Source organism: Nicotiana attenuata, chromosome 2 (assembly GCF_001879085.1).
Source record: "Nicotiana attenuata strain UT chromosome 2, NIATTr2, whole genome shotgun sequence".
NCBI lineage: Eukaryota > Viridiplantae > Streptophyta > Magnoliopsida > Solanales > Solanaceae > Nicotiana > Nicotiana attenuata.
Window position 1 is genome coordinate 80,359,136 of NC_031990.1, and position 62,967 is coordinate 80,422,102.

The 62,967-nt window shown below is 36.9% G+C and overlaps 2 protein-coding genes and 1 pseudogene across 14 annotated transcripts; all 3 read right to left on the minus strand.

The window, feature by feature from the left end:
* LOC109213620 (probable serine/threonine-protein kinase At5g41260) lies at positions 31,448 to 38,291 on the minus strand. Of its 13 annotated transcripts, XR_002066049.1 has the most exons (15): positions 38,074 to 38,193; positions 37,507 to 37,608; positions 37,162 to 37,255; positions 36,673 to 36,853; positions 36,357 to 36,574; positions 35,967 to 36,102; positions 34,512 to 34,675; positions 34,304 to 34,403; positions 33,868 to 33,953; positions 33,330 to 33,515; positions 32,922 to 33,074; positions 32,298 to 32,411; positions 31,931 to 32,194; positions 31,699 to 31,849; positions 31,448 to 31,610 (listed from the first exon to the last, which is right to left on the minus strand). XR_002066049.1 is itself a non-coding variant. In XM_019377440.1 (14 exons), the coding sequence occupies exons 4-13, from the start codon at positions 36,749 to 36,751 to the stop codon at positions 31,949 to 31,951; spliced, it is 1,482 nt and encodes a 493-aa protein (XP_019232985.1). In that variant the 5' UTR covers positions 36,752 to 36,853; positions 37,162 to 37,255; positions 37,507 to 37,608; positions 38,240 to 38,291; the 3' UTR covers positions 31,619 to 31,849; positions 31,931 to 31,948. The 13 variants fall into 13 exon arrangements, 12 of the variants coding, with proteins under 12 accessions (XP_019232985.1, XP_019233047.1, XP_019233016.1 ...); XM_019377440.1 differs by lacking the exons at positions 31,448 to 31,610; positions 38,074 to 38,193 and adding an exon at positions 38,240 to 38,291 and having other exon boundaries at positions 31,619 to 31,849; XM_019377502.1 differs by lacking the exon at positions 31,448 to 31,610 and having other exon boundaries at positions 31,619 to 31,849; positions 32,084 to 32,194; positions 38,074 to 38,194.
* Positions 40,713 to 50,871, minus strand: LOC109213691 (annotated as a pseudogene).
* LOC109213685 (pentatricopeptide repeat-containing protein At5g12100, mitochondrial) lies at positions 51,513 to 54,157 on the minus strand. Its single transcript, XM_019377522.1, has one exon. It carries the CDS (start codon positions 54,096 to 54,098, stop codon positions 51,663 to 51,665), a length of 2,436 nt encoding a protein of 811 aa, XP_019233067.1. The 5' UTR covers positions 54,099 to 54,157; the 3' UTR covers positions 51,513 to 51,662.

The window sequence follows — 62,967 nt, forward strand, 5'->3', positions numbered from 1 at the left end:
GTGAATTGAGGAAAAGTTCCCCAACCAAGTTTTTGGGTTTTAGTGGTCGGAATTGAGTGATTTTTGGACGAGTGTTCTCGTGAGTGAATGGGTGTTCTAAATTGGTAACTTTTACCCGATTCCGAGACGTAGGCCGGGGAGGATTTTTGGGCGTTTTTCTATTTTCTTACCTTAGCTTCGATTCCTTTAGCTAAATTCGTTCTTTGTAGTTATATTTACATTATGCAATTGATTTGAATAGATTTGGGCCACTCGGAGTTGGATACTCGTGGCAAGAGCGTGGTTTCTGATTGATTTTGAGCTGGTTCGAGGTAAGTGGCTTGCCTAACCTTGTGTGGGGGAACTCCCCTTAGGATTTGGTACTGTTGTTATATGAGTGCCGTGTAAGTGAGGTGACGAGTGCGTACACGTGCTAATTGTTGAAAAAACCCCGTTTTCAATAAGTAAATGTCTATGTTTTCTTGTAATTGAGCAGTACTTCTACTTGAAGCCTCTTGTTTAGTTTAGGAAAAGCATGCTTATGTGATTTAATTGTCTTACCTGCTTCAACTGCTTACTTGTATTCTGCTGTGCAGCATGTTTAGAGTAGAATTCCTATTTATTCTCGAATAGAACTGTAAATTCTTTCTTGAGACTGTGGTGTGTTTACTTTGGGATTACGGGACGGTTTCCTGGGAGATCCCCCTCCCCCCNGTTGTGTGTTTATTTTGGGACTACGGATCGGTATTCTGGGAGATCCCCCTGCACTTTATATTTAGGACTACGAGACGACAACCGGGAGATTGCCCTGTACTGGATATTTACATTTGGGACTACGGATTGGTATTCCGGGAGTTTCTCCTGCATATTTATGATTCGGACTATGGGACAATATCCCGGGAGATCCCCTATTGCTATCACTGTGTACTGAGCATATTCTGTCTGTGATCTTACTCTTTATCAACTGTTAGTGTCCTTAATTATACTGTCGTACTTCATACTGTTGTACTTCGTATGTGTGTGTGTATATATATATATATATATATATATATACACACCGTTGTGGTGTACTCATGCTCTTTCCTGCACATATTTTTCGTGTGCAGATCCAGGTTCTTCGGCTCAGCCATACTATCAGTGAGGCGAGGCGATCTTCAGAGACTTCGAGGTATATCTGCCACGTCTGCAGACCGAGGAGTCCCTCTCTATTCTCTTTTTTAGCTATATGCCTTCTGTACTTCCTTTGATTAGACATTCTGGAGTTAGACCACTATGTAGTATCTACAGCTTGTGATTTCATGAGATTCCGGATTTTGGGAGTTGATTCAGTTTTGAGAGTGTGTATTTGTATATGCCGAGCGGCAGCTTAAACGTTTTTATTATGTTTTTATCCGTATGTTTTGCTAGTTTCACATTCCGTTTCCCTTTTCCACAATTTGTTAGGCTTACCTAGTCGTAGAGACTAGGTGCCGTCACGACAGTTCACGGAGGGCGAACTTGGGTCGTGACAAGTTGGTATTAGAGCTCTAGGTTCATAGGAGTCATGAATCACAAGTCGATTTATTGGAGTCTCGCTGATCGGTACGGAGCGTCTGTACTTATCTACGAGAGGCTATGTAATTGTTAGGAACAATTCCACTTTATTTGATTTCCTTGTCGTGCGAGATTTTTGATATCAAAATTCTAAACCTCTATCTTCTATTCTCTCACAGATCGTGAGGACACGAGCTACTGGAGGTGACCAGACACTCAAGCCCCCTGCTAGAGCCGTTAGAGGTCGGGGCCGGGGTAGAGGCCGAGGATGCGCGCGTAGTGCACCCAGAGCACCCGCGCGAGCTGCTACGGAGGAGCCACCAGCAGCTCCTGCCGAAGTCCAGGCGCCTGATACGCCTACTACTACTACTACTCCAGCTCTCCAGGAGACTCTTGCACAGTTCATGAGTATGTATGTTGATACCAATTTTTCCCCATATATTTTTAATAAATTTTTATACTTTCAAAATAGTGCATATGCAGTTATAAGCATGCGCAAGCATTTTTTATAAAAAAATTTCTATAATTTTAAGAGCTCCAAAATCAATTTATTTCTTCTTTTTTATTTATCAAATATCCAATAATTATTCTTCAAATTACTTTTGTGATGATTTAGTCATCTAAATTCTTTACTTATGCCAAAATAGTGTTTAAACATTTTCAGTGCATTTTTTGTGATTATATTTACATTTTTAGGCTAAATTGCACATCTTTGCAATAATAGCCCTACTAACGCATAATTACATTATTGATGTATAAAATGCTCTTTTATATTTTTTAAAATGTTAAATAAGTATTTTAAATCATTTTAGTACACGAAAATATTTTTTTTGAAATCATTTGTTATTTTTATAAATTATACAACCATTTAAAGTGGCTATTTAAAATCTAGCCTATTTTATTTTCAATTTCAGCCCCAACCTAACCCAATTACTAGCCCAATCCCCAATAAAATTACCCAGCCCAAACCCTGAAGACCCGATCCGGCCCCAATACCCTTTAATCCCGGCCGTTGATCATAAAGATCAACAGCCACAAACTACCCTTCCTAAAATAAACTAACCAATATCCCGCAAACCCTAATCATTTCCCTCTTCTCACCGCCGTCGTTTGTTCCTCTCATATCTCAAAAATCTCTCAACCTAACCCTAATCAAATCTCACTGACCCTCGTCCATGGCCATCTCCGATGACTTCTCGCCACCTCTCAGGCCTCCAATGGCCTCCTTCACGTTAGTCTTGCATTCTCCAGGGCCCTCAAGGGACCAGGGCTAGTTGGCTTGCATCTATGGTTCCTCTCTCGCCTATTTCAGGCCATTCCATTGTGATTCCGAGTAAGATCGTCCTATATTGACTACGATTTATGGTTTTCTGAGCATGGTTCTTCACCTTGATGTTGTTCTCTTCGGAACCCCAATTTCTTTTCTAAGACCTATTAGATCTGTACAAATCTGAGGTGATTTGGGCTTGTTTTATGTGAGTTTTACAATAACCTTAAGATTCTTTACAGAATCGTATGATTTTCAAGTGATTTTCATCTTTTCCTAAACTAGGGTTTCCGGAATTTCTTTTTACAAATTGTTTGATGACTTTTTATGTTTAATCTTCTGCTTCTCATATATTTTTGACTGATTTTGTAAGTCTGTAACAACCTTAACTCGCTTGTATTGAAAACCCTAATTTTTTGGGGTTCTTCGTTTAGTTTCTGAGTATTGGTACATCTGATTATGTTCTTGCTTTGGGTTCTTGTGATTTCTCGTGATCTTCTTGTCCTAATATGCTTGTACTGAATTTCTTAGTTCAATCCTTTCACTGGTTCTATATGCTTGTGTTCATCTTGACTATTCGTATTAAGACCTGTAATATTCTCCTTTAATCAGTACCGTTTTAACTATTTGTTTTGGTAAAGTTATATGGAATCCTGACTATTCCTGTTCTACCTTATTTTATATGCTAAACATGCTGACTCTTTCATGACTTTCTCTCTGATTATTCTGAATCCCTTGTTCCTTGGTTTGATTTGAACACTTTCCCTTAAACTTTCGATTCTTACCTCTCTACTCGATTTGATTGAATTGCCTGCCTTAATTATCTTTTTCCTTGCCTTGTTTGTATTTTGCCGATTCTTACTGATTTGTTTCCTTAATTAAAACTTCTGTTCATTTACCCCTAGTTACATACTCTATACCAAACCTTACTTGATTCTTTGCCTTAAATACTTAGCATGCTTTTACCGTTGATTTAATCGTCCCTTGATTAAGGGAAAGACTTGCTGATTTACGTGTGACTTACCTGATTTGCTACTTAATTGATCCCTTACCTTATTTGTTAAGCTTTTGATTACTATATAAGTCCCCCTCTTACTTTAAGTTCTGAAAAACGAACATTAGTTCAAAAATCACTACTTCTTACACTCTAAAGTTCTCTTTCTCTTCTGCTACTTGGTGATACTCACTGATCTAGCCGGTTGAAAGCCAAAGATAGTTCCATTGAACTTTATTTGCTTTATATTCTACAACATTTTCTTCAACTGGTATGTCTCTTTGTTAAGTTTTGAAATCCAAAACCTATATGTTTCATTCCTGCACTAGTTCATCAGTTATGAATTCAACTTGCATTTTTGCTTACTTCTTTGCTCAGCATGTCTAGACTCTGTCCTATTCAATGTGTGCTTTATATTCTGCACTCTTCTGTGCTTACTTTTTTTATTTTTCCTAGCATGTTTGATCCTGTTCAAGACATGTCATGCTTCCTGTATCACAACTATGATATGTGTCTTAGCTACTTACTGTCCATATTCAGCCTTTTAAGTCTCTAAGACCCTAAGTATTTTATGTAGTTTTGTGACTATGTGATTCCCACATACCTTATCCATGCACCCCCAATGTGACTCTTATGTGCCCTAATCCCTTTATTCCCATGAGAGATTTGTTTGTTAAGTGTTTTCTGAACCTGGATGTTTTTATGACCAACTGATTGTCTGCTGTTTTGGTACTCTCCTCAAACTGTTTTAGTACTAATGGTTTTCAAAAGGTTCTTTTCAGTCTTAAGACCTCTCTATTAAACTCTTTCAACTATGTCAAGCACTCTCACTCCACTCTTAAGTCCCTAGGTTTTGCCCCTCCAGTGTGTGACTGCCTTGGGATCCCTGTGAGATCCCTCTGAACTCTGATGCACTAGGGCTGGCCCTTCCACACTGCATTTACTCAGTTTTGGTTATGAAGTCTCGGTGTGAGCACTGCCCGGGATCCTTGAGGTCCTTTGGGAACTCTGACATACCTGGACATGAAATTGGCTATGGCATCTTGGCATTTGAAGCTGTGGAGAATCTGGTATCTTCAAGATACACTTGGGCCTGCTTCAGGCTCCCTATAGTTAACTTCTTCTTTTTCTTCATTTGTTTATGTAATTTATTCAGCTGGTCTGTAATAATTATTTGTAAACAGATGTTGGGGATGGCTAGTGAAACGGGAGGGGTAGCAATATAATCCTATTAATATCGCTAGGGTAGAAAGCATGTCATAGGCTTTACATTCTTTATATCTGCATTAGAATCCATGTTTTAGGCTCTGTACACTTATCCAAATCATGCGAAATATGCACTAGATATCATGTTCCTAGGATTTCATGTCTACTGTTTCAGCATCTCATCCGTCACTAATCCATGTTTTATGTCTATCACTTAGAAATCCTGCTCCTAGGACAATAACAACATTAGCATAAAAGTTGTTACTCTTGTGCATTCAGAAGTCATATTTCAATAATTCTGCAACTCTTGTGTGCATCTAGAAATCATGCCTTAGGGATTCTTTTTTTAACCATCCTGCCATTTGCGTATGCATGTTAGATACCATGTTCTAGGATCCCGTTTTCATTTTGTTTAAGACGCCTAATTAGTCACTAATTCATGAAAAGGTAATAAAATACTCTCACATTGTGATGTTTTCTGAATAAAACTGGCAATAATCTCTGCATTCTCATATTCGTATCAACTAGAACAGCATGCTCTCATTGTAAAATGGCTTATGAACTGTAATGATCCTGGTAATTATCATGCATGATCCCATGCCTAGGCAAGCCTTAGGTGATGAATCTTTATAAAACGGGAAAAACGGTTTTGCTTGTGTTTACTGCCTAAAGATTCTCAGGTTTAAAATCAGTAGGCAAGCTAATAGGTCTTCGACACTTGGTCCTAATTCGATATTGTATGTTGTGAGCCCCTCTAGATATCATGTTCTAAGTTTTATTAAATGCCTGATACAATTGTTTATGACGTGCATTTATTTGCTCTGCTTGTGGAGGTAAAACGTGAGCCATTATATGTTCCTTCTTTATGTGCAGTGCTAATTGTTTTGATTAGCGCTTAGACTTTTCTCCTTTAAATACCTTAGGATGGTCTAGAACTACCTAAGACTAGAGGTCCTAAAATACCTCCAGGGCCACGAGGAAGGGACGGGTAGTGCACGCGTAGGACCTTTTCAAGGTTTATAGAACGCTTTAGGCCATGACCAAGGGGAGGGAATTGGGTAATAAGGATATGATGACTACGCGCTAATGTCACGTGTAGCCCCTCACTGAGGAGTGATTACCGGGCATTGTGTGGGGTGATCCTGTAGGCTAACCAACCTAGGACCCCCTTCCTAACTCCCGTTATTTAAATGAATTTACTTTTCTTTATATATGTGCAACTTGTTCAAATCCTTTTCCTTGTTTCATTACTTGAATGTCAAAACATGCCTTTACTTGCAAGTACGTGCTTAAACTGTTTATTTGTTAAAAGGACTAATTTACATGAATATAAGTTCGGCCAGGACCCACCTTTGTGGATTGCGAGGGGTGCCTAACACCTTCCCCTCAAGGTTATTTCGAGCCCTTACCCTAAATCTCTAGTAACGCAAACTAGTCCATGAGTTAACTGCTCAAGGTGTCCTAATGCACCATAATTCGTTAGGTGGCGACACTTCAAAAAACCCAATTCCTAAAAGGAAACGAGTCGATTCCCCCATGGAATGTCGAAACCCGGACCTTTCTCCGCGAGGAGAAAAAAAGGGGGCGCGACAGTCACCACAGAGATAGGGTGACATTGAAAATAAGGCCTCAACTTTCTAGTTGCCATTATTTGCCAAAGCAAGTTTTTCTAAATGAGGATATTGAGTTTCAGCATCCAATAAGGATTTGCTAACATAATAAATTGGAGATTGTTTACCTTTGTCTTCCCGAACTAATACTGCGCTTACCGCCACTTCTGCAACAGCGAGATAGATGAGTAGCCTTTTTCCGTCCTTTGGTTTAGCCAGCAAAACGGTGGGTTTGACAAGTATGCTTTTAGATTTTTGAGTGCTTGTTGGTATTCCTCAGTCCACTCAAATTGGCTTTGCTTTTTTAATACTGGAAAGAACTTAAAACTTTTCTCCGAAGATTTAGAAATAAACCTCCCTAATGCCGCTATCCTACCTGTCAACCTCTACACCTCTTTTTTGCTCGTGAGTATATCCTGTATCACTTCGATGGCTTTAATCTGTGCTGGATTTACTTCAATTCCTCGGTTAGAAACAAGAAAACCTAAAAACTTACTTGAAGATACGCCAAATGCACATTTTTCGGGATTCAACTTCATATTGAAGTTTCGGAGAACCTGAAATGTATCCGATAAATGTTGGATGTGATCCTCCGCCTGTGTTGACTTGACTAACATATCATCAATGTAGATTTCCATGGCAGATACTCCTGAAACATCTTTGTGACTAACCTCTGGTATGTGGCTCCAGTATTCTTTAGACCGAAAGGCATGACTTTATAACAGTAAGTCCCCCTGTCTGTAATAAAGGAAGTTTTTTCCTCATCTAAAGGGTCCATTTTCATTTGATTATATCCTGAGTAGGCATCTAAAAAACTCAACAATTCATGTCCTGCAGTAGTATCAATTAGTTGATCGATGTGTGGTAAAGGAAAAGAATCTTTAGTGCAAGCTTTATTCAAGTCAGTATAGTCTACACAAACCCACCACTTACCATTCTTTTTGGGTACCACTACAGTATTAGCTAGCCAATTAGGATATTTTACCTCTCGGATAGACCCGATTTTTAAAATCTTTTGTACCTCATCCTGAATCACCTGTATTTTGAAGGATCCTTGCTTCCTTTTCTTCTGTTTGACAGGCGGGTGTGTTGGGTCTTCATTCAGCTTATGGGTCATCATCCCGGGGGTATACCTGTAGTATCTGAATGCGACCAAGCAAAGCAATCTGCGTTAGCTTTTAAGAATTCAATTAACTTACCTTTCATCTCTGGGCTCAGGTTTGTTCCGATGTAAACTTTTCTGTCCGGTCGATGTATAAACAGCACCACAACTTCGAGTTCCTCAATTGTTTTTTTGGTGTTTTCGTTCTCTTCTAGCTCTTGAATAGTGTCAGGCCTTGAGTCTACATCCGTTTGTCCATCTCCAGTTGAGATTTGAGTTGTTAAACCCTCAACTGAATTTTGTAATAGCTATTTTTCATTTGTAACATCATTTTGTATGCTTGAATCTGCCACTAAGTTGATACTTCTAGAAGCCTGTTGATTACCACGAATCTGTCTAATTCCCCACTGCGAAGGGAACTTAATAACCTGATGCAAAGTAGATGATACAACATCAATCTCGTGAATCCAAGGTCTGCCGAGAATCATATTGTATGCCATATCCGTATCTATCACTTGAAATTTTGTATCCTTGACTAGTCCTTCTGCGAATATGGTGAGCATTGTCTCCCCTTTTGTAACAACGCTGGAATTGTCAAATCCAGATATGGTTAGTGCTTTGGCTACCAATTTGTCATCAACTTGCATTTTGTTAACCACTCTTAAAAGAATGATATTTACAGAGCTACCTGGATCAATCAAAACTCATTTCACATTAGTATCATGTACAAGTAAAGATATTACCAGTGCATCATTGTGTGGAATCAGCACACCATCTGCATCTGCATCATCAAATGTTATACTGTCTTCTTCCAAACCTTGGCGAACTAGCTTTCCGTGGGTGACTGTGATTTTTGAAACCTTTTTTGCAACCGTATATGTCACGCCATTAACCTCTTCCCCTCCGCTTATGACATTAACCGTTCTTTTTGGTGACGGAGGTTTTGGTGGCTCCTGTCTATTCTTCATATATGTTTGCTTACCCTTCTCACTAAGCAAATCGGTTAAGTAACCTTGTTTTAATAAGTGCTCTACTTCACCTTGTAGCAATCTGCAATCTACTATTTTATGACCGTGATCATTATGAAACTCGCACCAGAAATCTGGGTTTCTTCTCTTGGGGTTCGATCTCATTTATTTTGTCCACCGCACCTTATCTCTCATGCTTCTTAAACAGCTACCAACTCAGATGTACTGACATTGAAACTGTAACCACCAATCTTCGCTTTTGTATTTCTGTCGCTGCCCCGTATGTCTCGTTTATTTTCGAATTTAGACGATGATCCCGCATCTCTGTCCCTTGATCTGGAACCGTACCTCGAGTTCTCCTATTTAGAACGTGAATCTATTCCTGCTGGTCCTATGTAAGGCTCGTACCTGTTCTAATCGGACCTTTTTTCGATTCCTGGTCGCCTTGAACTTACTATTTCATCTCCCCGTGACTGGTGATGGTATCTTCTTCTAACCGCAGCTTCGTACTATACCTGTTGTAAAGATCATTCCAAGTTGTTGTAGGGAATTCTCGTAAGCTTTCTTTGAGTCTCCTCGTGGCTTCTGAGCTTTTTTCATTTAGGTTACTTGCAAATGCCATAGCCGCCCAATTGTTAGGTACCCGTGGTAACATCATTCTTTCACGCTAGAATCTATCCACGAATTCCCTGAGCAGCTCGGTATCTCCTTGTTTTATCTTAAAGATGTCTTCCATCCTCTTTTCAACTTTTTGAGCTCCCGAGTGTGCTTTTATAAATGAATCTGCAAGCTCAACAAAAGAATCAATATAATTTTTGGGTAAAAGAGAATACCATGTTAGTGCTCCTTTTGTGAGTGTTTCACCAAATTTTTTGACCAGCACTGACTCAATCTCTTGCTTGGTCAAGTCGTTGCCTTTCACTGCAGTTGTGAATGCAGTTACATGATCTCGTGGATCGGTTATCCCATCATACTTTGAGATATCGGGCATCTTAAACTTTGTTGGTATTGGCAAAGGAGCGGCACTTGGCTTCCAGGGTTGTTGAGAATATTTAACAATATCTACCCCTTTGATTACAGGTGGAACACTAGGTATATGTTATGCGATCGTTCTGCTCCTTGAGCTGTTTCTGCAAAGTTAGTACTAAACTTTGTAAATCAGAATTAACTGGAATACCTGACCTTCCATCGCGAGATTCGCTGGGAGTTCCTCCGTTACCCGAATTGGCGAGTCCCGAGCACGGATTTTCTATGGTTGCGGTGTTATTCGGAGGTGGAGTTAATGGTACAGTTGGCAACCCACTACCAAAAGCTTGAAGAGCATTGTTGACCTGTTCTGCAATTAGTTGCTTCAATGCTTCATCAATAGCTTGATCATCCCCTTGTTGGTCATTCGCATGTGATGCTGATCTGTCAGGTAATCCTTCTCGGGACTGTTGAGAAGAGTTTCGGAGTGAAGGGACTGGAGTTCCATCCCCTTGTTAATTCTGCTGGTTCAACTGGTTTTGCTGATTTTGTTGGTTGTTGTCGTTAGCAGTCGACATGATTTTCTTTGACAGAAAAAAAAATTTGAAAAGTGAAAAGATTATCAGATTTCCGGTAACGGAACCAATTTGTTTAACCAAAAATTGAGTAATTCGGTCAAAGCTTATTTTAAGAAGTACTCGGGCTACTGATAATCAAAATTTTTTAAATTCACTTGATAAGAAAGGAAACTAAAATATAAAGTAGCAAAAATAGCCAATAGTGAGCAAAAGAAAGCAATTGTATTGCAATAATAATCAGAACGTGTCTGTACAAATGATATCTCTTTTCCTTTTATAGGAATCTATAAGTACAACGTTTTTCCCCTTTTATGACTGAATCATTATGAGCATTAATGACATTAATGAGATGTTATAATTGGTAATCCTAACTGTTTATAAAGATTCTGTAACGTCCGAGCTCATTCATGCCCATTAATTGAAGATTCATGAATCTTTCCTTTTTAATGTCTTGATTCATTCCGTCGGTACCTCTTCAGGTAACCGTTTAAACTTGAGTGACCTTATCTTCTCTTTCTCGTGGGTGATTTGCTCGTATCTATTACGACTCGTGCCTCTTTTAATGCATCTTTCCAGCTGTCGCTTTCTTACTGATCCACGTGTCTTGTCATATCAGCCACTCATATAAATCCACGTGTAATATTTATTTTTACCAATATACAGATTATATTGGGATTATAATAAGAAATTAAATAAAAATATATTAGTGAATATATCTTTATTGATAGTTGTTTGATTTATTAAATTAAGAATGAGATATACAGATGTAATATAAAATATGTATTCAATTTTACAATAGATAAATTTGAATTAAAAATTTTCTTTTTAATTTTAACATTATCTTTCTTAAAAGACTTTGGGAGATTGGAGAAGGTCTAATGTGTCATTTTATTGTTTATTTCGAAATTAGTAATTTTCAAATTATTATCCCACATTGAGTGTGATATAAAAATAATATCATAATTATAGTGTAAAGAATATCGAGTTACCAAAATCAAAAGTTCAACATGTGGAATAAGATAATCCTATATTTTATTCCACAATATTAGCTCTTATCCTTCTCCCTTAGATTATTATTACGTACTTTTTTGAATCTCATGCAGGTTAGATTGTGATTGAGTTGATAATAGTCGTGATTTAAGCTCTAATTTAAGCATGTAGTTTTTATCAAACAATTAGTTATAGTCATCCAAAGTATTTAAAGATGTCCATAAATTGAGTATGAGATGGTAAATTTCAGTTTGTTCGTTACCTGAACTTTCACCTTGTTAGTAAGAATTCGATTCTCCACCTTATAATTTTCTTTTCCCCTCCTCTTACCCCCTATTTTCTATTAAAATTATGAGATGAATGTAGCAAAACATAACTCTTCGCTCCAAACCTCCAATTTTATGTGGGAGTATATTCTTTGGTTTGATTCCTATTTTTTTCTTTATAAATCTATAGTTTTCGGACAAAATTGGTATTATTGATTGGCAAAAATTTCAAAGCAAATGCTATAATAATCTCAAAATGATATGATTCAATTTTAACTAGTTTGTAAACCAACCTGGATAATTTCTCATGCTACTGAAATGCAACTTATTTTTGTATAATAATCTGCATATATATTAATTAATCAATATGGTTATTCTCTTTACCAACAACAAAAGATATAAACACAGTAAGAAGTGGAATGAAAAATTGAACTGTCAAACAAATAGTTTTTAACTCAATGTATCTTTGCAGTAGATGATTACAGGATGAATCACATGTTGCCTTTAAACTGTCTAAGTATCTTTTTTTTTATAAACAAAGATAGATATTTATATAGAGTTACGTAACATAGTTCATTACATCGTCCTCAATGGTAGTGGAATTGAGGATGTTCATATTACCTAGTTTGGCAAGATCACACAAAACATGAGTAGATAGTTTCTTAACAAAATAAACATAGCCAACCCTATCTGCATCTAGCTTATTTAGGATAATAGTAGGGGGCCTATCTAGTAGCTGATGTTCCATGCGCTTTTCTAGAGCTTCCTTAGCCAGTCCATGTGCCACTTGATTCCCATCTCTAAAGTTATGGAGAATTTTCGTCTCCTTTAGCCGGTGCATCAACCACCTGCAATAGTTGGAAATCATATAATTAGATTCGTTACCATTAACTAATGTTTGAATTACCTCCGTTGAGTCTGTTTATATAATCAGTGAAGTGAAATCATGTGCTAAAGCTATTTGTAGCCTCTCCTTAAGAGCTTCCAGTTCGCACTGGAAGGGTGATGAAGCTGGGCAGTGATGTTGATAGCCCAGAATCCATTGCCCATGACTGTCTCTGAAGGAGCCTCCCAAGCCTGCTAGGTTATGGTTTTACTGAAAGCACCATCAATGTTAATCTTAAGCGATCATGTGGGAGGTTTATGCCATGCGACCATTATTGCATGTTTCTTAGCATTCGATTGATCTCGTTGGGTTAGCAATTTATATTCAGTGGCCAGCATAATAGTGCTTTTAATAGTTAGTTTGAAGGAAGTATTTTTCACATTATTATTATTACGATTTAACCAAATGTTCCAAATGATAAAAGGGAATAGATCCAAGTAACAATATTAGAAAGATTTGGAGGATGAAGGTCTCTTAGGGAAGTTAGCCAATGGGAGCAGGTGGTAATAGTATTGCTTTTAAATCCCATTAGAACCCAGAAGCCATGAACGGCTGAGCATTTAGTGAAAATATGTTCAATAGTTTCTATGCCTGATTTGCACATAGGGCATGTTGGGTCTATATTGATACCAATATAATGGAGGTAGGCACGAGTTGGCAGTTTGTTGTGGAGACATTTTCATAGAAATTTTTTTATTTTATTCGGGCAGTTGAGAGCCCAGATCCAATCGAAATTAGTGATGGTGTGGTGAGGAGGATTTACTAATTGTAACAACTCCTAGAGGTGAATTTACCATTACTAGAAAGAGCCCAGGTCGCAGTGTCTTTGGGGTATAGCTTTGGGTAAATAGAAAGAATGTTGTTCCTTAACGAATCAGAGAGGATAAATGATAATTTCCAAGTCCCATTTGTTATCAACCCAAATGTCCCTTATTGAAAGAATCACTACTAGAGAGGATCTAAGATTTTGGGAATTTGGAATTCAATTTGAATCCCAAATTCCTAGGTTAGAGTTTGTGTTGGAATCCAGTTAATACCTTTGTGGAAGACTTCCCAACCTTTGACTATACTTTTCCAAACGAAGGAGCAATATTTTAAATTAATGTTGTGCTCATACAAGGAAGAGAGGATTGTGACCCAAGGGGAGTGATTCTGTTGGATTAATCTCCAAGCGAGGTTTGCTAAATTGACGAAATTTTTATCTTTCGCAGCATGAATACCTAGACCTCCTTGATATTTAGGAAAGGTGACAGTTTTCCAGTTGATTAGATGAAGTTTCTTTTTTTGAATTTGTGGTACCCCATATAAAATTTCTTTGAATTCTGTCAATGTGTTTGAGAATGTTTGAGGGTAGCAGATTAAATTGCATCACATGGTTAGGTATACTATTAAGCACTGAATTTGCTAGGGTTGTTCTACCTGCTATATTGAGGAAATTAGATTTTCATAAGGCTAGTCACATAGTCATATTGTCAAGAATAAAATGATAGTCGGAGGATTTGGGATTTTTATTAATTATTGGGAACCCTAGATACTTCCCAAAAGACTTACTTATGTTGATACCAAATAGGTTTGATAAGTAAGTTGATGTTGTTGGTGGGCAATACTTTGACACAACTATTTTTGATTTTTGGTAATTAATCTTTTGACCTGATAGTGAGCAGAAGTTATTAAGGCATGAGAGAATGGTTGTAGGAGAACTCCTGTCCATGTTACACATTAGAGTAAGGTCGTCCGCATAGAATAGGTGAGAAGTGGGGTATTTATTTTTACCAATTTTAATGGGGGACCATAAATTGATGTCCACCATGTGAGAAATTTGGGTAGAGAGAATGTCCATACATAGAATAAAGATATATGGAGACAAAGGATCACCCCGTCTTATACCTCTACTTGGAGTGAAGTAGTTGCTAGTGCATCCGTTAACTAGAATGGAGATTCTACTGGTCTTCACTCAGGTCATTATGAGTTTTAGGATCTTAGGAAAAATTTAAAATGGCAAAGAGTTCTATAAATAAATGCCCATTCCAAACGATCAAACGCTTTTTCAAGGTCTATTTTTATAACCATGTTTGATTTAGAGCTTGTGTACTTGTTCATTTTTTAAAATAAGTTCTTGGATAGCAATAACGTTATCACTAGCTCTTCTGCCCTTTAGGAAACTAGCTTGGTAGGGACTAATGATCTTAGCTAGGTAGGGCTTTAATCTATTCGCTATGGTTTACATAGACCCATTGGGCGAATTTTTTTTAGATTGTTGGCATTAGGAATTTTTGTAATGAGACACAAGTATGTGTCATTAATCCCAGCAGACAGTGACCCTGATTCAAAAGCTTCATGATAAAGACTAACCACCGATTTTTTAATCAAATTCCAATATTTTTGGAAGAAGAAGGGGTGTAAACCATCGGGGCCAGGCGATTTATTGGGCTTGAAGGAAAAATGGCAGCTATTATTTCATGAAGGCTCATTGGATTATCTAGCAAAGATAGATCAATTAATTTGTGGCTGGTAGTATCAGTTTTGATATCTTTCCACTTTGAGATAACATGATTGGTCCTAAAAATATCTTGGAAGTATGATTTGGTATGATCCATAATTTTTAAAGGGTCATCTATCCAATTCCCCTCAGAATCTTTGAAGGAGACAATTTTATTAATCCGTCTTTTGTTAGTGGCGCTTATGTAGAAAAATTTAGAATTACAATCACCCTCGTTAAGCCAGTTGATTCTGGCTCTAAGCTTTCAATAATCTTCTTCCATCCGGAGGCAATTGTTAAATTCAATCTTAAGGTTAGCCTCTAGATTATTCAAGAAAAGACTATGACCATAAGCCTTGGAATTTTGGATGCCATTAAGCCTTGCTAACAAGTTATTTTTCTTTTTAGAAAGGTTTCCAAAGGTGTTAATATTTCATTTGGTAATGGTATTTTTAAAGTTTGTGGCTGCCTCAGTAAAAGCCTTATTATCCCAACTAATTTTTACAATGAAAGCAAAATCAGGATGGCCTGTCCAGAATGTTTCTAACCTGAAGGGCTTTGGAAGGAAGTAGTTATTCTTAGGGATTAATTCTAATTTAATGGGGTTATGATCGGAGCGTGTTTTAGGTAGGTGGATTACGGAAGCTCTAGGGAATAGTTTGATCCAAGATTCATTAGAAAATATTTTATCAATTCTTTCCATTATGCGACTAGAATTTTGTTTCCTATTATTCGACCAAGTATATTTTGACCCTTTGAAACCTAAGTCTAGGAGCTTACAATAGTTAATCTTATTTCAAATTTTAGAGGAACGTTTCCTATTAACAGGATTGCCACCCAACTTTTCATTAGCCTTAAAACGTCATTAAAATCCCCCACCTCACCCCCCCCCCCCCCACCCAAATAGCCAAGGACCTTTATAATTATCAAAAATACCACATATATTATCCCACATCAAGTTCCTAATATTGACATTAGTGCTAGCATATATTGATGAAAAGAGCCAAGAATGGCGGATGAGAGGTACCTCAATAAGAGCATGAATCTCATTCTTCCTCCTAACGAAATTGTGCACATTGACCATGGTAGTGTCCCATAACACTGCCAGCCCGCCAGATTGTCCTTCAGATGGGATCTCGATCATATTGGAGAAACCAAATTCATGCATTAGACTGCCATGACTAGACATCCTACTTTCTAGAAGAGTGACCATGCATGGGTGGTGGGAATTAATCAAAGCACGAAAGTTCCTTTTAAAGTCGTCATTGTTGCCTCCCCCCAATGTTCCAAATGATGATTGTTTTAGCACGATTCATGGAGGGATTTTGAGGTTGTTGGTGACCATTCATCAGGCTTCCTGCTGGGAATACTGGATTCCTCCTCAAGCTCAACACTAGAATCATTGCATTCTTCCCTACTGTGGGATCCTGGGGTGGACGAATGTCCATTGTGCATTTGAAGAGTGAATTTGGGCAGGCTAGAATAAGCCTCTTCTCTCGCATCTCCTCGAAGAGATAGACCTTGACTTCGTCTAGGTTTGATGATTCCACCATCGACTCTCCTATTAGATCTACCTGATCTTCCATTTATCCCCCCATTTGGTTTTTTACCTCTTGAGGAATTGGTGGTTGTGGAGCTTGATGATCCATATTCCCTACATTCATGGGCATTGGAGGTTGCTGGTTGAGCATGGAAGGAACCCATACCATCAGCACTGGGTTTAGAGCAGTTAGCTCTTGAGGAGGAAAGAAAGGGAGGTCTAGCCCCATGTTCTGAGGCAAATAGGGGTTCTAGTTGAATGGTAGTGGAAGATTCCACTGGGCATGCATGTTTTGAAGAAGGTTGTTGTTCATGTCCGGGGCTAGGGGTTGCATTATGTTGTTGGCCCAAATTTGATTCATGTAATTGTTCATCACTAAGTGAAGACCCTCGGCCACTAGCTGAGCAAGAAACTAGGGATTTTGGATTAGAATTATGCTCTCTTGGCCGTTGAGGTTGAGTTGAAGTGAGACTGCCCTCCCCATTAACCCCAGTTCTAGCCAAGATGTTGGGTGGTGATCCTGGGGTAGTGGAGGTTGAGCATAAAATAGAGGTAGGTTTTGTATTTGAGAGGGAAAGGGAGGGAGGTTGTTCATATTGAGAGAACGATGATTCTTTAACACTTGTATTAGTCTGTATCTCCTCCTGGGGTTGAGATTGATTCTGGGCATTGTGAAGGGGATAAGGGATGGAGTTTAAATGGTTTGAGGGATGAGGAGAGGGAATGATTGCTTCAATTTGCATGCAATCTGAGAGGAGTAGCGTGCTAGGTTTAATAGGATATATTGCATGGATTTGTTTGGGCACGTGTCCCAAGGTATGAGACAAATGTGTGTTGCTTGTAAAATTTTTGTCCAGTTGTGATCGGGCATGCAAATTAGCTATGGTAATTTGATCACTGGTTGGCTTAGTAGCTGTATTAGGCTCATTATTAAGGGTATTAGGATTTCTAGTGTCAGACTTTTTAGTATTAGTGGGGTTAATATTTTTGTTAGATATAGGAGTTACTGGTTTGTCGTTTTGTGTATTTTTTGGTAAATGCATTGGCTTAGTTGTTTGAGGTAGGTTCATGCAAACTGGGTTAACAAGGGAGAAATTAGTATAGTGGGTGGTATTGTCTAAAACCGTTTGATGGTTTTCTGAGTTGAAGCTAGAGAAACGGTTTTCACTAAACAAGTTGTTTATATTTTTAGGAGTTCTAGAGATTTGAGGATCATGATTAGATAGAGTAAATTTTTATGAACCACTTAGAGAGTTTTTAGCAATATATTTTAATTTTTTGGTGATCAAGTACTTACCTGCGGCAACATTAAATAATTTAACCTCAATACATGAGTCTTGGTTGGCGATGGGTTCTGCCTTGCCTTTCCTGGATTCAGCTTCTTTTTGCTTCTTGAAAAGGGTACTGTGTGCCAATCATCCGTTTGGCTTGAGGTAGATACACTGCTTTTGGGAGTATGGGGTTGGGTCTCATTAGGGTCTCTTTTAATATCCAATGTATCGGAGCAGTTTTTTGTTAGGTGACCTAGTCTACACATTGTTTACATAGAAAATGGTCGGCTTCATAGAGAATGGTTTGTTTATGGGTGCCAATGTAAATAAATTTGACAACTGGTACTCCCAGAGGTAACTCTATGCAAAGCCTGGCATATCTTCCTCTCATGGATGATGATGTGCATGCGTCCACCTTAAGAAGTCTACCTATGGCACTGCCTATTTTTTGAAGCAATTGTCCGTCATAGAATTCTGTGGGAAGTTGGGGTAACCTTAACCAAACTGCTGAGTATGCTTGAGTGGCCTCCGTTGCTACAAAATTTGGTTGCCACCTTTGGATTGAAAGGAAGAAACCAAATTCAAAGTATGGCCCATTCTGTAGGATTGAGTTCATACTATCCTCTTTTTGTAGTTTGACAATGAAGTAATCATTCCCCAAATCTATGAGAGGGAAGTTTTCATTTAATTTTCAGAGTTCTTGTGCTTTTCGTTTAAGGATATGGTGTAGGATTCTTTTGCCTTGGAGTTTGATAATTAGGGAGAATCTCCAAGGTTGGTAAATTCTTTGCCTATCCTCCAATGAAATAGGGATAGTTATCGGGTTATTAACAACTTCTTCTAAGGAGGGGGTATACATTTCCTGATCTTGAGCGACTATAGGTGGTGGGACGGGAGACGACAAGTCAGTGCCTATGTTAATGTGGTCCCTTTGTTCTAGGAGTTTAGCTTTGAAGGAGGGTGGGATATGGAAATGGCATTGTAGAAATTGTTGGGGGTTACCAATTCATCGATCAATTCCATATTTGGGGAATTTGAACAATCCGGTGGTTTTGGTGGAATATGTATCGATTCTAGAACGGATGTTGGGATCTGCATTTGGAAAAATAACTATGGAAGTTAATGGGGGAATTGGAAATTATTCTAGAGAGAGGGCAGAGCTTCTCTCTCTCTCGTGAAGCTGAATCTCTTGAGCTTAACTGTCTAAGTATCATTAAAACAGAATGCAAACAGAATACATAGGATGATCTTTGAAGTAATGAATTTCAAGCTTCTCCATCCCTTCTTAAAACAATCACAGCAAGAACAACATTTCTCCCTGGAGATTTCACTTGGTCAACCACGGCAGTTTTTGGAGCCTGAACCTCCCGAGAACGTTTCCAGAGTTCGTTCTAACTTCTACAGAATCTGGATGGAATAGAATGTCACCTGCAAATTTTTGCATACATAAACTCCTTGCCTATAGCACATGCATTCCTGAATTATAAGTCAAAAGTTACAAATAACGATACTTTCTTCCAACTCCGATTTGTTACCCTTGTCACCATTCTAAATGAGTAGTTTGGAATTAATGAGTACAAAAGTTTGGTTGGAAAACAAGATTTAGATAAGTAAATAAGAATTCAATTGGCCACTTCAATTTCTTTTACCACGGTCACCGTGCTAATGAGTTTCTTGAATTCATGAAAATAAAAGGAAGAAATTTTATCAACTTCTGACATCCCTAGAACCAGTGCTACATGAGGTATTAAAACACAACCAGTCATCTTCCTTATGTAATCATGTTTAAGCATATATAACATTTCCCATCCAAAAACCAAGCTGGGAGATTTTGGGGAAAAAAGAAGGCAGTACTAACAATTGGTTAAGAAGATAAAGGTCTTAAAATGAAAACTGTTTCGATCATACTTGGAAAGACTGGCAAAGTCCATTAAAACCATCGAAAGAAGAATAAGATTAGAGCAGAGCGCCAATGGTACTATAAAGCTGCATACTAAGGAGTCATTTTGCAAAGATCAGCACATAAGGTCTCTGCAATATCGAAACACAACAAACAAAAATATTGGCTTTTGTTCTTCCTATAATTATATTGTGAAATAAATTTTGGCATTTCCACATCATGCATAGGAGGTTCTTTGGCGGAATTAAAACAGAAGGAATGAGGTTCGTCAAACCTTGTGAGTTGCACTTAGCTCAAGCCATTCTGCAATGTGAATAAGAAAACATCTGCACTAGCATCCATAATCATGTAAACAAATTGATCTAACAACTGCACAAGAAAAGCAAGTCGTACAAGCAATGTAAGCAAGGTATTGGAAATACATTTACAACAAAATGAGCCCTTCATTCAACTTCAAAAAATTAAAGTCCAAAGGAAAAGGGAAGAACAGAAAAACTTAAGCATGTCAAATATGAACTTAATCTTTTATAAGTACATAACAGTGGTTCTATAAGAAATGGGTAAAAGGAACTACTCATTGGACAAATTATTGACAACGCTCAAAAGAATGGGCTCTTTAGATTCTCTGTTTTGCACCTTCAGCCATATATAGAAGAGAAACATTACTAATAAGGGAAATGATTAAACCCAATATAATAAAATCCATCTAACATTGTGGAAACCATCAATAACTTTTTCAGAACATAAGTGCATTTCTGAGCTTGTGAAATTTTGTTCACAAAGCCTTTGTCTATCCTCATTGAGGTCTTGATAGCATTATCTGCTACAAAATTGACCAAAAAATAAAATCAATGAGTACATGCATGTGCAGAATCAGTTAACAATGGCTCAGGAAATACTGCAATAGCCTTCGGTAAATTCATTTTAATTTTCCTATGGGAGCCAGTAGGAATGGAGCCAATTTTCTGTTCAATGCATAAACTTAATTAAGACTCCATATGACAAAATATATGAATTGCAAAAAAGTATAGCAAAATTTGCATACTACCTGAATACAGAACTCTTCAGCTTCTAGTTTTTTGGCCACTATTGCTGTCAACTCAGCATCAGAAAAAAATTCCCTGATTCATGAAAAGATCGTGGAAACTGGAACCAGAAGATGAAAATGCCCTCCATTTGAATCCAAATGACAACAAGCAAACATATTGATCGTGAGCTCCCTAAACTTATCCCTGAAATACAGATCTCCAAAGTCCATCAACTGCTCGGCTTTATACACGCTACAATAATTTTGACCTCCTTATTTGGCCACTGTTGCATTCACTTGGTTTTGAGTAAGATGACTGTGTCCTGCTTCAGACTTGTGAATATACCAAATCAACTTTTGTCAGTCACAACAACAAATAAGTTGTAGCTTGTGGGGTGGGGGTGGGGGATGGGGGGTGTAATATCTATTGATGATTTTTACCATTTTTCCTATAACTTCTAAAACTAACTTCTGCCTTCCTCTTCATGACAGAGATTCTCTCTTCTTGTCATATAAAACATCTAGTATACACTTCAATTAATTTTCACAAGATCCAAAACTAATTTCGGAAGAAAATGAATGGGAGCCCAAAATAGAGATACTTCAGAAAGATAACAAAAAGGTTGAATTTGGCAGGAATAACTAATACAACTATGAAATTCATCTCATCCAGTATCGGGAATATATATGTTAATGAATATCAATGAGGAAATAAATTAACAAGAATACACAGATTCTTGAATATATTACACACTTTTCATTTGCTGTCGATGCTTTTAAATGAAAAGCTGAAGTACAATGTCTTCTTTGTTCTACGATAACCCAACAGCAGAAAGTTTCTCATTCATATTGCACTCTTCAATTCCTTTAGAACTATTTCTGAGCATATAATCTGTGCCTCTTGCAATCTTCCTTCCTCTCTAAGGCCTGATACTAGCTCGTTACAGATATTGGCTACCGGGAGAAGACCATTGTCAAGCATCTCTCTGTACCAAATGTATGCACCAGAAAAATCTCCAAGTTTGCAGTGCCCTTCAACCAGAATATTATAAGTTTCATCATTGGGAACAATATTGTTAGCCTTCATCTGATCAACAATATTCTTGGCTTCTTCACATTTTCCCTCTTTCAAATGCACCATAACCAAACTATTGTAAGTCTTCTTGTCCGAAGGAATTCCTCGTTCCACCATCTCTATGTGCATGGCAAGTGCCTTTTGAACCTCTCCATGCAGCACATAGCAATGGATGAGCTCATTATATACCACTCGGTCGGGAGAACGATCCATCTGGGACATTTCTTGTACAATTTTGTCGATTAACACCAGGCCATTTTTTCCTTTTTGCACACTCTAATTAGAGGATGAATTGTGTTCATAGTAGGTCTTATGCCAGAGGCTTTCATCTTCTCATACGTTTGGAAACACTTTCCAGTGTCCCTGCATCTGAATACACAGAGATTAAAGAATTGTATGTGATAACGTCTGGATTTAAACCTTTGAGTAGAATATGCACAACCAAATCCTCGGCTTCTTTGATCATACCCTTTTTGCAAAGCCCATTGAATAGAGTATTGCATGTAACCAGTGTTATTTCTATATCACTTTCTACCATATTCTCGAAACATACAAAAGCATTACTCATTGTTCCTCTCATACAATGTCCATCTATAAGCATATTATAGACCTGTGCACTTGGTTTAACCCATCTACTGATCATATCATTTAGGACTACATCAGCTTCAAGAAGCCTACCATCCTTGCACAACGAATTGATTAGCGAACCATATGTAATTATATTAGGCTTCAATCCATTATCTTCCATCTCCTCAAGAATCTCAAAACACCTAGTGAATTCCCGCTTGCGCCCGTATCCATCAATTAAGGTGTTATATGTCTGCACATTAGGGGAAACTAGCTTCTCAAGCGTTTTACTTAACCATTCTTTTGCATCATCCATCATACCCAATTTGCAGAACTTCGTGATCAGAGTATTAAATGTGACGCAGCTTGGCTTCATCCCAGAATTCTCCATTTCATCAATAGTTGAATAAGCCTTCTCCATACTGCCTTCTTTGCAATAGCCACTTAAAATGGTATTAAACAACACCTCAGTAGGAGTAAGCCCATTTTCCATCAGCTTTTTCAAGATCTCTGCAGCGTTATCCGTCTTCCCTTTCTTGCACAAGCCATTCAACAAAACGCTAGTCGTGTACTCATCATCTGCACTCCTTTCTTAACCACTTCTTCATACAACGCCAATGAATAACTAACATCATCACGTCGCGAATGCCCATCGAAAAGTATACTATAAGTAAACCCATCAGGTACAAACCCATAACCCTTCATTTCCTCCACAGCACAATTAGCCTCCTCCATCTTCCCCAACTTACAAAGCCCACTAAGCAACGTATTAAACGTCACAATATTCGGCTCCACATTATCATTCTTCATCTTTTCTCTCAACTTAAAAGCCTCTTCCAACTTCCCCGTTTTACAATAACCATCCATAAGAATATTATAAGTCACCTTACTCGGCGACACTCTTCTCTCAAGCATTTTATCAAACAGTTTCCGCATTTCCCCAACTCTCCTCTCTTTACACAACCCACCCATCACTACATTATACACGAACTCATTCAAACTCAATTTATCCCTTCTCATACAATTCAATAACTCCGAAGCTTTACCTAAATCCCCCAATTTCACAGCTGATTGTATAGCTTTACCATAACTAAACCTATCAACCCTTATACCCCAACTCACTACATCATCAAATACTTCAAGGGTCACTTTGTAATATCTCAAACTATTCAAAGATTCAAGAAAGACATTAAAAGATGATAAAGATGGAAACTTTTTGTCTTCCCTTATCATAAAATAAAGTTCTTTAGCTTCATTGATGAGTATTGACTCTGAATAAAGTGATAATAACAAGCTAGAAAAAATGGATTTTGTAGGGGAAGGTGAAAAAAGAGTATAGAGTTGTGAAACTGAATTTTTGTGAAGAAGGGTACCCAAGATTGACTTTGCAGTTTCTATACGATGTTGTTCTAGCAAAATTCGGAGTTTACGAAGTTGTTCTTCGAGGTTTTGGGATGAGGAATTTGTGGTATTTTCACTGGTTTTAGTAGTAATAGTAGTAGTGATTTGTTGTTCTTGGTATAGAAATGGAGTTGAATTGAAGGATTTGAAGGAAGTAGCAGAAACTAGTTTTAAAGGACGACGAACGGGGAAAAACTTAGGCATAGTTCTGTGCTAAACAATGATCGTCGGCTGTCTGTAATTAGTAGGCAGTTGTGAAAGGCGAGTGACAAAAGTAGCCACTTTTTTTTTGGTCAAATTAAAATTTTGTATTTAACCAATGGAAATATTTACATCTGCTAGCCCACGAGACTCTAGAGCTAGATCCTTTACAGTCTTTCTATTCTCATAACTACAGTTATGTACTTTTCCTAATCTTTTCCTGATTTATACATTGTTTTCACTAGGATATCTATTTAAATGTTCTAACATTGACTTCATTTGCTCCTATCTGGCCTTTGATATGCAGCTGCAAAGCTATTTCTTGAACTCTTTCTGCATATGTAATACACTAGTTCTGAAATCTTTTTGTATTCCTCTCCATCCATGTGTAATAAACTGTTGCTGCAAATAGAAATATGAGAACTTGAGCTCGTGGCCTACTGCTGTTTGTCCTCTTGATTAGCCATTTTAATTCATGTTCCCAGCTTCCAACATTGTGTTTTTCTTTCAACTAGCCTACTAATGCAACCCATATTGATCTAGCATAAGGACATTCAAAGAAAAGGTGATCCAGCGTCTCTTCTTTCTGGCTAGTGCATAACACACATTCCTTTGGCACATCAATCTTCCATTTTGCCAATCTATCCACTGTTGCTAACCTTTGGTTGAGAGCTAGCCACAAAATAAATCGATGCCTTGGTATAATAACATCTCCCAGCACAAGATTATTCCATGTAACTTTCTGAAATTGAGGCCTTGCTGCTATATACATTGTCTTGATGCTAAACTTCCCTTGCTTGGAAAATTCATTGATATCTCCTGTTGCACTTATAGCCTCAAACCATTCTCTTGCATCAACACTTTCCTGATAATCCAGCAGACTTGCTTTGGTGGTGACATTGTGCTGAAATTTCTCCTCTTAATATAAAAGTTATGAATCCATTTTACCCAAAGTATGTCCTTTTTTGTGCTGATGGCCCATAGTATCTTGCATAAAGCAGCCTTGTTCCATGCGTAGAAGTCCAGGATTCCTAAAACTCCAGCTGAATCTGGCATACAGAGTTTCTCCCATGACACTAAGGATCTTTTTGATATCTCATTGCTACCTGTCCAAAGGAATGTCCTACAAGCAGTAGTAACCATGTGAATAATCTTCTTTGGTAGTAGAAATACCTGTGCCCAATATGTTTGCATTTTGAATAGGACACTTTTGATCAACTGCAGCCTGCCACTATATGATAGAAACTTGGTGGTCCAGCACTTGATTCTTGCTATAATTCTTTCTACCAGTGGCATACATTGAACTATTGATAACTTTTTTGTTGACAGTGGCACTCCCAAATACTTGAATGGGAATTCTCCTATTGTAAAGTGCATTTCAGAGAGAATCAAGTTCTTGAATTCCTCAGTTACTCCTGCGACATAGAAAGAACTTTTTTCCATATTAGCCTGTAGCCCAGTTACTCCAGAGAAGTGATGAAATGCCTTTAGCATTAACTGTATTGATACTCTATCAGCTCTACAACACATAATCAAGTCATCTGCAAAACAAATATGTGTTATTTTGAGTTTGGCACACCTTGGATGGTAATTAAAATCTGGAATTTGATCAAGAGTCTTCAAGCTTCTATTGAGGTATTCTATAACCAATACAAACAAGTAGGGGGACATAGGTCCCCCTGTCTCAATCCTTTTCTTGCCTGGAATTTAGTTGTCAAACCCCCATTAAGAAATAATGAATAACTCACAGTCGTAACACATTCCATAATCAATTATACTATCTTCACTGGCATACCATATTCTAACAGAATCATTCTTAGGAATGGCCATTCTACTGAGTCATATGCCTTCCTTATATCTATCTTAATTAAGCATCTGGGGGATGCACCTTTTTGTGTGTAACCTTTTACTAATTCATGTGCCAATATTACATTATCCAATATATTTCTCCCTTCATTAAAAGCAGACTGTGCAGGCCCAACCACATAATCCACCACTGTTTTCAGCTTCTCTGTTAGGATTTTAGCTATCACCTTGTACAAGGTAGTGCAACATGCAATTGGTCTGTACTCTTTCATATAAGTAGGACTTGCTACTTTAGGCACCAAAGTAACAGTTGTGCAGTTTATAGTCCTTAATATTTTCCCACTTGCAAAGAATTCCAGGACTGCCTCTGTAATCTCTGTACCAATATCCTCCCAATAGTATAAAAAAATTCAACTGAGTAGCCATCAATGCCCGGGGCTTTATCATTTAGTAGTTCTTTAACTACCTGAGCTATTTCTTCCCTTGTAATATGTTTTAGCATCCCCAGTTGTTGTTCTTTAGTTAAGCAAGGACCAAGCTTAACAATATTGATATACAGACAAGGTAACTCATCTGCACAGGTTCCCAATAACTTTTGGAAAAATTGAACAAACTCCTTTTCCACCAGCTTTGGTTCAGTCAACCTAATACCTTGTTCATTGCATATAGACCCTATTCTGTTTCTAGCTTGCCTTGCTTTTACTTGAGCATGAAAAATTTTGAGTTTGAATCCCCAGCTTGGATCCAAGTGGCCCTAGACTTTTGCCTTAAGATCTGCTCATGAATTACCTTCCCATTTTTCTATCTGTTGTAGCAAATCTCTTTCCTTGGTGATCAACTGACCATTGAATAAGTCAGTGCTCATCTGCTTCTGTATATCTTCCAGTTCAACTCTCATAAGATTCAGCTTCCTATCCAAGGATGATAATTCCCTATTAATGTGTCTTTCACTCTGCTCAATCATCTTCAACTTTCTCCATACCAAGTACATGGCATACCCCTTTATATTCTGTCCCCATACTTGTTGTACCACTTTTTTGAATTCTCCCTATTGTAGGATAGCGTTGAATAATCTAAATGGCTTGCGCAGCCTCTGCTTGGTTCTGTCAGTGCTAATAATAATTGGTGAGTGGTCTGATACTCCAGGGCAATCATAGAAAGCTTCAATCTCACTGTAAAGCATGAACCATTGAGGATTCCCAAACACCCAATCAATGTTACTGTAGATTCTATCTGTTTCATCTCGTTTATTGCACCATGACCATTGCCAACCCTTCCTGTTCAGCTGTCCCATTCCCAAATCAGTTATACAGCTTTGAAAGTCCTGAACTTCTATTTTTGGTTTACAAGATTTTCGTTCATTCTATCATTGACTGATAGGATTGTGTTGAAATCCCCCATCACCAACCATGGATCCTTTATGTTATTATGAAGATTTCTCATCTGGTTCCATATTTCTTTCCTCTCTGTAATTGTATTGTAGCCATAGACAAAAGTTAATTCACAAGAGAAATCCGAACCTCTATCTTTTACTATACAATGGACCATCTGGTAACTTGCCATAACCACCTGAACTTCAACTAGATGATCTTTCCACAGTACCCAAATTCTCCCTTTAGGAGCTACAGTATAATTGGCATAAATTGTCCATTCTCCTTCAAATTTCCTTTTCACTTTAGCTACTTTTTTATCTTTCACTTTTGTCTCAAGGCACCCTATTATGGACACTTTATTCTTAAGCAGGAAGGTCTTGAGTTCCTTCTGCTTAAAGGGATTATTTAGCCTTCTGATGTTCCATGAACAGACTATCATGGGGGAAACTTATCAGAGGTTCTAGTGTCCCTTTCCACACTTTTGGTAATCTCTTTTGGTTGAATTCTCAACGAGCTGAATCTGTTTTTGCTTAGCAGCTTCTCTACTTCTTCATCAGTCATGGCACCTTCCTTCAGTTCATCTCTTTGAGCCACCATTTTCATCTTCCCTTTCACTCTTCTGCCTTGATCATCATTGTTCATATTGTTCTCAACCTACTTAAGGATTTCTTCCTCTGCTGTTCATGTTCTGGTGGTTGAGTCTTATTATCTTTCACTTTCCATTAGGTTGTTTGCTGTTTTTTCTGTCTTTGTCTTCTTCTTCTCCGGTTCTGTTCTTTACCCTTCTCATGTTTAAATTCATTCTCTTGTTCCTTCTAGCAATTTCCAGCGATATGTCCTATTTGTAGACAATCCTGACAATAGGAGGGCTTCATTCATATTCTAGCTTCTGCTCTTTGAATCCTCCTTTTTCATCCTCAATCAGTATATGCTCAGGGAGAGGCTGAGAGATGTCTATGTCCACCAGTACTCTAGCATATGAGATTCTATCCCCTTGTGCTGTCGATTTATCAGTACATACTTGTTTTTCTAGGTAGCTCGCAATTCTGCCCAAATTCTCAGTTGCCCAATATTGAATCGGCAGCCCACGTAGGATTACCCAAGTAGGAACAATTCGATTGGCTAATATCAAAATCCGCCTCCCATTGTTTTAGGATCATAGGTCGATTATTGAAAGTGTAAGGCCCATACTCTAACACCTTCATCTTATCTTCATCATTCAGGAATCGGAATATAAAGTATCCAGCATCATGCAGGTATACCTGTAGTGTGTCCACACATTGCCAAACTCCATAGACGAATTTCAACATATTCTTGAATGTCGGCGAACCACCTAATACGTACCCAATCAAGCTTGATTTCCACTTTCTAGTTTCCTCTTCTACTTCAATTTGATTGCGGCGGACCACTTTTATCCCTTCTTTCATAACCGGTGGGTAGTATTCAAGTTTCGATCCCTGATGTATGGATCGATTCCCTCGTACCACATCTGCTAGGGTGATCTTTGCTTCATGCGAATCGACTGAGAAAGTAAGCTTCCGTGCTGCCAAATTCGCATCCGCTTCCACTGGTTTTTGAGATTCTTTCACCTCCATTGGTTCCTCTTTCGTCGGAGCTTGCAAAATTGTGGGAGCGCTCCTCATACCTTGCATCCAGTGAACCAATTGAGGTGGTTCTAGGGTTTGGGGAACTCCGGATTCCGGTGTAACCATCCTATTTTCTGAACTCACCATCGTATCTGCTTCCAGAGCTAGTTCATTGCGTCGTTTCCGGCGGGTCATCGGAGAAGGCGTATGTTAGCTATTCCTTGCGTAACGTGCACCTCAAGAGAAAAGCCCTCCTCCCAAAAGTAGCCACTTTTAGGATAGATATATTTAAAACATAGCATATATTTAAAGTGTTTAAAATTTAGTCACTTGTACGAAGTTTCAAAAAGGGCTGAAGTTTGGATTTGGTTGTTCAAATTTGGCAGTTCATTCAATAATTCTAAATATAATTTTGTTGTATGGTACTAGAAGTAACGAAAATAATTTCAAGATACAAAGTGAGATAATGAAATTTTGCTATTTTGTGTTTGATTGAAGTATTTCATCTAAGTGTAATTTTAGAATTAATTTTATATCATAATTTAGATTATTTTATATTTTTTAATATGGCATGGCTATTAATTATAAAGATGTGCTTCTCATAAAACTGGATTACACTTTTTTTAGGGAAATTTTCATAATTACTTATGGATTTATAAAATATTTCATAATCTACAACTAATAGTACAAAAACATATTCTACAACAAATGTATAAAAATTTACTCTACAAATACACTAGATTTCCTATTAAAGGGGAAACATATCCCATAATCAGCTCCTAAAAATTCTCCATTTGATTAATTATTGATGACAACTATAACAATATCTCTCATAAGCACGTTGATACATTTTAAAAAATCTCATATATATATATATATATATAAAAAATACTATGTATAGTATATTTTTAATAAAGTTTTTTTTCCAGTTCAATGTTTGTATACTATATATTAATATACAGTATATTATATAATATACAATAATACATTGTATAATAACTTGGAGGAAGTAAATTCATTTAGCTGATATAAAGATAAAGAAGAAGCAAACTTGGGGAACAAATATAATGTATATATTTTCAAATGTATATTATAAAATGCATATATTATTAAAATATGCAGTAACACAGTATACAGTATATATAATATCAAATAATACATCTATATATATATATATATATATATATATATATATATATATATAAAGGTGGGGAAAAAATGCTGACTTGGCACCTCTCCTTGGCCAAGAAACTCATTTATCTTTTTTCTCCTTTTTTTTGTTTTCCCCCCTTATGTTTCCCTTTATCTTATTTTAAAAAATTCAAAAGTTTCTAAATATTCAGTTACTCTTATCTCCTTGCCCCTATAATTAATGTGATTAATTTGAATTAACTGTATTAGTAAAAGCAAAAGGCCTCTTCCCCTCCCCACGTCTAACATAATTTACGTTTTTTCTTTTCTTTTGTTATTATATAAAGCAAAAAGCCTCTCCTTTCCCATATCAATCTTTATCTTTATTCATGCATGGTGATAAGTTTCTTTAGTTTTCTCTCCTAAATTCTTTTCTCAGTTTGTCCTTTATAATTCTTTTTTTTTCAATTTATTCCTTTAGAATAGAGTTGATTTTTTCTTACCAACTTAACTCGGTTATGATTTCATAAACTCTGATTTGTTTGAATATTGAATTGCTGATTCTCTCTCTTTTTTTCTTTTTTTTTTCTTTTTTGGTGTTTGTTTGTTTGTTTATTTGTTTATTTGTTGTTTTTTAACTATCTTATATATGTTGTCGATATGTAAATTCTGAATACGTAAGATGTTTTTTTTTGTGACTAATTATATATGTGTCCATTTCTAATGAAGTGATCCAAGATGTGACTAATTATTATTTTTTCCTCACGATATTCTTTAAGCAATTTATATATGGGACAATAATATTATAATATCTGCTGTATAATATATTTGAATGTTATATTTATATTTATGAAATTCTTTTGGAAATTAAAATTCAAAATAAAAAAAAACACCATCAAATTTGATCCTTTCTATTCTAGGCATGTTCTATCACAATATTATAGAATTTCCTATTATTCTAAGTGCCTATCTTCATTAACTATAGAAATAACAAATCAAAGATACATTTAGATGAATACAGTACCACAAGCAAGGAAGACAAAGGATTAAAGAGAGAAAGAAAGCAAATTTTTAGCTTAAAGTGAAAGTCTCACTGGGATTTAGTTCTTTTTTTTTTTTTTTTTTTTTATTTTCTTAGTTTTTCTGATGACTTTAGATTACTTGCTTATGAAAAAGATTACATCCCCGCTGAGAATTTGGGATATTCACTATTTATTGTTTCTAGTCGATATTTATAGATTATATAGTGATTATACACATTTTATATATGTATATTATTTTTAATTTAAGCAATTAGATATGCGACTATTTTGGTTAATTCTTTTTTTTTATGATCAAACTTTCAAGCAAAGTGTACGTTTGTTGGTTTCATACCCGATGTTTAATATCTGTTTTGACACCCGATTAAATTAGATTCGCACCGAGAAGTCTAACTCCAGGGGATAAAAAGCTCTCTATTTAATGCAATTTCATGACAAGTTTTGCATATTGAAATGATTTCCGACATATGAATATGTGATGTCAATCGTTTATAAGCAGTTCTCCTAAATTTATGTAGGTGAATACTATACTCCAATAATAAAACTTAGTAGTACTAATATTTATTAAAACGAATAAGAAATAAAGAGTTTTTATGCATAATCTATGTATGTATAACAGTGGCAATGAATGCTCCAAACCCCTTATTTCAGTTGTATCAGTTGCAAATAGTTAAAATAAATAAATTTAAAATTAACCCCACAATAAAACCATAAGAAAGAAATTATAGGTAGAAAACCAGTGCCCACAAGAGGGAAAGAAAAAAGAAAAACTCAGTTGAACAACCATATATCACTGTACATAAATTACAACATGCTAATCTCTCTCCATCTTTTTCCATAGATCTTGTATCTTTAGGAACCAATGTCACTGAATTAAAAAAAAAAAAAAAAAAAAAAAAAATATGTCACTGAATTATTGCAAAAGAATTCTCTCTAACTATAACACATTTACTAACCATTGCATACATGTAGGTGACCCTCTCTACCTTCAATAGGTAAGGGTCGTACACACTACCTTCCCCAGACCCCATTTGTGGGAATACACTGGGTATGTTGTTGTTGTTGCATGCATGTAGGTGAAAGATCGACAGCATCTCAAGATTTGTGCTGAAAAAAGAAGAAGATACTTTTGTGATTTATGTGTCAAGTAAATAAGGGAGCAATCTAAAATGTAATGATCATACATACAAGCTCCACTCGCCAATTTCAAGAAGCGGCGTTCTTCTCTTCTTCGAGTATGGCAGCCTCTCTAAGTGCGACTAGTGCCTCGTTTTCCCTCCCCAATGTGAAAAGAGAAGCAGTTTGCAAATACGATGCGATATGCCAAACAGGAGATATTACCTGTGCTTGTACTGCATCGTTGAGGGCTTCTTGTGGCATATCACTCATGAGATAAGACAGACTCCGATGAGCGTACACAGTTGGTGAAACCATGGTTCCAACATCAATAAACTGCAAGACCAACCCAAAGTAATTAAATAAAGATATAAGTTCAAAAATAGATAATCCACATTATACGGTACGATGTAGCATAAACATTATGCGGATTTCCAACCTTCGTATAGCATTCAATGGCAGCTCTAAAATCTTTGTTCTTGAAAGCAGCATCACCCTTGTTCTTTGAGTTCAATGTTTCCAGCATCTGATCTGTCCACATCTGAAATGAAAGCTGCAAGCAAGAAAAAAAGTTTGATTATCATGAGATGCTAATAATTCGCTTTCGAACACATATAAGCTTGGATATGATCACAATATGAATGATCAACAAGTTGAAACACACGAATCACATGCATGGCGGAGCCAGGATTTGAAGTATGGGTTCGGGATTCTAATCCTTTTAAGTTACTGGGTTCTGAATTAATAATTTATAAATATTTAGTGGATTTTTTAAGATAAATATAGTTTGAACCAAAGCGTAACCCGACACTCTAGCTCCTCCCGTAACCCGACACTCTAGTTCCTCCCCAAAGCTACTGGGTTTGGCCGAACACGTAGCGATGGGTTTATGTTATCATGTTCAATGCAATGAAAGCCTCGGAAATCTTTAACTTGGGTATTTTGTTCAATATTAAGAAGACGGCATTAATTCTATAGAACAGGAACAAGTTATAGAAGTTCAGAGAACAAGCATATACAAGACCAGAACATCAGTTCCAAGAATAATAAATGATAGACAAACCTCAGTAGCTGCTCCCTCATCATCTTTGTACCCAAGCGTGTCTAATATCTCATGGATGGCAGTCAAGTCGGTTTTCAAACAAGCTTCACCAAGTGGAGAAAGAGACATAGTTTCGCCATCACGTGATATACCCATCAATACATGAGAGGGAACCTGAAAAACAATTTACTAAAACTTCAATCCAGCTAAATTTTGTCATGTAATAGATGATTTAAGTCATCTTACTATCAGCCGATGTAGATAAGTGAAATCAAGTTTATGGAAATTAAATGTAATCTAGATGCTTCTCACCAAATTTTAGTTATTGCTTTCACTAATTTTGGATAACTACTATATTATAGAAGTATTTAGGAAAAAGATGCTGGAAGAAAAATGCGTAGGCACAACGCATATAAGGAAGGCACAAACCTCAGCTTCTTTTTGAAGAGGATATAATGCAGCAACTAAGGACTTGAAATCCGGCCGCTCAGGCTCGTATTGAAGACAACTTGAAGCAATCCGCACCAATTCAGTTCCGTCATCTGTAGAAAATTGACCTTCCAAGCAAGAATCAGTTAGCATCTGAAGATTCCGGTCTTTTATGAGATCCAGTGCCTGACATAAGCAGATACATATTAGAAGGAACAAGAGCACCGAAAAGAATTGTGTTAATTCATGAATGCTTGTATTTTGATAACCATCTTTCATCCTCAGTAATTATTTGATATATTTCACCTAAACTCTTGAAAAATATAAATCACAATATCTTCGGTTTCAGTACACATCTTAAGTAAGATGGAAGCCACCCCAGCCTTTTTTAAATTTGATGTCCGATTTTAACAATTTTGCCAAGATTTTGTAGCACACTTATCGTCATGTTTTCTCGTCACGATTAAGTGTGAGCAATATGGTTGTAGGGGTCACTTAATTAAGAAATAAATAAATAAATATAGCAGTTAAACCATACATGGCTAGGAGGGATGTGTTTTCCACTGAGAAGGTCAAGCAAAAGTGTCCCGAAGCTAAATATCACACTCTCCTGGGTGATTATTCCTACAAAAGTTCAAATAACTGAGTGAACTATAACAAGTTCAATAATTCAAGAAAGGATAAATGTAATTAACACCATGAATTCAATGAACCCTCCATACTGAATGGATCGCGACAAGGTACACGAACACCATAATGGTCAAAGTGGATCCTTTTTTTTAATAAGTGAAAGTAGCTCATACGAAACATTCCCCTTAATCTTGTAAATAGAAAAGTGTTAACAACTAAAGTGTTACAAAAGCAGAACATCAAGCAGCTCAGCTGGCTGTGGTTGTTTAGAGTGTGAATCATTAGACATGAAAAAACAACTGTGCCTTAAGATGGCCGCGTTTGTTTATTAAGGTAGCTCTTACCTGTTCTCAAATATTCAGGAGATGCCAAGTTTGTGCTATAACTTTTTCCACCTCGACTGTTCTTCATCAAAGCAAAACAAGAGAGTCGGGGATCACCATCCTGTGAAATATATAGAGGAGACCGTAATAGGCATTTGAGTACTTGAATTGTGAAATTTACCAATACTAACAAACAATGAAAAGAATGAAGATGTAACAATCAACTTACTTCATCGAATAATATTCTATAAGCATTAAGATCATGATAAAGAGCAAGCCCTTTGCCTGTAACATGATAAAGAGCACGCCCTACGCTTGTACAATACTCAAGAGCCTGTGCAATATACAAGGCCACCCTTAACCGCATTGCCCACTTCATTGGTTGTGTGTCCCCTGAGTTAAGCTCTCACAAATGAGTCGATTGAATTTCATTAATCATTATCGAAGAATATGTTATCTTTTGAAGGAAATTCATGAATTTTCAGTCTTCCTTAAAGCAATTAAATCAAATAGGTATCCCATCATCAAATCTCATTTTCCACTTGCCATAATTTCTCTCTAGGTGAAGTTTGGATAAGCTCATGGTCAGGTTCTACTCTTCAAATTCTTCACAATTACTAACCATGCGAAAAAGTAAAAAAATGGAGAAAAAAAGGAAAGGTACCAAGTTTAACTTTTCCAAATTGATTAACCTCATCTGTTTCTTTGATTTCATTATCATAGTCATTGCTTCCTACTCTCTCTTCTTCTCTCTCTTCTTAAACTAACCCTAGCGGAAAGAGAAAGCAACAGCAATAGCAGACTAGCAATGGCAGTGTATTGGTCTGTGAGCATTTGAATTTGCGGTGAAACAAGAAAAGGGATGATTCTTGTGGACTGTATAAGGAACTCCATGTATGGACATGCTAGCAAGCAAACAAAATCTCGCTTCAGAATCTAAGCAAATATACCTGAGAACAAAATTAGAAACCAAAGGGTAACTCTTTTATAAAGCAAAAGAAATGGGAAGTGGTGTCTGGCCCAGCTTGTGCGCATCTCGACTATTCCACCGGGTGCCTGCTACCTCCCACCAGCACAGGTGCCAAGGTACCAGATAATTGTGCCCACTAAGGCTCACCTAGTATTTTTGGCATGCGCTGGGGTTTGAACTTGAGACCTCACGTTCTCCTCCCATTCATTGACCACTAGACCACACCCTTGTGTGCAAATGGTAAGTCATTCTCTATGATGGATACTAACAGAGAAAACCATAAAAAGGAAACAGTAAGTCAGTCTCTAAAACAGAACAGTGCATGAACCGAAGGCTTTGTTTGGGAATTTCAGAACAAGGTCACATTGGATCTACTCTTTTTGTCTGGCTAGAATTGAAAAAGAAAGTCGAGGTGCAGTCTCATCCCGCTTGAAGTTATCAGTTAAGCCAAAAATCCTTTCGAAAATTAGTTCAGCAAATCTAGTATTCAACTATATATCAAACATATTATCAGTACACAAAATATGTTAGAACAAGTGGAGAAAGTAAAAAAATCTAAAGAAATGGTGATACATGTTTATGAGCATGTTTCTCCGTGAGCGAAATAAATCTGAATTTGTTTCACTCCCAGCCCCCCCCCCCCCCCCCCCGGGCCCCCGGAGTGAAACCACTCCTGATGTAGGGAAACAAAAGTATCTGTGTGGACGCACTTACAATGAAAAAGATGCTTTGCAAGTGTCTCATTGGGAATGAAGTCTGCAACTAGCAACCTCTCATCACCCTCGCAGCAACAGCCAAGAAGATTCACTAACCTATTGTTGCGGAGTTGACCGACGGCCCTTGCTTCTTCCTGAAATTTCCCATATGAAGAGAGAAAATCAAGTTCGAATCTATAGCTTAACTAAGTTAAGCATTTGTCAGTAGATGAAACACGAGTTAACTACAGGCTACATATATATTCAAAAGAGTGCGAGCACTAAAAAACCAGAGCTTATGGCATGCATTCATTTCTCTATTTCCATTTTGTTGTTGATGCCTCAGGTACATAATATAAGAAGGAACCAATAATTTTTGGAATTGGAACAAAGCCAGCCAAACACTTACTAAAAACTGCCGGGTATCAGGCCACGCAGATCTGTTGAAGCGTTTAATAGCAACCGGCCTCTGGTTCTCCAGCTTTCCTTTATAAACAACATTTGGAGCTTTCTCACCATGTTCCGAAACTATATTCTCCACAGCAAATGCAGATGTAGCTATCCTGAGCTGCTCAAATGTAAACTCTCGGAATGCAGGCAAATCACTAACTTCATCTTTTTCTTCATCTATTTGCAGCATGCAACCAGATAACAATAGCACATACATTAAACACTGCAGGAGGAAAGTGCTACAGAAAAGCTTATAATAAAAAAGATATACATACCAGGATTTTGAGCCTCGTAAATGGGGCCACTCTGTCCTGTCCAGTAATACAAGGCAAATTTAGAACATTCACAGCCCATGATGCTACCAACTGGTTTAAAGCCTTAAGGCCAATGGTAGCTTAGAGCTTGTAGCACAACCCAACTAATCACACCTTCTGCAGCTCCAAAATCTGCAGTTGGCTGCAAGAACCAGACGGTCAATTCAAGTGTATTCCACTTCTTAGAAGCATGGCAGAGCCAGGATTTTCACTAAGGGGATTAAAAATATAAAGAAGTAAATACACGAATAGGTCAAGGGGATTCAACATCTATTATATATACACAAAAATGGTTTTAACCTTATATATATAGTGTAATTTTCCAGCGAAGAGGGCTCAGATGAACCTCCTTCGGCCACTAGCTCTGCCCATGCTTAGAAGATATCCGAGTTATTGAAACTAGAAATAGAAAGATAGTCAAGTTTTAAAGAAGTGCAACAAAATTTTCACCTATTAATAATTCCCATTGGAATCTCCAAATGCTTCCTCATATACACAACAGAAACTGTACGACAGCACTTTTTCAAATCCAAAACTCAAAGAACTGCATAGAAATTTCATAGTCAAAGCTGTGTCCCTATGTGTTGTGTTAAAAAGAAGATATGCAATACCAAACTAGAATATCAATCATTCAAATACATCTCAATAATAAACTAGTAAGAGTCGGCTATATGAATCCTCTATTTCCATTCCACTCTATTCAGGCCAATTTTATTCCAAAATCAGTACAAGACCATGTACATTTTATTAAATCAAGCAAATAGCATAAGGTTCAGAATCAACAAAAGAAAGTACCTTTAGCAGCAATGGGAAACACAACTTCCTCTGCAAAGCAACCAATTCTGCCCCACCAAAAAGTTTCCTTTTTCTGAATCAACCAAAAAAGTTCAACACAACCTAAAGTCATATAGGTCAACCCAAGTCAGAATCAACGCTTACTGCATAAAAATCCACATAAAAACACACAACCAATAAAAACCCCATATACACATATACATGTATTTATAGACTAACTCAAGAAACCCAAGTCAAAAATTATGAAATAGATGAGAAAGAGCAATAAAAATGAATTCTTAATTCTTTTTTCAACCCAAGTCAAAAATTAAAGCTTGAAGCTTAATGCACCAAACCCCACATACCAAATACTTAAAAAACAAGAACCCATATACATATAGCTGAAGAAATAGATGACAAAAGAGCAATAAAAATGAATTCTTGATTTCTTTCTTCAACCCAAGTCAAAAATTACAAAGCTTGAAGCTTAATGCACCAAACCCCACATACAAAACACAAAAACAACAAGAACCCATATACATATATACGAGTATCAATATATAAGTTAAGAAATGGAGAGAAACTAACCCAATAAAAGTTGCTTCTAACAGAGGAAAAGAAAGAGGAAAAAGTCAGCTGAAGTTGAGAATATGTACAAATATTTAAGACACCTACGACCCATAATCATTTGTCTTTTTAAAATAAGAAAAGTTGTTTAGTACTATTTGACAAAATTAGAACTAAATATTCCCACCTAGTTGGTCAATTATGGCTCCCAACTCCAATATCTACTGAATTCTCTTTATCAAACGCAGTCCTTTCATTTTTTTTCCTTATAAACTGTTGTCTCTTAGTGGGTCCTTTCATTTGTGGACAAATTATATTGGAATTATAATAAGGAATTAAATAACAACGAAATTATTTAATAAATATATTTTTATAGTTGTTTGGTTGATTAAATTAAAAATGAGATAAAAGGGTATAATATAAAATATGTATTTGATTTTACAATAGATAAACTTAGGAAAAAAAATTATTTTTAATTGTAACATTATCTTTCTTAAAAGACTTTGGGAGACTGAAGAAGGGCTAATATGTCATTTTATTATTTATTTCGAAATTAGTAATTTTCAAATTAGTATCCCGCATTGAGTGTGAGTATAAAGAATATCAGGTTATCAGAATCAAAAGTTCAATCAAATGTGGGATAAGATAATCTTACATTTTATTTCACGATTATTATCCCTTATCTTTGTAATCAAACGACCACGTAGATTATTATTAATTTCATTGTTCAATCTCCTATAAGTTAGATTGTGTTTGTATTGATCTTAAACGTGGCTTAAACTCCAATTTAAGCATGTAAATTTTTATCAGACAATTAGTCATAGTCATCCAAAGTATTTAAAGATGTCAATGAATTAAGTATGAGATGAATGAAGCAAAACATAACTCTTCGCTCCAAACCTTCAATTTTATGTAGGAATATTCTTTGGTTTGATTCCAAATAGTTTAATCTATATAGTTTTCAGACGAAATTATCATTTTTGATAAGCAAAAATTTCAAAGCAGAGCTAATACAACAATCTAAAAAATAGGACAGCAACATAATCTGCATATACACTAATTAATTAATAATATGGTTATTCTCTTTACCAACAACAAAAGATACAAACACAGTAAGAAGTGGAATGAAAAACTAAACTGTCAATCAAGAAGTTTGTAACTCAATGTATCTAGCAGCATATGATAACATGATGAATCACATGTTGCCTTCAACAACAACAACATCAATCCCAGTATAATATCATAAGTGGGGTTTGGAGAGGGTAGTGTGTACGCAGACCTTACCCCTACCTCGAAGGTAGAGAGGTTGTTTCCGATAGACCCTAGCATTAACAACAACAAGATAACAAGAAAACGAAGCAAAGGGGACAACGCGTAAAACTATAAATCCACATGTTGCCTTCAAACTGTGGAAGTATTCATTAAAACAGGATGCAAACAGAATACATAGGATCTTTGAAGTAATTGTTTTCGGGCTTCTCAATCTCTTCTTAAAACAATCACAGCAAGAACAACATTACTTCCTGGAGATTTCACTTGGTCAACCGTGGCAGTTTTTTGGAGCCTGAACCTCCGGAGAACATTTCCAGAGCTTTGTTCTACAGACTTAGGGTGGAATAGAATGTCACCAGCAAAATTCTGCATAAGTACCCTTCTTCTCATCCAAAGTATCAGCTAAAGAAGCTAAACAGTAGTTTGCTTTCAAGAATTCAAAGTGGAATGGATTGAAACAATTGATGTACAGTATTACTAAGCAAAAAAGAAGACCAGGCAACATATTTAGAAAGTATACAAATAATGAGTCAAAAAACATTAACAAGGTTTACCCTTGCACTCCTTGCCTATAGCATACGCATTCCTGAAGTATAAGTCAAAAGTTACAGATAATGATACTTTCTTCCAAAATCCGATTTGTTACTATTGTCACCATTCTCATGAGTAGTTCGGAATTAATGAGATAAAAGTGTTCGCTTGGTAAACAAAATTTAAATAAGTAAATAAGATTTCAATTGGCCATTTCAATTTCTTTTACCATGGTCACCGTGCTAATGCGTTTCTTGAATTCATGAATATAAAAGGAAGGAATTTTATCAACTTCTGACCTCCTAAGAACCAATGCCAAATGAGGTATTAATACACAACCAGTCTCTTCCTTATGTAATCATGTTTAACCATATATAACATTTCCCACCCAAAAACCAAGCTGGGTGGTTTTAAAAAAAAAGCAGTACTACCAATTGGTTAAGAAGATAAAGGTCTTAAAATGGAAATTGTTTCGGTCATACTTGGAAAGACTGGCAAAGTCCATTAAAACCATCAAAAGAAGAAATTAGAGCAGAGCGCCAATGGTACTATAAAGCTGCATACTAAGGAGCTCCAAACTTAACAAACAAAAACATATGCTGTGAGTTGCCCTTAGCTGGATGCTGGAACTCCAGCTACCCTAGATGGTCCTCTTTCAAAAGAATCAGAAACCAACTTCTCAAAAACAATTTATCGGCACACAAGTGCAAGGCATCAGCATTATGTCATGAAGAAAGTACATGATTTCAGAATTATACTGTGAAATTGTTTTTGGCATTTCCACGCCATGCATAGGAGGTTCTGTGGCGGAATGGAGACAGAGAATGAATGAGGGTCGTCGAACCTTGTGAGTTTCCCTTAGCTCAAGCCATTCTGCAATTGTGACTAAGAAAACATCTGCACCAGCATCCCATAATCATGTAAACAATTTGATCTAACAACTGCACAAGAAAAGCAAATCTTAATAGCAATATAAGCAATGTATTGGAAATACATTAACAACATAATGACCCGTTCATTCAACTTCAAAAAACTAAAGTCCAAAGGAAAAGGGAAGAACAGAAAAACCCAAGCATGTCAAATATGAACATAATCTTCTATAAGTAAATAACAGTGGTTATATAACAAATGGGTAAAAGGAACTACTCAATGGACAAATTAGTGGCAATGCTCAAAGAATGGGCTCTTTAGATTCTCTATTTTATACTTCAGCTAAATATAGAAGAGTAACATTACTAATAAGGGAATATAATAAAATCCATCTAACGTTGTAGAAACAATCATTAACTTTTTCAGAACATAAGTGCATTACTGAGCTTGTGGAATTTTGCTCACAAAGCCTAACATCCTTTGGGATATCTAGCCGCTGATTCAAGAATCCTACAGCTCCAATCACCTGCAATCAACTCCAAATAGTTGTTCTTTATATATATTATGATGAAAAATAATCCAATTTTATCTTTTACTTATCTTATGCGTGAAGAGTGGGGGGCTCATAGAATTCTGTCTAACCCCGTCTCTTACAGAATGGGGTGGATACACTATGGCGGCAGGGACACAGCAGGGGCATTTACAAGGTTAATACAGCATACAAGTTACTGAATCAGCCAAACCAACAGATCACAAATTGGCCATGGAAGCATATCTGGAAAGTCATGATCCCTTAGCCTGTTTCACTTGGCTTTAGCAAAGGATGCTGTTTTGACCCATGAAAATCTCATCAGGAGAGGGATACCATTATGTTCAAGGTGTTTTCTTTGTGGGGAACAAGCAGAGACAGTCAGCCATCTATTTTTACACTGCAGGATAATAGACCAGTTATGGAAAATCTTTATTAATCTCAGAGGCATATCCTGGACTATGCCTAACAAGATTACTGAAGCTCTCTTGAGTTGGGATGAAGCTGGAAGCGGAGCTAGAGACAGAGATAGATGGAGGACTGTCCCAGCATGTATTTGGTGGACAATCTGGAATGAGAGGAATGCCAGGTGTATTGAGTAGTACTTATGTGCCGAAAATCAAACTAAATTGTATTTTGTTTTTGGTAATCAGCATTAAAGAGAAGATACTACTTCTATCATAGGAATTCTAGTTTCTTGTTAGGATTGCAGAACAGTGTATCTTTTTTGTTTTTCTGAATGACTGTAAATATGGTTTCAGTACAACCTATGTACTGTTTTTTTAATATACACAGCATGTTATCATCTCGTAGATGATAAGATTTTATGGTATGTTGTCCAAGTGAGATTACAGAAAAATGACAATACCTGCATTGAGTTGAGGTTATCCCAAGGGAGTTTTCCAGTGGCGAGTTCCCATAGTATCACCCCGAAACTGTATAGATCAGACCTAAATGCACATCCAAAGAAGGATTGATATCATTAAAATATTCAGGAATCTGCCTAAAAATGCATGTATCTCATAGTTGACATACTTCTCATTTGAAGGTTCACTTCGAAGAACTTCTGAGCCATCCATTGAGGCTGCAGGAGAATTTAGGTAGAAAATGATACAAGTCAGCAGAAGTTCAAACAACATAGGTGAATTAAAAGAGCTCTTACTACCACAGTAAGGAAGAGGTTTGAGTTCAAGCTGATACCGTTCCTTTACCCGTCTTTGTTGCTAGAAACGTTTCATATTTAAGACGACCAAAGTCCCCAACCTATTAATATTTTCCCGGTGAGATTCTCATTTTCCAGATACTAAAACCTCTTTAGTAATAGACATTAAGGAGATTGGTGACAAAGAGAAACGAGGACCGTCAGATGAACTGAAGCCAGACCTTAACAGTCCAGTTCTTGTCCACAAGAAGATTTGATGACTTCAAGTCTCGATGAACAATAGGTGGGTTATGATGATGAAGATAATTCATGCCACGAGCCTGAAAAAGGCAGCAAAAGTGAACATGAGTGTCAACCTAAAAGAATAACCCTGGTAGCTCCAAATATCTGAGATAAATATTATAATACTAACAGAAAAAATTTGATGATCAGCCACACATGAAGGAGAAAAGACTAAAAATGATGCTACTCATGGTAATATTTAATATAACTCCGGTGGAATAGTCGAGGTGCGCCCAAGCTGGCCTGATATATATATGAAGTAACTGGTATTCCGAAGCTAATAGGAACTTACAATGTCTAAAGCCATGTGGATCCGTCGTCTCCATTCTAATTTGGATGAATACTTCTGTAATAGCCTTAACAAACTTCCCCTGCAATAGTGGAAAAGATGAAATGGTTTATCAGTTGCACACGAAAAAATGCTTATAGTCACAAAGAATGAAACCAAACAAATTTATCACACAGAAGGGTAAAAGAGGAACGGGTTATTCAGCATAAAGAAGGTAGACAATTTACCGTGGCAGGAACTCTGTGACAATGCAGAGGCGTTGAGGTGAAGTTACTGCACCCATGAAAAGAAGAACATTTGGATGTCGAAGACGTTTCATAAGGGACACCTACAAAAAATAAGCATAAAGCCTGTCAGAGATGCTTCTGGATTTAGCATAACCTTACTTGAATTGGAGAGGAAAAGCATTAAACTTAAGTCTCCATGCACTAGTATCAGGCAAATAACCTTTTCCAATATATACTATGAATGAGTTGTTATGTCGTAGAACTATTTTCTTTGGCCTTTAAATCTATAAAATCAGATAGCATCTGGGTTGGAAAATAAAAGGAGGAACTCCAAGTGGAAGTTGATCGAAATTAATAGAATACAATAGACAGTGGCGAAGCTAGGAAGTTTGTCAAGGGTGTTCAAATTTGAAAGAAGTGAAAAAAATTTCCGACAAAGGGTGTTCAATATGTGTTATATACCTCTAAAACGTAATATTTTACCTATATACACAGTGTAATTTTTTGACGAAGGGTGGTCAATTGACCACCCTTATGACCATGTGGCTTCGCCACTGACTATAGATAGATTCAGAACCATGGATGTCCGATTTACAATTTTGCAAACAACCAAGACTCGAGCAAGAGAAGAACTGGAAGACAGATAGCTCTGAGTCTTTGTTCCTTGTTTAAGTGCATTTATTAAATAATTTACCACTTATTTATGTATCCCTCTTGTTGAGAATTTTTATTTCAACTAGTACCTTATCATATTTGGTTAATATTTTCAAGGATTCTATTGTTATAGTCTCTAATGAACTGGGAAGTGGTATTTTTGTTTTAGACAAACTTAATACTCATCAGTTGCAAATTACTTTTCGCATTGATGCTGCATTAACTGGGATTGATTAAAATAAAAAGTTCAAATTTTCAAGAAATCACAGTGACAAAGAGCATAAAAAGCTCCGTTCTACTGCTCAGTGAGTATAATCCAGCTTTGTCCTTCTCTTCAACAATTCAAAGCATATAATTTGTAGCAAAAAATTGTTGGTACGTTTGACCTTGTTCACTGCATCTAAGACCTCACTAAAGGCTACAGCAATTATATGGTGATTTCTAGGAAATAACTGAAAGACCGTGATTATGATGGCGCCATATAGCTTAAAGTTCTATGGGAAAACAAATATTTAATCAGGAAAAACAAAGCAAAAGCATTTCATGACAAATTTATGAACAAAAAGACTGACCTCCTGTTTGAAGGAATATATCACTTCATCAGAATATTCTTCTTGGAAAATACCTTAACAGCGACATCCTGCACAGCAAAGACATCATTATGTTACAAAGGAGAACCAGCAAAGTCACACTTTCCTGGATTTTCCCTCTAGAAAAAAGCTAGCAGATCCAGAATACAAATGTTGATTAGAAAGAGAGTGTGAGGAACCTCATGTAATATACAACACAAATACTGGCTTATAGAAATTTTAGACTTTGACTCCATATGATAGGGCCAAGAAGCCAGAATTAGCCATTGTGGTACCACGCTATAAGCATAAGCTACCAGCGTAAATGGTAACATACAAATGTATATTCGAACAAATGATATGTTCACGATGACATCTAATCAACATTGTAGTATGTTTGGAAATAATTGACAAATAATTGCTTAGAACATAATTTCTCCAGAAAGTTTAATAAAAGAAGGGGCAAAGAACTCGTGGTAAAAAAAATAATAAGAGAAGAAAAAGAACATACAGATCCATACCACATCCCATGATAAACATTTCCACAAGAACCTAGAGAAACACAGATAAAAAGAAAAGTGAGAATGAAGAAGTAAAAGAAAAGTGAAAATGAAGAAGTAAAAGAAAAGGTGATGGTAAAAACTTTCAAATGCAGCAGTTTCGGAAAGAGATATACAAAGGGTTAAGAGCAATTGACTACTAACTTCTGATTATTGGTCAAAACAGAGGCATCTATAATGGCTGGAAAGAGAAAATGAAAGTAAAATACATCCTTGTCTGATTCCGAAGATTCTACGATCAAGTTTGGAATAACTAATAGACTTGTCTTTGACAGTAACCTGTAAAAGGAATTTCACATACCTTCTCCAATATGTTCTCCAATTGTTAAGTCCTCCGACAAGATTTCGTAATCTGGGCAGTCAGTATCCGTGTCGGTCTTATTAACAGCATTACTGCTGGTGCTTCCACAGCTACTAGTACTGCTAATAAACTGATTGTCCGGTTTTAATGCATTATAACTGTTACTGTGATTAAACTCATTGTCTTGGTCATTGTTTAGCCAAGGCCGTCCAGACGGTGTAGTCCTTGCCTCTGACGCTTTTCGCTCGTTGCCTTTCCATGGCCATGGTAAGCTCTTCTTTGCCATCCATGCCTCTGCCTTCGAGGTGATAGTCCTATAAATCCCTTTTTTCCCCTCACTCTCATCCCCAGAGGGTTTCCCCAGGGATTGCTCCTCTTTTGCAAGATTAGAAAATAATCCAAATGGAGACAGGTGAACATCTCCCCTAGGCATACTAGCTCCAGTGGAGTTTGCGTCCTCCCTGTTATCTGAGAAAGCAGCCTCGGAAAATGCACGGTTAGAGTAATGACTATCTCCACTTCCACCTTCACGAAGCACTTGCTCTCTCCTGTCTTTATTTTTGACTTAACCTTGTTGCTCACCTTCGAGGCCTGTTATGAGGTTTCGTCATGTAAGCATATGCGCATCCTTATATACAGACAGTAAAGATAACCAAAAGAAAGCAAAATAAAACCAGGCAACTATCCAAAACAAAGACCGTACTAACCAAATTAGATATTTTGGAGGCAATGGCTACTTGCAGAGGCTGATCGGGATGAAGTCCAAGTTGGGAAGAAGCAAGGCTTCTGGCTCTAAATCCTGCATCAGCATCCAACTGCTTCACTTCCATTGATTCAAGCCCTGTTTCTTGGAAAGGCCTCACATCACTTGTTACAGAAATAACACCGACGAAAGTACCATCATCGTCATAAAAAGGGGTAGTGGTAGCAATGACTAGGAATCTATCCCCTCGCTTATTCTTAACTGGAAACAGTCCAGACCAACACTCACCCCTTTTCATCACTAGGTGTACAATGTTATTAGCATCAGCATAATCCTGAGCATATGCTAAGAGCTGGACGGGATCTTGTCCAAGAGCTTCTTCAGTAGAATAACCATACAGTTGTTCAGCAGTTCGATTCCTGTGCAACAATTGCTCAAATCACACTCCTACACTAATAAAAGTGAGAAAACATGACAAACACCAATCAAAGTCTAACAATGGCTCAAATTACACTCCTATAGTAATAACATGAACAAATGTGACAAACACCAACATAGTCTAACTAAAAAGCAAACTCGGATAATTACAGACACAAACTCAATCTATCCCACCCACTTATTTTCTCTCCCAAGTCCGAATGAACAAAAGGAAAAATGAGAAGGCAAAAGATAGGAAGTCTATTTCAATGAATCACCAGTAAATTGTACGACGGTTGACATCAAATATATGCAATGATTGTCCCATTGAATCTAATATATTCAAATAGTGTTTATCAGTAAACTTCACTGTGGCATGTCCACCACCATTACTGCTCTCTCCCTCATCTTTACTACTATTCGCTCTTTGCAATGGTGACGAATGCCGAAAAGATGTTGACCCCCTTTTCCAGACAGCCACAGCACCGCCATCAAAGCCACCACCAGCACTAAAACGAGGAGCTGTTGTGGGGAGATAGAATGGGACCTTTGTCTCCGTGATCTGTGATCATCAGAAATCGTGAGCTTAGACATCTCCTGCTTCAATTGGGCATGACCTGCCTCCAGTTCTTGGATCTTCTTTAGCAGTTCCTCAGCTGGTGATGTTGGTCCTTGAGCTGATACTGTTGTATTATCCATTTCAATCCAATATTCAAGATTGATCAAACCCCACCTCAATTCAACCAGTTTGACTTTCCTTCCCCCAAAGCTCTGAGAAGAACCAATAGGATGTATCTATGACTAATTTACTGACACCCCAATATATATCTGTGCCTATATAGCCATACACAAATCAATATCTGCAAACTTGAAGTGCATTTCTTGCTGACAATGAAGAAAAAGGTCACCCTTTGAGTTAAGAAGCGACCTTTTCGGCCCCTAACAGCTAGATTCCTCAAATCATTTCCTGTAGATAGGCTGTCAAAGGTTAACGACGCAATAGATCAAAGTACTTATGTTGGCCCATAATATGTCACAACCATGAGAAGCCTTAAATGTTGAACCTACATAAGTGATTCATGCTATATAACCTGGACAAATGCCAGAGTTTTCCAGAATTCTTGGAATGGATCCACATTATAGGAATCAGTGAAGTGATGTCATGCACTTTCTATAGAGACCACATGCCTTGGAGAGGTGAAAATGTCTTAACATTAGTTCCAATTTTGATGACCTCAGGCATCTCATGGCTCCGAGACATTGGAGGGTCAAATTAATGACTAGAAAATTGGCCTCATCTACAGCTATTGTACAACGAGCCTAGATATCTGAATTTTAGGCACTCTAATCTCACCTCAACTTGACTCTTCTTATGCCGACTAAACTTGCAATGCATACATTCAGTCTTACTTCTACTTATCCGAAAACATTTATACTCTCTAGTGCTTCTCCATAGTTCAAACTTTTGGTTCACACCATTGTTGGTTTGTCAATTAGCACAATAATGTCAGAAAATAATCGGACCTCAACTTGTATTGTATTGGCTAGCTCATCCATTGCTANGGAGAAGGATTATCCTGATTTCAGTTTCTAAGAACAAAGGAGATATCCAAAGTTGTGCCAACTATCGTGGCACTAAAGAAAAAATTCAATTTAAAATATGAGATAAACTATCTAAGCGCTTGACGCTGCTGACACAAATGGCAGTGCACAATCATCCAAAATTTCTGCTAAAACAAGAAACTTGAAGCTTGACTAATGTCAGAGTTCTCCAGAATTTTTGGAATGGATACAATATAGGTTTCAGTGAAGTGATGTCACGTACCCTCAAATGCACTTTCTAGACAATGACTAAAAATTGGCCTCATCTGCAGCTATTGTACACCCAAGGGGTTGAATTTGACCTATCTGGATATTTCTTTCTAATAAGCTGTACATAATTTGCTGCTTGTAGACAGACGACGTGGTAAACTTTAACATTCTCTGAGTTTCTGCAATTAGCAGCGATTGTACCAGAAGACTGACTTTAAGGTTGGCCATTTTCCTGCACACTTTCTTGATGACTCCTGAGTCAGGGTATTTCCATAAATGGGGCTTTTTATAAAACTAGTACACTACTATAAGTTATTTTTAAAGTCTGTCTACCTTAGTATAGTGGACTAAATTTTCTAATTTATCCATAGAAATGAAAGTCCGTCCAACTACTTTAAAGGAAGAATTTAGGAATAATACATTCCTCTGCATACTTGTTCCAACTGTTGAAAGCTGTGAGAAAAGACTGAAAAATATCACAAACACTATTTATTTAGTGAATTCTTGAAGATAGTTAAGCAAAAAGTTGGTAGAAATATACTGGGGTAAAGAATAATACATAGCAAGTTTGATCAACTAGAGATTTATACTATGTATCAGAATACAAGATAAAAGATGTTCTCGCTCACAGATTTGGAGACAAAGCCCACAGATCCAGGTCAGTAAAGCTTGCACTGAATACTGTTATCAATGGTTCCAGCAGTATCACCAATCTTAAAAGCTCCAGCTTGAATCCATCCGACAGTAGCTTGAAGTCATTGAACAGAATCATGCTAGATTCATGTAGTCAGTGAATGACAAGTACCAACTCGACTCCAATAAAAGGCAGCTACTTTTTCTCTATCAGATTTCCTTGCAATAAAAGCAACCTTAACATTTGCCTCTGAACTTAGGATCTGACAACACAAGCAGCTCGTGAGCTCTCACTGACTAACTTTCATGTGACAGACGTAAAACCTTTAAGAGTTGGCACAGTGCATCTGCTAGCAATCTGACGATGAAACTCAAGCACAAGCGCGCTTTTTGTATTTACTGTTCCTTATGGATGATATCTCCTGCTAGTGCTGTCTGAGCCTGAATAGCATACAGCTTCTGTAGATCATTAAGTTTCTCCATCAATTTTAGGAAAGACGGGCGAGATCGTGGCTCACTGAGTTGGACAAAACAATTAAATTGCATATCAGCTTAAATCAAAAGATGAGTAAAATTAATGTGATTCAATGCAAAATGATTGCCAGGGCTAGCAGCAGAGGTACATGGCCCTAAGGGGGTTCAATTGAATCTCCTTCGATGAAAAATTATAGTGCGCAAATAAGGTAAAACAACTGCATAAGCAAACCATTAGAGAAGAAGTAGAGGTGGCTCAAAAATTGCTCAAAGTCATAGGTTCGAATTCCAGGTATGGCATTCTTGCATTTTTTTAAAATCCATTTTAAGAATTCCCGGATCCGCCACATGCCAAAGCAGATGCTTTTCCATTGCAGTGAAAATGCAGAAGTGATGGGATTGGTTTATTAAAAAATTATTCAGAGAATCAAATTCATCCAGTAATACTTATTCGTCACTTGTAAATGAAATGCACTCAACTCGAACCTCCTTTTCCTAAAATATCCATTTCTAAACATATTATTAAAACCTTCAATGTTCCAAACTAAAATAATATCATGCAAGAGGCTATCCAGGTTATATATGTCCATTGATGTCTCCTTTAATTTGATTAGCAAAGACGATATTGATTGTGTTCTGATGTCATCTCAGCCTGGTTTGCTGAGGAGGACTTTCTTACAACTTCAGGACAAATTTGAATGTCAATGCAATATGCCTTGGTAGTTTCAAATAATAATTAGACTAATTCATAATCTTAAGCATTTATACAAGACAGACATTGTAATCCTCATAAGGCTATTTGCATCAGCAAAACAAGTTATGATGGCAGAAAGAACTAAGATGCAAAACCTATGCCAGCAGCTCTCAATAATACTAGCCCACTGCGAATGAACATACTTTGGGATATCTAGCCGCTGATTCATGAATCCTACAGCTCCAATCACCTGCGATCAACTCCAAAAAGTTGTTCTTTATATACTACTGTATGAAGTAAAATAACTCACTTCAATCTTTTAATTTCTTTTGCATGAAGAGTAGGGGGTTCTTCACCAACCTGAGCTAGATAACCGAATTTAATGTAATGCTGTCCAACTGAGAGGAAGCTGAAAATACCTGCATTTGGTTGAGGCTATCCCAAGGGATGTTTCCAGTGGCAAGTTCCCACAGTATCACTCCAAAACTGTATATATCAGACCTAAATGCACATCCAAAGAAGGATCGTCAGTAAAATATTCAAGAATCTTCATAAAAATTGACATATTCATAGTTGGCATACTTCTCATCTGAAGGTTCATTAAGGTCTTAATACCATTACTTGCTACAAAATTGACCCAAAAAAAATCAATGAGTACATGCATGTGTAGAATCAGTTAACAATGGTTCAGGAAATACTGCAATAGCCTTCGGTAAATTCCTTTTTTTCCCTATGGGAGCCAGTAGGAATGAAGCCAATTGTCTGTCCAATGCATAAACTTAATTAAGACTCCATATAACAAAATATATGATTTTGCAAAAAAGTATAGCAAAATTTGCATACTACCTGAATACAGAACTCTTCAGCTTCTAGTTTTTTGGCCACTATTGCTGTCAACTCAGCATCAGAAGAAAATTCCCTGATCCATGAACACATCGTGGAACCAGAACATGAAAATGCCCTCAATTTGAATCTAAATGACAACAAGCAAACATATTGATCGTGAGCTCCCTAAACTTATCCCTGAAATACAGATCTCCAAAGTCCATCAACTGCTCGGCTTTATACACGCTACAATAATTTTGACCTCCTTATTTGGCCACTGTTGCATTCACTTGGTTTTGAGTAAGATGACTGTGTCCTGCTTCAGACTTGCGAATATACTAAATCAACTTTTGTCAGTCACAACAACAAATAAGTTGCAGCATGTGGGGTGGGGGGGGGGGGGGTGTAATATCTATTGATGATTTTCACCATTTTTCCTATAACTTCTGAAACTAACTTCTGCCTTACTCTTCATGACAGAGATTCTCTCTTCTTGTCATATAAAACATCTAGTATACACTTCAATTAATTTCCAAAAGATCCAAAACTAATTTCGGAAGAAAATGAATGGGAGCCTAAAATAGAGATATTTCAGAAAGATAACAAAAAGGTTGAATTTGGCAGGAATAACTAATACAACTATGAAATTCATCTCATCCAGTATCGGGAATATATATATATATGTTAATGAATATCAATGAGGAAATAAATTAACAAGAAAACACAGATTCTTGAATATATTACACACTTTTCATTTGCTGCCGATGCTTTTAAATGAAAAGCTGGAGTACAATGTCTTCTTTCTCCTACGATAACCCAACAGCAGAAAGATCCTCATTCGTGTTGCACTCTTCAATTCCTTTAGAACTCATTTCTGAGCATATAATCTGTGCCTCTTGCAATCTTCCTTCCTCTCTAAGGCCTGATACTAGCTCATTACAGATATTGGCTACCGGGAGAAGACCATTGTCAAGCATCTCTCTGTACCAAATGTATGCACCAGAAAAATCTCTAAGTTTGCAGTGTCCTTCAACCAGAATATTATAAGTTTCATCATTGGGAACAATATTGTTAGTCTTCATCTGATCAACAAGATTCTTGGCTTCTTCACATTTTCCCTCTTTCAAATGCACCATAACCAAGCTATTGTAAGTCTTCTTGTCCGAAGGAATTCCTCGTTCCACCATCTCTATGTGCATGGCAAGTGCCTTTTGAACCTCTCCATGCAGCGCATAGCAATGGATGAGCTCGTTATATACCACTCGGTCGGGAGAAAGATCCATCTGGGACATTTCTTGTACAATTTTGTCGATTAACACCAGGCCATTTTTTTCCTTTTTGCATACTCTAATTAGAGGATGAATTGTGTTCATAGTAGGTCTTATGCCAGAGGCTTTCATCTTCTCATACGTTTGGAAACACTTTCCAGTGTCCCCTGCATCTGAATACACAGAGATTAAAGAATTGTATGTGATAACGTCTGGATTTAAACCTTTGAGTAGAATATGCACAACCAAATCCTCGGCTTCTTTGATCATACCCTTTTTGCAAAGCCCATTTAATAGAGTATTGTATGTAACCAGTGTTGTTTCTATATCACTTTCTACCATCTTCTCGAAACATACAAAAGCATTACTCATCGTTCCTCTCATACAATGTCCATCTATAAGCATATTATAGACCTGTGCATTTGGTTTAACCCCTCTACTGATCATATCAGTTAGGACTACATCAGCTTCAAGAAGCCTACCATCCTTGCACAACGAATTGATTAGCGAACCATATGTAATTACATTAGGCTTCAATCCATTATCTTCCATCTCCTCAAGAATCTCAAAACACCTAGTGAATTCCCGCTTGCGCCCGTATCCATCAATTAAGATGTTATATGTCTGCACATTAGGGGAAACTGGCTTGTCAAGCATTTTCCATAACCATTCTTTTGCGTCAACCATCATACCCAATTCACAGAATTTCGTGATCAGAGTATTAAATGTGACGCAGCTTGGCTTCACCCCAGAAATCTCCATTTCATCAATAGTTGAATAAGCCTTCTCCATACTGCCTTCTTTGCAATAGCCACTTAAAATGGTATTAAACAACACCTCAGTAGGAGTAAGCCCATTTTCCATCAACTTTTTCAAGATCTCTGCAGCCTTATCCGTCTTCCCTTTCTTGCACAAGCCATTCAACAAAACGCTAGTCGTGTACTCATTCATCTGCACTCCTTTCTTAACCGCTTCTTCATACAACGCCAATGAAGAACTAACATCATCACGTCGCGAATGCCCATCGAAAAGTACACTATAAGTAAACCCATCAGGTACAAACCCATAACCCTTCATTTCCTCCACAATACAATTAGCCTCCTCCATCTTCCCCAACTTACAAAGCCCAGTAAGCAACGTATTAAATGTCACAATATTCGGCTCCACATTATCATTCTTCATCTTTTCTCTCAACTTAAAAGCCTCTTCCAACTTCCCCGTTTTACAATACCCATCCATAAGAATATTATAGGTCACCTTAGTAGGCGCCACTTTTCTCTCAAGCATTTCATCAAACAGTTTCCGCGCTTCCCCAACTCTCCTCTCTTTACACAACCCACCCATCACTACATTATACACAAACTCATTTAAACTCAACTTATCCTTTCTCATACAATTCAACAACTCCAAAGCTTTACCTAAATCCCCCAATTTCACAGCTGATTGAATAGCTTTACCATAACTAAACCTATCAACCCTTATACCCCAACTCACTACATCATCAAAAACTTCAAGGGTCACTTTGTAATGTCTCAAACTATTCAAAGATTCAAGAAAAACATTAAAAGCTGATAAAGATGGAAACTTTTTATCTTCCCTTATCATAAAGTAAAGTTCTTTAGCTTCATTGATAAGTCTTGACTCTGAATAAAGCGATAATAACAAGTTAGAAAAAATGGGTTTTGTAGGGGAAGGTGAAAAAAGAGTATAGAGCTGTGAAACTGAGTTTTTGTGAATAAGGTTAGCCAAGATTGACTTTGCCGTTTCAGTACGATGTTGTTGGAGTAGAATTCGGAGTTTACGAAGTTGTTCTTCGACATTTTGGGATGAGGAATTTGTGGGGTTTCTTTCATTGGTTTTAGTAGTAGTAGTGATTTGTTGTTCTTGGTATAGAAATGGAGTTGAATTGAAGGATTTGAAGGAAGTAGCAGAAACTAGTTTTAAGGGACGACGAATGGGGAAAAGCTTAGGCATAGTTCTGTGCTAAACAATGATCGTCGGCTGTCTGTAATTAGTAGACAGTTGATTAGGGACGAGTGACAAAAGTAGCCACTTTTAGGACATGTACTTAAGGCATGGCATGTATTTATAAAGTATTTAAAATTTAGTCACTTTGTCCAAGTTTCAAAAGGGCTAAAGCTTAAATTCAAATTTCAGACCTTCGGGTTTGAAATTAAATCTAGCTAAAGAGGAGGAGGAGGAAAAGGAATAGTCTGAATTTTGTCAAAATTTAGCTAAACTTTAAATAATTTAAAAAAATAAAATATATTAAGAATTTACTTAAAATTTGAAATATCAAACCAAAATAATTTTTTTTGGATGTTTTAACTTTTGTATATTGATGTTTTAGTTCCGTATTAGTTTTTTTTAATAATTCAAAAAAATATTGGGTACAAAATATACATAGATTATACAAAAATAATACTAGTGTTAATTTAGTTGTTTAAATATAAATGAAAAAAGCTAACAGTTTTACTGCTTTTAGCTGTTGTTTGGTATTAGGAATAAAGAAAATAATTTCAAGATACAATGTGAGATAATAATATTTTGCTATTTTGTTTTTGATTGAAGTATTTCATCTAAGTGTAATTTAGAATTAATTGTCATATAACAATTTTGCTTATATATTCAATATGGCAAGTCTATTAATACACCCTTTCTCTTTTTTTTGGTTTCTCACCCGATATTTGGTATTTGCGCCTTGGATTACGCCTCCTACAGACATTTGTATAATAATTAGCAAATTAAATCATTATTTACACTTGAAACATGTCATTTAAATATTTTCACACTTCTCCTAGACAATTTTTCATACTACTTTTTTCTTAGGTTAATCTTTCACACTAATAGACACGAGCTTGGGTATTTTTAAGTAGTACGGAATGTGTTTAATTGATATACTCTGAATCTACTATAGATGTTCAATCGGAACAAAGTCTAATTAATGTGTTTAACTGTAAAATCGTGACAATTTTAGATATCTCTGTATAAATTTTACTTTTTATTTTTTATTTTTAGAGGTGAAACCCGAGAGCAATGGTTAAGTTATTTTCGTGTGACCTATAGGTTACGGTTTCGAGCCGTGAAAGCAGTCATTAATGCTTGTATTAGGTTAGGCTATTTAAATCATATCTCTTTTAGAGTGCGATCTTTTTCTCGTATCTTACATAAATACAGATGTCTCGCGCACCGGGTTGCTCTAAAGCCGAGATCTAGTCTAATTAAAGCTGGAGGGGAGAAATTCAAAAATAGCCAGATTTACAAGTGGTCATTCAAAAATAGCCACAGTTTCAAAAGTAATCGTAATTTAGCCACTTTTCATGTAAAGATAAATCTAAACGAAAACGCTGTTCAAAATCCAGAAAAATATTCCAGTATGATATATTGGAGTTCCAGTATAATATACCGGTCCAGCATAATATACTCGAGATTGGAGCATCGGTGCTCCACTCTCCAGTATATTATACTGGAACTTTTCGCGTGTTGGAGTTCCGGCATAATATGCTAGAATTTCATACACAAGTGCACCGATCTCCGGTATATTATGCTGAAACTTTCCGTGTTGCAGTAAAATAGTGGCTGTTTTCCAATAACTTTACAAACGCTGGCTATTTTTAAATAACCGGTCCGAAAACTGGTTAGCGTGTACTATTTTACAAGGTGGAGAGATACTATATATGTGCCCTACTCCTACCACAACACTGTCGACTGCGCAATTCAACTACGCAGGTATAATATGTTATTACACTGTATTTGTAAAATAAATTCTGGAAATATAAATGAATATAAACAGTAATGAATTTAAACAGAAATGACATAAACCAATTCGAGCCCACTGAATTCACAGTGTTTCCTTAAGGAATTTAATCCCCTCCTAGTACCCAAGGTTATGGATTATTTCCTCCCAGGATAGAACGAATTACATACTGGTGTAGTGGTACTTCAAACCCCAGTGTTTCAGCGAACACAAAGTTCGGTAGCAAATCACACTTACTTTTTGCTTTGTTTTGATGCTAAAAGTATGCAGAAGAAGAAGAGGAAACTCAGAAAATTGTAGTTTAAATTCTGAGCAGAATAGTGTTGTATTTATAGCCAAAGTTGGGTCTCTTCAGAATGGCTGTTTATGCAAAACGCCCACAACATAAATGCCATTACATAAATGGCCATTTACTCAATAATAAAGAGGAAAAATAAAGAGGAAAATTGAAGAGGGTAGTTACTTTTCTGTTACCAAAACAGAAAAACGGATTGGATTTAATATTATTATTTAATATTAATATTTTGTTATTAAAACAAATATTTAATAACATTTCTGTTAATATTTTACTATTAACAAATAAATTTGGTCCAAAAAGTTAATCAATCAATCGATCATTTGACCAAATCCAAATCCAAATCCGAATCCGAATCCGAAGCCGAAGCCGAAGCCGAAGCCGAGCCGAGCGAGCGACGACGACGACGGCGCGAGGCTTGCCTTCTTCTCAACTCTTTAAGAGCTAGAAGAAGAGCAATTGCTTATATACCCATAAAAAACCTCTTCCTCTTCCAATATGGGACAATGCCCATTTGCCAAGGGAGGGTGAACTTAAAATTTTACTCAAAAATTTCATTTCCCTCCATTTCCCATTCACCCTCTTTTAAGTATTTAATATATTAATTAAATACCTTAAAAACCCAACAATCCCCCACATGAATGGGGAATGGCTATATCACGGAAGTATGCATGAAAAACTGTGTGATTCACAAGTAAGGATTAATTGCATCTGGATAAGTAGGTTTCCCTTTGAACTTTCCGTAGTGAACTTATGTCGGATATACTCGATCAATCGGTAGATTTGATATCTTTGAACCGTCGAACTTTAGTGTATACCTAGACAACCACAAGTCACACAACCAACCCTTAACCGTCTTTGGTTCTCATTGTTGTGTTCGTTTCAGCCATGAACACCGCCTGGTTTCATAAGTGCGTAGAGAACTGGCCTTGCTGTGTTCTCCTTGAAGCGACTAACACTTCACACTTACATAGGTGATTCCTAAACGTGTCATCCCGTAGATACACTATTTGATATACCCTGTATCAAATTTAGAAATCACTAAAAGCCTTAATGCTTTATCCTTGGTACTGAACATTGTCTCATCACGAGAATGGACCAAAAGTTTAGTTGACAATGTTGAACCGTCATAAATGACTTTGTTTGATCTCCTTGAACCTAGATCTTGGGATCTCCAGTCTTCTAGGTAGAGTTACCGCCACTATGACTTGTTCTCGGCCACAGTCCCATTCCCTTTGATGACTTCTCAACTACCTCTCTAGTTAGGCCTTTTGTAAGTGGATCCGACACATTATCACTTGACTTTACATAGTCAATCGTGATAATTCCTCTAGAGAGTAATTGTCTAACGGTTTTATGTCTTCGTCGTATATGGCGAGACTTACCGTTATACATAACGCTCCCAGCCCTTCCAATTGCCGCTTGACTATCACAATGTATGCATATTGGTGCCAACGGTTTGGGCCAAAATGGAATATCTTCCAAGAAATTCCGGAGCCATTCAGCTTCTTCACCGGCTTTATCCAAGGCTATGAACTCAACCTCCATTGTAGAGCGGGCAATACAAGTTTATTTGGATGACTTCCAAGATACCGCTCCTCCACCAATAGTGAATACATATCCACTTGTGGACTTGGAATCAGTTGATCCGGTGATCCAATTTGCATCACAGTATCCCTCAATGACCGCAGGATATTTATTGTAATGCAAAGCAAAGTCCTGGGTATGTACTAAATACCCCAAAACTCGTTTCATGGCCATCCAATGAGATTGGCCTGGATTGCTCGTATATCGACTCAATTTACTTATAGCACAAGCTATATCTGGTCGTGTACAATTCATGATGTACATTAAGCAACCCAACACACGAGCATAATCCAATTGTGATATGCTCTGGCCTTTGTTCTTTGCTAATGCAATATTCACGTCAATTGGAGTCTTTGCAATTTTAAAGCCCAAGTGCTTGAATTTTTCAAGTACTGTCTTAATATAATGAGATTGTGACAATGCTAGACCTTGAGAAGTCTTATGGATCTTAATTCCCAGATTAAATCAGCAACTCACAAGTCTTTCATATCAAACTTGCTAGTTAGCATACGCTTAGTAGCATTTATGTTGGCAATATCATTACTCATTATGAGCATATCATCCACATATAAGCAAACAATGACTATGTGATTTGGAACATTTTTAATGTACACACATTTATCACATTCATTTATCTTAAATCCATTTGACAACATTGTTTGGTCAAATTTAGCATGCCATTGTTTGGGTGCTTGTTTTAATCCGTAAAGGGACTTAACAAGTCTACAGACCTTCTTTTCTTTACCTGGAACCACAAACCCTTCAGGTTGTTCCATGTAGATTTCTTCCTCCAACTCTCCATTTAAGAAGGCCGTCTTAACATCCATTTGATGAATTTCAAGACCATAAACTGCAGCTAACGCTACTAACGTTCGTATGGATGTAATTCTTGTAACTGGAGAGTATGTATCAAAGTAGTCAAGACCTTCTCGTTGTCTATACCCTTTGACCACAAGTCTTGCCTTATACTTGTCAATAGTGCCATCATCTTTTATTTTCCTCTTAAAGATCCATTTAGATCCCAACGGTTTGTTTCCAGGAGGAAGATCAACCAATTCCCATGTATGGTTGTTTAGTATGGATTCTATTTCACTATTGACCGCCTCATTCCACAACAATGATTCCGAAGAAGACATAGCTTCTTTAAATGTTTGAGGCTCATTTTCCAATAAGAAAGTCACAAAATCTGGTCCAAATGAAGTAGACGTTCTTTGACGTTTACTACGTCTTGGATCCTCTTGGTTAAGTGTACTTTCTTTTGTTTCTTCCCGAGGTCGTTTAGATCCTTCACCAATCGACTCACATTCCTTTTTATACGGATATATATTTTCAAAGAACTCAGCATTATCTGATTCTATAAACCGTATTATTATGAATGTCGGGATTTTCTGATTTATGAACCAGAAATCGATATGCTTTACTATTAGTCGCATATCCTATGAAAACACAATCAACGGTTTTCGGTCCTATTTTTACCCTTTTGGGTTTAGGAACTTGCACTTTTGCCAAACACCCCCACACTTTAAAATAATTCAAGTTGGGCTTCCTTCCTTTCCATTTTTCATATGGTCCCTAAACTTTTTGGTCCATTCTCGTGATGAGACAATGTTCAGTACAAGGATAAAGCATTAAGGCTTTTAGTGATTTCTAAATTTGATTTACAGGGTATATCAAATAGTGTATCTACGGATGACACGTTTAGGAATCACCTATGTAAGTGTGAAAGTGTTAGTCGCTTCAAGGAAACACAGCAAGGCCAGTTCTCTACGCACTTATGAAACCAGGCGGTGTTCATGCTGAAACGAACACAACAATGAGAGCCAAAGACGGTTAAGGGTTGGTTGTGTGACTTTGTGGTTGGTCTAGGTATACACTAAAGTTCGACGGTTCAAAGATATCAAATCTTACCGATTGATCAGTATATCCGACATAAGTTCACTACGGAAAGTTCAAAGGAAACCTACTTATCCAGATGCAATTAATCCTTACTTGTGAATCACACAGTTTTTTCATGCATACTTCCGTGATATAGCCATTCCCCATTCATGTGGGGGATTTTTGGGTTTTTAAGGTATTTAATTTAATATATTAAATACTTAAAAAGAGGGGTGAATGGGAAATGGAGGGAAATGAAATTTTTGAGTGAAATTTTAAGTTCACCCTCCCTTGGCAAATGGGCATTGTCCCTATTTGGAAGAGGAAGAGGTTTTTTATGGGTATATAAGCAATTGCTCTTCTTCTAGCTCTTAAAAGAGTTGAGAAGAAGGCAAGCCTCGCGCCGTCGTCGTCGTCGCGCTCGGCTCGGCTTCGGCTTCGGCTTTCGGCTTCGGCTTCGGCTTCGGCTTCGGCTTCGGATTCGGATTTGGATTGGTCAAATGATCGATTGATTTTGATTAAACTTTTTGGACCAAATTATTTGTTAATAGTAAAATATTAACAGAAAATGTTTATTAAATATTTGTTTTAATAACAATATTAATGTTAAAATATTAATATTAAATCCAATTCGTTTTTTCTGTTTTGGTAACAGAAAAGTAACTACCCTCTTCAATTTTCACCTCTTTATTATTAGTAAATGGCCATTTATGTAATGGCATTATGTTGTGGGCGTTTTGCATAAACAGCCATTCTGAAGAGACCCAACTTTGGCTATAAATACAACACTATTCTGCTCAGAATTTAAACTACAATTTCTGAGTTTTCCTCTCCTTCTTCTGCATACTTTTAGCATCAAAACAAAAGCAAAAAGTAAGTGTGATTTGCTACCGAACTTTGTGTTCGCTGAAACACTGGTGGTTTGAAGTACCACTACACCAGTTGTAATTCGTTTCTATCCTGGGAGGGAAATAATCCATAACCTTGGGTACTAGGAGGGATTAAATTCCTTACAGGAAACACTGTGAATTCAGTGGGCTCGAATTGGTTTATGTCATTTCTGTTTAAATTCATTACTGTTTATATTCATTTATATTTCCAGAATTTATTTTACAAATACAGTGTAATAACAAAGCTTAAGGAATTTTAATAATTTATTTTCTCTATTTGTACTTACTGTATTCTGGAAAGTAAACACCTTTGTTGGTTTTGTACTCCATTAAAATCTAAACGTGATTTTACGTTTGTGATTTTTTACAGAAATGACTAATGAGAATCGAGAACTAATGCGGTTCCAATAGTGACTGCCAACTGCTGTCAACAAGCGAAACGACACCGGCAGCATTGGCAACGGCGGAGGAAACCCGGAAAATTTTCCGGGATTGATTTCAAGCGCGTGGCAGCAAAAGATTTTCTTCTATCTGACTACTCTAAGTCTCCAGAAGTTCATCAAGGAAGATGTTCCTGTGCTGTCCGATGGAAACTCCAGAAACTGAACGCTTTCTCGTAATTGAGGCATGGAAGCATTCATATTTTTGTGCAAGAATTATATTCTAAGCGGGCTGGAGGATGGTTTGTATAACGTCTACAGTGGCGTGGAAACGTCAAAGGAACTGGTGGACTGCCGCTTGAAAAGAAATACAAAACCGAAGATGCCGGATTGAAAAAGTTTTGTTGCTGCAAAGTTTTTGGACTTACAAAATGGTAGATAGCAAGTTCTGTTTATTACCCAAGTCCAGGAATTGCAAGTGATTATTCACGATCTCCTTGCTTGAAGGTATAACTCAATTTAATATTGATGTTGAAAGTAGTAATCTTAGTATTTTACTAATAGAAATTTCATTGAAGGTCTTGTTATCAATGAAGCATTTCAAGTAGCAGCGATGATTGAGAAGTTGCCTCCTTTGTGGAAGGACTTCAAAAACTACTTGGAAACACAAACGCAAGGAGATGTCCCTGAAGATCTCAATTGTATCGGTTGGAGAATCAAAGAGGACAACAAAGCTGCGGGAAAAAGAGGCCGTGGAAATTCAATAATAATGGGAGGCAAAAATATTGTTGAAGAGAACAAAAAGAGAAAGAAGGCTTTCTGGACCAAAATACCACCCAAGCAAGAAGCGGTTCAATGGAAACTGCTACAATTGTGGGAAAACTGGACCACAAATCTACGGAGTGTCGTGCTCCGAAGAAAGACAAGAAAAGGGGTCAAGCAAACATTGGTTTGAAAAGCATGATGATGTTTGATGATTTATGTGCCATTGCTTTTCCGAATGCAACTTGGTGGGCAATCCTAAAGAGTGGTGGATTGATTCTGGAGCCACTCGCCATGTTTGTGCTGTTAGAGAAGCTTTTGCTTCTTATGCTCCCGTTGTACCCGATGAGACGATTTCTATGGGAAATGCTTCAAATGCGAAGATTTGAAGGATATGGGAAAATATTTCTCAGAATGACTTTCCGGCAAAGTGGTGACTTTGAACAACGTCCTTTCATGTTCCCGAGATTAGGAAGAATTTAGTCTTCTACTGGACTTCTTGTTAAGAATGGGTTAAATGTGTTTTTGTTTCCGATAAGGTTGTAATAAGTAAGAATGAGATGTTTGTAGGAGAAGGTTACCTCACTGGGGCCTTTTTCAACTGAATGTAATTGGGTTGTTAAAAAATAATAATAAAATTTCAGCTTCGTTCTTACTTACTTGAGTCAAATGAATTATGGCATGTACGTTTTGGGTCATGTCAATTATAAAACCTTACGGAAAATGATTAATTTGGAAGTATTGCCAAGTTTGAATTGTGACAAATCAAAATGTCAAGTATGTGTGGAATCTAAGTATGTTAAACATCCTTATAAGTCGGTTGAAAGGAATTCAAATCCTTTAGACTTAATTCACACAGATATTGTTGACATGAAGTCAATACCATCTCGCGGTGGAAAAAGTATTTCATATAACTTTTATTGACGATAGTACCCGATATTTCTATGTTTACTTACTTAATAGTAAAGATGAAGCAATAGACGCATTCAAGCAATACAAAAATGAAGTTGAAACGCAACTTAATAAGAAAATCAAAATGATAAGAAGTGATAGGGGTGGTGAATATGAATCTCCTTTTGAACAAATATGTTATGAATTATGGGAATTATTCATCAAACAACGGCCTCTTACACGCCCAATCCAATCGGGATTGCAGAAAGAAAGAATCGTTCATTTAAGGAAGATGATGAACTCATTATTGATAAGTTCTGGTTGCCACAGAACTTGTGGGGGAAGCCATTCTTACGGCTAGCGCCGAATACTAAATCGAGTACCCCATAGCAAAACACAATCCATT

What these genes read in the sequence shown, in the direction of transcription:
- LOC109213685 (XM_019377522.1), bottom strand. Translation starts at nt 54,098, where the DNA reads ATGCCTAAGCTTTTCCCCATTCGTCGTCCCTTAAAACTAGTTTCTGCT.
- LOC109213620 (XM_019377440.1), bottom strand. Translation starts at nt 36,751, where the DNA reads ATGGGCTGTGAATGTTCTAAATTTGCCTTGTATTACTGGACAGGACAG. An exon ending in TTACGAGGCTCAAAATCCTG is followed by an intron (nt 36,575 to 36,672) that starts GTATGTATATCT and finishes TGCTGCAAATAG; the next exon opens with ATGAAGAAAAAGATGAAGTT. An exon ending in CTCTTCAAAAAGAAGCTGAG is followed by an intron (nt 33,075 to 33,329) that starts GTTTGTGCCTTC and finishes ATTGTTTTTCAG; the next exon opens with GTTCCCTCTCATGTATTGAT.